At 42.5% G+C, this 72,089-nt stretch overlaps 2 protein-coding genes across 8 annotated transcripts in view; one reads left to right on the plus strand and one right to left on the minus strand.

Moving 5' to 3' along the window:
- LOC118388639 (uncharacterized) overlaps window positions 1-5,087 on the plus strand; it is a 9,187-nt gene extending 4,100 nt beyond the window's left edge. The window contains exons 2-3 of the mRNA XM_035777902.2: window positions 3,149-3,250; window positions 3,410-5,087. Coding sequence (XP_035633795.1) covers window positions 3,414-4,364 — 951 coding nt within the window. The 5' untranslated portion in view covers window positions 3,149-3,250; window positions 3,410-3,413 and the 3' untranslated portion in view covers window positions 4,365-5,087. The remainder of the gene's footprint in view (window positions 1-3,148; window positions 3,251-3,409) is intronic.
- Window positions 5,088-6,566: 1,479 nt separating this feature from the next.
- On the minus strand, window positions 6,567-45,655 carry LOC118388640 (leucine-rich repeat neuronal protein 1-like). 7 transcript variants are annotated; one of them, XM_035777906.2, is made up of 5 exons: window positions 45,306-45,655; window positions 43,605-44,063; window positions 37,526-37,661; window positions 29,242-29,349; window positions 6,567-9,751 (listed from the first exon to the last, which is right to left on the minus strand). In XM_035777906.2, the coding sequence occupies exon 5, from the start codon at window positions 9,468-9,470 to the stop codon at window positions 7,332-7,334; it is 2,139 nt and encodes a 712-aa protein (XP_035633799.1). In that variant the 5' UTR covers window positions 9,471-9,751; window positions 29,242-29,349; window positions 37,526-37,661; window positions 43,605-44,063; window positions 45,306-45,655; the 3' UTR covers window positions 6,567-7,331. The 7 variants fall into 7 exon arrangements, with proteins under 7 accessions (XP_035633799.1, XP_035633800.1, XP_035633796.1 ...); XM_035777907.2 differs by having other exon boundaries at window positions 37,491-37,661; XM_035777903.2 differs by lacking the exon at window positions 37,526-37,661.
- Window positions 45,656-72,089: the final 26,434 nt, after the last annotated feature.

The raw sequence follows: 72,089 nt of genomic DNA on the forward strand, positions 1-72,089 counted from the left end.
AAGACTCCAGCCACCCTAGTCATAGACTTTTCTCTCTGCTACCGTACGGCAAGCGGTACCGGAGCGCCAAGTCTAGGTCCAAGAGGCTTCTAAAACAGCTTCTACCCCCAAGCCATAAGACTCCTGAACATCTAGTCAAATGGCTACCCACACTATTTACATTGCCCCCTCTCCTCTCCACACCACTGCCCCTCTCTGTTGTCATCTATAAATATTCACTTTAATAACTCTACCAACATGTACATACTACCTCAACTCACCGGTGCCCCCGCACATTGACTCTGTACCGGCACCACTGTGTATATATTGTTATTTTTTTATTGCTGCTCTTTAATTACTTTTATCTCTTATTCTTATCCGTATTTTATTTAAACTGCACTGTTGGTTAGGGGCTCATAAGTAAGCCTTTCACTGTGAGGTCTATCTGTTGTATTCGGCACGTGACTAATAAAATGTGATTTGATTTGATTTGTATACTCCTTGCATCTGCAAAACCCCCAGCCTTACTCCTGATCCAGTACTACACAAATTGGTTTAATTATTTATTTACTAGTTAACTAAAAAATAACACAGAATAAACATGCACACTTAATACGTGAGAAAAAGGTCCCTAGCGGACTAAAAACAACATGACTGCTTGTTTACCAAAACAGGAAGGAGTAGAGAGAGAGACAGAGGCACACACGTTAATACATGTAGGAACTACCCTCACCGTAATAATTTACTTTGCACATGAACCACCACCCGTTTGGAGTAAGAAATCATGAACGTATTTACGTGTGAATGCCTTAGTTCGTCTTCTATCTCTGTCGAAACCAAGCATGCTTGTTTGAAAGGGGTTTGGTTGGGTCTCCTGTGGGTGTACGTCTCTGATTGTCCACAAGAGGTCACAATGTCCTTCTTCTTAGTTGTCTGGTCTCCAGTGGGGTCTTTCCTCAGAACTTCTTCTTAGCCATACCCGTGATGGTCTGAGAGGGGATTTTCTCCTTTCTCCACCTTGTGTGGATAATCAGAGTTTGAACCACATATGCACAACTTGACAGATAAAGGGGATATACTTTTCAAGTTACATTATTTATGTTATACCATTTTAATGACATCACAAAATAGACATTGGTTTTCCATAGACCATCTCTCATCATTCCCCACAGTCTTCTGTTAGAAATACTGTTACGGTATTCACTTTTTGGATATTAGAGTTTTGGGCGACAAAAGTTTCTGGGGACGAAGGACATTCCTTTAGCCAATACTGGATGGTAAATTTAAGACCGGACGTGAGCTGTCTCTTCTGTGGATGAGAGAGGGTCTGGTTATTGTCAACCATTGCCAAGCTGATCTAAACCATTGGATCCTCACAAGATAGTCATGAGAGTAGTGAGTGTTGCAACTGAGGGACAGACAATTTTTACTTCAGCACTCACCAGTCCCGTTTTGTGAGCTTGTGCGGCCTACCACTTCCCGGCAGAGCCGTTGTTGCTCCTAGACATTTCCACTTCACAATAAGAGCACTTACAGTTGACAGCGGCGCTCTTGAAGAGCAGAAATTTTACGAACTGACTTGTTGGAAAAGTGGCATCCTATGACGGTGCCACGATGAACGTCACGGAGCGCTTCAGTAAGGCCATTCTACTGCCAATGTTTTCCTATCAAGAATGCATGGTTGTGTGCTCGTTTTATACACCTGTCAGCAGCGTGTGTGGCTGAAATAGCCGAATCTACTTATTTAAAAGGGTGTCCACATACTTTTGTATGTATAGTGTACATCATCAATGATGTCCGAAACTGAGATCCCACGGATTACGTCGCGGTTCTGGGGCTTTTTTTTCAATTCCAAGCTGCTTTCATACACCAAGCTCTACTGGGCACCGTACTTACAAATATAATTTGGATTCTATACATGTATTGTAGTTTCACCTGACTGGTATTTTAGCAGGTAGAGTATGGAACTATGGAACCATCAGGGATGTGAGGGTATGAGGTTGAATCCTTTTAAAAGCATGCTATTATGAAAATGCATTTTATGTGAAACCACACTTTCTGCGCTATTGTTCAAATCAGTTGTTTTATTTAGTATAGTATATGTGTCTATCTTAAGCATCCTAAATAATGCCAGAGATTCCATTTTGAAAAATAGTCAACTTGAAGGCAAAAAAGGGAAGCATGATGTAAGATGCAAATGACTCCAACGACTTACCGCTACGAAATAGAGTTTTGATGAAAACAATGGAGGGAAAAAAGTATATCTGATCATTCCACTAAAGCGCATTGTGAACAGATAATGAAGCCCTGTGTTATGAACCGTTCTTCAGCACAATTTGGGTGAACGCTCCAAAGCATTCAGAACGCCTCGGTTTCCCATCACTAATGATCACCGTTCACATGAGCGTGCCACCCGCCTTCAGGCCATGAATGAGGCATGCAATGACATCAACCCAGACCAGTGTCAGGCTTGCAACGCTAAACGTTTTTTCCCCAGGTGCATGAACAATGAAGGCATGCTTGATGCAAACTAGTACCTGCTATCTAGTTTCTTTCATTCATTTATTTTGTTTCATTTAATTTGTTACATTTGATTACTGTACACCTATGTTGTACTTGTAATTATATCCGAAAAATGTAATACATTTGTTTCATCAATGATTGTGGAAGATGTCATCAATGATCACACCTTTGATCACACATGGGATAGAAATGATGGACATTTTCATGGGTAGTACAAGTGTATTGCCTAATGTGAAAACAGTGTAATGTACTGTAATTTACTGTACTGTAGCATATCACTTTCAGCACTTCAAAGGGCAATTTAGAAACAAGTATCTTACATTGTTTGCTATTGGATTAGCTGGTTGTTGAAACAACTAAAATTGAGAAGATATCATAATGTTTTATTTTGGTGATTAAACCAATTTTTTCATATTTCACAGCAAAGTCAGATTTTCGATCAATGGTTGTGTGGCCAAACAAAATGAATGCACACGGAAAGGTTTTGAATGTGTTACCAGTTTTGTATTTATAGTTTTGGAGATTCACCACATTGTGAAAATAGAACCAAAGCGATTGAATAGAAAATACAAAAATTACTGTGGTGTTTGAATACATACTGTTGTTCAGATACTTTTATTGAATGTCTGATTTAACTACTCTACAGGTAATTCACTCATTGTGGAGTGAGAAGAGCTATCTACATCTACCAGGCAGCAAGTCTTCCATCGCCTCCACCAAGCAGCTATCTTCAAACTTGAAAAGAAAGGTAGATCATGGTATCATGGTAGCAATGAAAATCTAATTCAAGAGTGAGTGTGTGTGTGCATGCATAAGTGCGCATGTGTGTGTGAGAGAGGCCATATTTGTAGCCTCAGAGAAGAGAGTACAGAATGTAATGTTTATAAATGTGTTATTTCTTTCTTAGGGAAATGAAGCGTACTAATTCAAGAGGTATAGAAGAGATTTATTTCAGTGGAGAGCATAAGAATATCACCACACTGAAAGATGAGGTGATCCTTAATACAAATGGGTACATTTATAATCCCATTCCACTATACCCAGAAGAACCTGAGTTTCACATATCCAAAGTGGCCCATGTCACCCAAACATCTCAAATCGAGGACATCTTGAATTCAAATGGATTTAGGGGCAGGGATAGGAGTCTCCTGTGGTGGAGCCTAGCCATCGAGCATGATGATATCAGAGCTGCAGAAGACCGTTACCTGGAGAATATCTTCCCAGACAGAACACCAGGGCAGAGAGAGGCACAGAGAGAGATAGGTTCCTTCCTGAATCAGTTCACCACCTCACCTGCCTTTAAGCAGGCATCGCGTTATGGGAACTTCAGGTTCACTCTCAGTCTGTCTGATCTCCTGAAGATGTACAGAGAGCACATATGTGGTGGAGAAAAGCCTGTCCTGAAAGTGTATGAAACCACTGTCTACAAACAGGAGATAATGTACTCTGTGATTGTTCACTCTCCAAGTGTGGATGAGTTTAAGGAGTACCCATTTCTTGGTGATGGCAGTGATGATGCTGTCTGTGGTTACAGGGAAAACGATGTAGAGGGGGAAGGAAAAGGACACATTGTCTGGCGAGCACAAGCCATGTCAGGAACACAAAAAGTTGGGTTAACCATAAACAGCATGGACAAAATAGTAGAAACAGATGGTGATGCTTACAATAAATGGTACATGTGGGACCATGTGACCCTGGCGCTCCACCTGCCAGAAGGCCTGCTCCTAAATGTTGATAGAGAGAATCTGATCAAAAACCTCACTGCTTGTGATGCTGATAACCCGTTTCTTGGGGATCATCGCATGTCCCTCTCAGATGCTGAGACAAAAGTTAAGAACTTAAACAACTCTGGAACTGATTAACAAAATCAGTCAGGCAGGTTACATTAAATGTTTAAGGATAATCAATTAACAAACCATAAAAACATTATATTATGGTATACCATTAATCATTTTCCCTTTTTTCATTTTTTTTGCACTCAAATGAACTGTTTAGGGGGGAAATATTTGTCTCATTCAATATTTGTCCCACAATTTAAAACGCTTATGCCATATTTGTAAAAGCACCAGATGTCAGGGCTTTATATCACCCTATGTCGTGTGACGATTTAAATCATCTAAGCATCTATGCAGTTCTTATGAAGAAAAGCCTGAATGCCTTATAAAGCTTTTTTAACTTGTTATTTTTGTGGGACCAAAATGATGTTGTGTTATGTATTTTTAGGTTACTGTGTCATATTGGGGTCATTTATGGTCACTAATAGATTTAGTGTGATGGGACTGCAGTGGCAGTATTTACAACTCATTCCCACTTTCCTCTATACTTTTCTACATGATGTATGTATATTACAGCTTTTTGTTGACACTCTTTGAGTCTCTGTATTGCTACATAACGAAGAGTATCATGTAAATATTTTCTCCAATCTAATTGAACACAAAAAGGATGTTTTAAATGAGAAGGTAGGGCTTATCAAATGAAATGCAAGATTTGAACTGTTCTATTAACTGTTGTTTGTGTGCAAAGTTACACATCAAATCCACACTGTTTGCCTTCTTTGGGAATAAATCATGTAAATGTCATCACAATATTTTCCTGTCATATGTTTCCCTCTTCTGTGCAGAAAAGTTTTATTACACCATTCTGTGACAAAAACAAACAGAAAACATAATGTATGAGTAGAGCAGAGTTATCAACAGACTCCTACTCATACCCTCCCAGATGGAACCATCCCCAAAAATAATATGTAAGAACTTTATATCTGCGGTTATATATATCATTTGTATTTATTGAATAATCTTCATCTATTGTTTTCCTGAAAAATCACTCCTAGTCAAGTATTCAATTTTTAGGGATTTCTGAGGCCTTAAAACATCCCCAGTCGCACATTAGTTCTCATGGTCAATTCTTAGTGCCCACTAGAACTGTCTTGTAACAACCACTAGAGGGCAGCACAGACTCAGAAGTCTATTTGATACGTGGTATTATTAAAAATATTATCAAGACCTGCACTGGTCTCTTTCATTTCGATCAGAGCAGTATTGGCTATTCTTCTTACACCGTCAAGTCATAACCCCTCGCTTAACACATTGTCTCCTCATCTACTGCTTGTATGAAACTCACAGAGCAATAAGACACCTATAAACAGACAGAAGGGGATTGATGGTGTGCAACTAGTGCATAGTACACAGGACACAGGCCTACATCAACAACCCACCACATCTACAACCCCCTGCTACCCTCAATCTGGTCATATCCATCTTCAGACCCTTCCTCAATTCCCCCTCACATCCTCTCTACATGTATTCTACTATTCTCTCTGAGATCTCCCCTGGCATATTTATAGCTGTTTCTCTCTGCATGTTCATAATGTGGGCGTTGTGAGAGGAGTGATTTAGTCAGAGGAAACTGGAGGGAACAGTACAAACACCATCTGTGGTCACATGTTAAGAGTCAAGGTGGCTTGTTGTATGATATTACCCCAGTTCCGTCACTAGTGAAACACTGATTGATGATGTGTAATGTGGTAATATAGTGGAATAACATTTTTATTCTCTCTCACTCTGATATAGTGTGCACACATGCACTCACTCACTCACTCACTCACTCACTCACTCACTCACTCACTCACTCACTCACTCACTCACTCACTCACTCACTCACTCACTCACTCACTCACTCACTCACTCACTCACTCACTCACTCACTCACTCACTCACGCACACACACACACAAACACAGACGTAGAGCAGAGCAGACAGGGAGGGGGGTGGGTAAAGCTGACAGGATCTGTGCTCTCTGTATGGCTGATTAGACTCAGGGGAGTGGGCTCTGCTGCACAGTGTGAGTCTGAGCCGTGAGCTCCATGCTAAGATATTGCTTATATTCTGCTGAAGCACATTAGAAGTGAAGTGGAACCGTGTCCTCACGGACAAATAACCAGAGCCAAGTGATCAGAGGTCAAACAGAGGTATAGTAACAGGTCATGGGCTGCACAATATAATTTCTACTGAGAAATTACTAAAACAGTTGAAATAAATATGCAACAACTGATTGAGAGATATTTATATTAAAAAAACAAAAATGTTATTTATTTAAACTTCTTCCTCATATACAACATTTTGCATGTTAAAATCACAACAAATGTAAGTGTTCAGCAACAGATTTGAGCAAATAAGAAATAAATAATTGAAGAGTAAATAAAAAAAGCTACTACTGTACCTAGTTATGTTATCAAACATTCACATTTCTAGTTTTACAGCACATTTATCAGCAAACTAATTACAAAAAAATAGTTTAAAATGATAGTTGATTCAACATTACCGTACAATCGCTAGAGTTATTCAGTAGACAGTATACGAAGTCTAATCCCCTCAGTCAGCTTTTAATTGAAGTCCATACAAACTCATTTACATTTCAGTGCACAACAGATGACCTGATTTACAAAAGGAGAGAATAAGCACTGCAATCCCTAACATTGCCAGGGGAACCTTTACCTAGACTAATAGTACCTGTTGCTGCATCAGCAACAAGACAAAAAGCTGTGCTATCAAAAAGGCATCACAGAAATAAAATGCAGCAACTAAGACAATCTGGAAGCTAGACACAGCTGCCATCTTGGAATAGTTCAAACGATAAAAGAGAAAAAGAGAGTCAAACAAAGGCGATACGCTATACTAATAAAAATCCTGTCCTTTATCACTCTGCCATGTGTTAGCAAAGCAGAAAAATACAAAAACAAATGTTTTATGACTTTTATATGACTTTTGCACCAAAATGGCAAAAGTGTGTCTGTGTGTGCTGGTGGAGGGGTGGCCTGGGCCAGGCCTGCTTCACCACATGTAGTAGCTGCGTGTGGTGTCCACGGGGGAGGGCTTGCTATCTGTACCGCCCTCCTTGTCCTTCTCACTGTCTGCCTCCCATAGGTTGATGAGGGGCGGGTAGAGCTCATTGAGGGGGATGGAGGAGGTCTTCTGCATGTACTTCTTCAGGGAGTGGTGGTAGTTCTTCCTCTTCCAGCGCCGGGCCACATACACCCCCACAGTAGCCAGGCTGAGGAAGGCCAGCATGGTGGCCATGATGGCGAACAGGGCGGCACTAGGTCTCTGGTCCAACACGTCCAGGGTGAAGGTGACGCTGCGCGTGGTCACGTTGACGCACGACTTGTGGGTCTGCAGGTGAATGTTGGAAACAGTGAGGCACACCTCGTACTCGGTGGACGGCTGCAGGTGGGTCAGGTTGTACTCGTGCACGTCGACGGGCACACGTGCAGTGTAGGTGATGTGGGGGTTGTCAATCTTCATGGTGGCCGATGCCCACTTGAGGTTGGAGGTCATGACGTTGGAGTTGATTTTCCAGGAGACCAGAATGGAGTGGGACTCGGTCTGCTTGACGTAGATCTTCATCACCTCGGCACTGTCCAGCAGAGTGCCATTGACACGGATGGTGGTGACGCGTGTGTCGGCCCCCTCTGTGTTCTGGGCTATGCAGGTGTAGCGACCGGAGTCCTCCACCTGGACGTGGGACAGTCGCAGGGTGCCCTCACTGCTCAGGTGGTACCGCTCCGACACCGTGTCCACTGTTATCTTGCTCCCCATAGGAGACACCCAGTATATCTCTGGCTCGGGCTCAGCAATAGCCCTGCAGTCCAGGCTGACACTCATGCCCAGCTCAAGGCTCAGGTGGCTGGGGAAGGTGTCCTGGGAGATGAAGGGCAGGCACTGCTCTGGGGAGTCCGGCAGCTTCACCTCTCTGACCCGCTGGCCCCGGAGCTCGGGCGGCGAGGTACACAGCATAGCCAGGGGCTCCATGAAGCGCACACTGGTCCTGTTGGAGCTCATCCACTGGATGACACAGTCGCAGCGTAGTGGGTTGCTGTGCAGGCTGATTTCGCGGAGGTTGGGCAGCGCCTCAACGGTGTGCTGGTAGACAGAGTTGAGGGCATTGTTGTTTAGCATCAGGCTCTCCAGGGAGGACACGTCCCTGAAGGCCGTCCGGTGCACGTAGGACAACTTGGGGTTGTTAGTGGCTTCCAGCTTGGTCAGCTCAGGCAGGTTGTCCAGGGCGTAACAGTCGATGGATACCAGGTCAGCCATGTTGTTGATACCAAGCTCCTTCAGACGCAGCATGTTCCTGAAGTCTCCCTCATGGATCTTGTGCACTGGGTTCTTGTTCAGGTCCAGGAATTTCAGGTTGGGCACTTTCTGCAGGGCCAGCTGGGGTACCCGGACCAGCTTGTTGTCGTAGAAGGATAGGCTCTCCAGGTTATCCAGGCCCACCAGAGCATTCCCAGGAATGTCAGTGAGGTCCATGCAGGCCAGGACCAGGCTCCTCAGGCTCCCCAGTGGCTTGAAGTTCATGTCCAGGATGCCAATGACAGGGTTCTCTCCGATCATCAGGATCTCCAGGTTGGGCGTTGCCTCGAACCAGCGGTTGTCGATAACCCGGAGCCTGTTGGAGTTAAGGTGGAGGCGCAGCAGGCTATGCAGACCGGAGAAAGCCCCGGGTGCGATGGTGCTGATCTGGTTGTGGTTGATGTAGAGCTCCTGTAGGTTGTTGAGGTCCTGCAGGCAGTGGACAGGCAGCTGGCTAATCTGGTTCTCCTCCAGGTGAAGGGTGGTAAGCTGGTTCATGTTGGCCAGGCCCACAGCCTCCATTGTGCTGAAGTTGTTCTGGGACAGGTCCAGCTCTGTCAGGTTGAACAGGGCCTCGAGCTCCCCGCTGGTGTGGGCGATGGAGTTGCTCTGGAGCAGCAGCACCTGGGTGTCAGAAGACAGGTTGGAGGGGATGTGTGTCAGCCGCAGGTCGTTGCAGTCCACCGTGGCCGCCTCCCTGTAGGTGGACTGGGGGGTGAACCAGGGGCGCACCTCACACACACACAGCCGCGGGCACTCCCCGCCCTGCACCAGGGGCAACAGCAGCCCCACACACAGCCATGCCAGCGGGGGCCAGAGGAGGGGGCTTGGAGCCATATTGTCTGCTCTCTGTCTGGTCACACTGAACTTAGAGGAGAGGCAGGGTTCCTGAGGACAGCCTGGAGGATAGGTGTGGGGTCATGGGCATCAGTGTCCTCCCTGCCTGTAGTGTTTTTTTTCTAGAGCTGCAGTCCATCCACAGTTAGTGTGAGAGTGCGAGCAGTCCGCAATGATTTCAAGTGTGTGTGCGTTTCAGACGGGGGCCAGGGGATGTTCAGGGTTGTCCTCTTCCTCCACTCACGTGTTTTTCTCTCTTCTCACAATTCTGCTGAATAAGTCTGCAACACACAAAAACCAAGAGAGATATTAGAAGTCTGCAACAATGGTGAATGCATTACATTGTTCCATTATCATCCCAGAAACAGATGGTGATTTAGATAAAGAATAGATATAGAGAGAGACTGCGAGATAGAGGCAGGCGGTGAGGGATTGAGAGTTCCCGGTGAGAGATAAAAGCCATAAAACATATCAGACAGTGAGTTGCATTTCAGTAAACACAGCTGATATTGACAAGGCTTCCCAGCTAGCACATAACATACTGAGAACCTCTTACATCTTGGTGAGAGCCTGGTTGTCCTATGGTTATTGTGCATACAATCTTCCCACAACTTTCTGAGAATGGTACAAGATAGTTGCTTGGCTTTGGAACATCCTTAGCCCATTTAGGGACTTTTCAAAAAACATTATTTTCTTGGTATTTCATTACTTTAACAGAACGTTTCTTAAAAGTTCAAACATGGTTACATTTCAAATAAATGTAGGTTATGTTCCAGGAATGGTTTGACATTGGGAATGTTCTCAAACAGTTCAGAGACCATTAACCAGTCATCACTAGCTGGCCTCCGCCCAGTCCTCTGAACCTTACACTGAACCCAAACGCGTGAGTGCGTCTCTTGCATAAATTGATTTTGTCCCCCTACACCAAACGCGATCACAACACGCAGGTTAACATATCAAAACAAACTCTGAACCAATTACATTCATTTGGGAACAGGTCGAAAAGCATTAAACATTTATGGTAATTTTGCTAGTTAGCTTGCACTTGCTAGCTAATTTGTCCTATTTAGCTAGCTTGCTGTTGCTAGTTAATTTGTCCTGGTATATAAACATTGAGTTGTTATTTTACCTGAAATGCACAAGGTCCTCTACTCAGACAATTAATCCACACATAAAATAGTCAACTGAATCGTTTCTACTCATTTCTCCTCCTCCCAGGCTTTTTCATCTTTGAACTTATATGGTGATTGGCATCTAAACAGTCATAGTATTACTACACCAACCGGCAACACAGTTCGTCTTTCAATCACCCACGTGGGTATTACCAATGAGGAGGCGGCACGTGGGTACCTGTTTCTATAAACCAATGAGGAGATGGGAGAGGCAGGACTTGCAGCGCGATCTGCGTCAGAAATAGAAAGGAGTTCTATTTTAGCACTTGGCAACGCAGGCGCTCGTTGACACCCGCGAGCAGTGTGGGTACAATAATTGAATAACATAGATTTCTACATTTATTTTGCAACACTCGCGCACGCGACGCGAGTGGTGTGGTCAGCCTATTAGACTGCTGCCCTATGTACATAGTCATTGAACGCTATGTGTATACTGTATTCATGTTATATAACTACTGCTGTACACACCTTTTCTATTCACATACTGTCTATACATACCATTCACATACAGTACATATATACACTCAGTGGCCAGTTAATTAGATACATCCATCTAGTACTGGGTCGGACACCCCTTTGCTTCCAGAAAAGCCTGAATTATTCGGGGCTTGGAAATGTTGCTCAATTGGTATCAAGGAACCCAACGTGTGCCAGGAAAACCTTCCCCACAACATTACACCACCGCCACCAGCCTGTACCGTTGACACCAGGCAGGATGGGGCCATGGACTCTTAAGCCAAATCCTGACTCTGCCTGCAGCATTACGAAACTGGAACCGGAATTCGTCCGACCAGGCTTTGTTTTTCCACTCCTCAATTGTCCCGAATTGGTGATCATGTGCCCACCGGATCCACTTCTTGTTTTTAGCTGATAGAAGAGGAACCCATTGTGGTCGTCTGCTATAATAACCCATCCTTTCCAAGGACCGACGAGCTGTGCGTTCCGAGATGCCGTTCTGCATACCACTGTTATACAAAGCCGTTATTTGCCTGTTTTCGGCCTGTCTGTGAGCTTGCATGATTTTTGCCATTCTCCTTCGACCTCTCATCAACTAAATGGTTTCACCCACAGGACTGCCGCTGACTGGATGTTTTTTGTTTGTCAAACCATTTTCGGTAAGCCCTACACCCTACTGTGCGTGAAAAGCCCCTAAGAACCGGCCAATTCTGAGGTACTGGAACTAGCGTGCCTGGTAGGCACCAACGATCATGCCACGCTCAAAGTCGCTTAGGTCACTTGTTTTGCCCAATCTAACATTCAATTGAACAGTAACGGAATGCCTCTCTGCCTGCTTTATATAGCAAACCATGGCCACGTGACTCACCGTCTGTAGGAGTGAACCATTTTCATGAACTGGGTGGTGTACCTAATAAACTGTCCACTGAATGTATATTTATATTCCGGACTCAGGTCTGGAAGGTAATTTCCTGAAATTCTATCCATTTTGCCATGGGGTGTTGTACTGGGTATTTAAAGGGTAACTGCACCTGCTGATTTGGCCACATTTCTTGGCTTGCTTCTCAAGAAATGCTGGCGGCCATGACAGAAGCCAAATGTAAGTTGGCTTGGGGGTGTGGTTTGATGTCTGTGTTTCTTGGGGGTGTGTCCTTGCCATCACCAAGACACACCTATCTGTCAGACCTTTCCAGCAGCTGTTTCCCTCTACTCAATCATAACAAAAAAAACTCCTGCAGGTTGAGTTTAATAACTACAGGCAGCTGTATGGTGAGATGACGGAGGAAGCTTTGAATAGGTCAGTAGCCTACAGAGTAATATGAAAAGAATGCAATTGCTGAATTTATGTAGATATTCTAAACCAAGTGTTTTGCTAACTTTCAAATGTAGCAACAGGTCCGTGTTGAATAAACAACCACTTACATCATACCATAGAAGCAATGTTCTGCTAATATAACAATGCACACCTTTCACCTTTTATTGTCATGCCCAGCCGATACAGATACAGTGCCAGTCAACATTTTGTCTGGTGGTAATGGGGCTACCTTGGCAAACATGTCAGAGTGGTCATACCTTCCAATGTTGTTTTCCGTATACAACAGGAGTTCCCCGATCCTGGTGCAGGATACACCGAGTTTCTCCCTCCCCATATTGACTGATACCATTCAATAATTAAAAAAGACAATACAAGTAAAAGTTGTGACAAGTAAAACATTTATGCCGAGTGCCAGGTCTCTCGCCATTCAGAGCCATCAGTATCAAGCCCGTCTGTCAGCGTGGACTTCATCAAATCATCGTGCAAGTCTCCACATGCTGGCTCCATATGTGTTTCTGTGAACACATACACATATAGTCACTGTCATAATACCAATGGCAGTTAGGAGAGGTAATATCTGACATGCAAACAGGTCATACTGTATGTTGAAGTTTGAACAGCTCAGATAAAACCTACCCAATTATGGTCTCCCCATCAAACAACCAAGACTGGCATCTGCAAAAACATATACAGTCCTCTCCATCTGGAGAAATAGGCAGAGTTAATCATTAATCATTGACACATGGAATGAAAAGTGTGTTACAAATACTGGACATTTCTGCTGTATTGTATCACTTTCAGTCACACACTGTGGATGTGTTGAGCGCCAGGTCTCTCTCCATTCAGAGACGCCAGTACCAAGACCCTGTTCTACTACCAATGGCAGTTAGCATAGGTGATATCTGACAAACAAAAATATACTAACTGCCATTGGTAGTAGAACAGGGTCTTGGTACTGGCGTCTCAGAATGGAGAGAGACCTGGCGCTCAACACATCCACATCCATTCATAGTGCTGCTCACAGAGAGGGCATGTCTGAATGATGCTGATGAGGGCTCTCTTGCTGGTCTTCTCTATGATGCATGTTCGGCTGCAAACTGGAAAACTGCAGCAGGCCATCTTATGAGGTGGTGTTGACTGGGAGGGCCTGTGACAGGGTGATATAATACAGTCAAGTGGTAAATTGCATTTTGTTCTAAAGAAAGGACCAAGCTTTTTGCTAATGCATTTCACAACAAAAACGACTACCAGTTGTATCTGCTTGGCTGGGGAATTAGCCTACTGTACAAAAATATAAACGCAACAATTTCAATGATTTTACCGATTTACAGTTCATAATAAAATCACTCAATTTAAATAAATAAATTAGACCCTAATCTATGGATTTCACATGACTGGGAATACAGATATGCATCTGTTGGTCACAGATACCTTAACAAAAAAGTAGGGGGGTGGATCATAAAACCAGTCAGTATCTGGTGTGTTCACCATTTGCCCAATGCAACGCGACACATCTCTTTCGTATAGAGTTGATCAGGCTGTAAATTGTGGCCTGTGGAATGTTGTCCCACTCCTCTTTAATGGCTGTACGAAGTTGCTGGATATTGGCGAGAACTGGATCACGCTGTTGTACACGTCGATCCAGAGCCTCCCAAACACACTCAATGGGTGACATGCTTGGTAAGTATGCAGGCCATGGAAGAACTGGGACATTTTCAGCTTCCAGGAATTGTGTACAGATCCTTGCGACATGAGCCTGTGCATTATCATGCTGAAACATGAGGTGATGGTGGTGGATGACTGGCACGACAATGGGCTTTGGGATTTCGTCACGGTATCTCTGTGCATTCAAATTGCCATCCATAAAATGCAATTGTGTTTGTTGTCCGTAGCTTATGCCTGCCCATACTATAACCCCACCACCACCATGGGGCACTCTGTTCACAACGCTGACATCAGAAAACCACTCGTCCACACGATGCCATACACACTGTCTGCCAACTGTACATCCGGTACAGTTGAAACCGAGATTAATCCGTGAAGCGCACACTTCTCCAGCGTGCAAGTGGCCAGAGAAGATGAGCATTGGCCCACTGAAGTCAAACCCACAGTTTCATCAGCTGTCTGGGTGGCTGGTTTCAGATGATCGCACAGCTGAAGAAGCCGGATGTGGAGGTCCTGGGCTGGGGTGGTTATACGTGAGCTGCGGTTATTAGGCTGGTTGGACGCACTGCCAATTTCTCTAAAACAACGTTGGAGGCGTATGGTAGAGAAATTAACATTCAATTCTCCGGCAACAGCTCTGGTGGACATTCCTGCTGTCAGCATGCCAATCGCATGTTCCCTCAAATCTTGAGACATCTGTGGCATTGTGTTGTGACAAAACTGCACATTTTATAGTGGCCTTTTATTGTCCCCAGCACAAGGTGCACCTTTGTTCTGAACATGCTGTTTAATCAGCTTCTTGATATTCCTGTCAGGGATGTAAACAAATTTGTGCACAACATTTGAGAGAAATGATCTTTTTGTGCATATGGAATATTTCTGGGATCTTTTATTTCAGCTCGGGGAACAACACTTTTATATGTTGCGTTCATATTTTTGTTCAGTGTAGTTTATCAAGCCGGGTATTTTTTAATACAACTTTTCATATAACACACATTACCTGTTGTTGTTGATGAAGCCGCCTGTGTCGTCAGGAAAGTAACTCTGGTCACTATTTGAGGCCTCATGATGGCGTGTCCAGGAGGAATTTTAACGTCTGTTCTCAGGAGGTTTAAAAAACGTTCAGTTTTACCGGTCAGGAAATATATGGCTTCATTCCCACACCATAGGAAACCAAAAACATAAGTTCCCACAACTTCCAAGGAACCAAATGTGCTAGCTGGGTTTTAACCTAAATAACAGCATGAATAACAAATGAATATCTGCTAAATAGGCTACTGGCAGCGCAACATTTCAGTGAAACTGAGAGTAATAGATTTTAGTTTGCTGCTGACAAAGTGAAAATAAACAGTCACACCGGTATGTTAGAATACATTTATGAGTCAAATACATGCACACCAGGTTTTGTGCAGACCTGGTTTCAAATACTATTTGAAATCATTTTGAATACTTTAGCTGTGTTTGATTGACCTTGCCTGTTTCAATGGGAACAATAGACAAGTCCCAAAAGTAAAAATCCCACCCAAACAGCAGATGTTTAAAATATTTGAAAGATTTCAAATAGTATTTGAGCCCAGGTCTGGTTCTATGTTTGGACTGAAATGCCTGACATTCTGTATAGTTTCTCAGGGGAGGGGAAGGCTGGAGATATCACCCAGCCTACACAGCACCAGCCTGCAGACTTCTTGGGGACTCATTTGACATGGCTAACAGGGTAGAATACATCTGTGAAATTATTTTTGTTGCTGTGCTTTTGTGCAGAGGTTAGTTTCTGTCTTTTAATGAGCATTTACTCAGCCAAAAACAGGTGAAAAAAAGCCAACACTGAGTTTAAGTTAATCAGTCCGAATGTCAATCAACCTGTTAGGGGCAGGTTACCTCTGATGAACAAAAGCTGGAAATAATGAAGGTGAGTCAGAGATTTCAGTAAAGTACTTCATCATATCGGTGTCCTCCTAATTCTCCTCCTTTTTATATCAAATAAGGAGCATACTACATTCATTAACTGTGACATGTACTAGTCCGGCTGTTCTAACAGCTGGGTGAGTGAAGGGTGTTATAAATCATACGGCACATCCAACAATAAGGCTATAAAATCTGAGTTCACATTGTATTGAATTTGTATTAAATACACATTGTGTGCATATGGCTCACTATATTTGTGTACAGAAGACCTGGTCTTGTTGTTCAGAAAATGTTTAATATTATGGTCCAGAATTGTAATGCATATCAATGTATACAGTGCCTTCAGAAAGTATTCACACCCCTTGGCTTTTTACACATTTGTTTTCCTGTAACGGCGTTCGTTTGTCGAAAGAGAGTCGGACCGAAATGCAGCGTGGTGGTTACTCAAGTCTTTAATGAAACAAATGACGATACATGAAATAACTTAATAAATACAAAAACAACAAACGGAACGTGAAAACCTAATACAGCCTGTCTGGTGAACAACAACACGGAGACAGGAACAATCACCCACGAAATACACAGTGAAACCCTGGATACCTAAATATGGTTCCCAATCAGAGACAACGAGAATCACCTGACTCTGATTGAGAACCGCCTCAGGCAGCCAAGCATATGCTACACCCCTACTCAGCCGCAATCCCAATGCCAACAAAACCCCAATACGAAACACAACATATATAACCCATGTCACACCCTGGCCTGACCAAATATATAACAAAAACACAAAACACTATGACCAAGGCGTGACATTTACAGCCTGAATGTAAAATTGATTACATTTAGATTTTTTTGTCACTCGCCTACACACAATACCCCATAATGTCAAAGTGGAATTATGTTTTTCGTAATTTTGACAAATGAACAAAAACTGAAAGGCTGGAATGTCTTGAGTCAATAAGTATTGATTTTGTTATGGCAAGCCTAAATATGTTCACCAGTAAAAATGTGCTTAGCAAGTAACAAAGTAAGTTGCATGGACTCACTGTGTGCAATAATATTTTTTAACATGATATTTGAAGGACTCACATCTCTGTACCCCACACATACAATTATCTGTAGGGTCCCTCGGTTGAGCAGTGAATTTCAAACACAGATTCAACCACAAAGACCAGGAAGGTTTTCCAATGCCTCGCAAAGACGGGCATATATTGGTAGATGGGCAAAAAAAAGCAGTCATTGAATATTCCTTTGAGCATGGTGAAGTTATTAATTATACACCAGGTCACTACAAAGATACAGGCGTCCTTCCTAACTCAGTTGTCAGAGAGGAAGAAATCGCTCAGGGATTTCACCATGATGCCAATGGTGACTTTAAAACAGTTACAGAGTTTAATGGCTGTGATAGGAGTAACTACAACAACATTGTAGTTATGCCACAATACTAACCTAGTAGACAGAGTAAAAAGAAGGAAGCCTGTACAGAATACAAATATTCCAAAACATGCGTCCTGTTTGCAACAAGTCACTAAAGAAACACTGCAAAATATGTGGCAAAGAAATTAACTTTTTGTCCTGAATATTATTGTCACGGTTTTCATGTGGTGAAGGAGAGTCGGACCAAACTGCAGCGTGTATATTGTATATATATATCCATGTTTAATCACACAACGTAACACAAATCCAAAACACAAACTCTACAAAACAATAAACGTAGTGAAAACCGAAACAGCCTTAACTGGTGCAAACTAACACAGACTAAGGACATCAAGACACTCAGGACAATCACCCACAATACAACCAAAGAATATGGCTGCCTAAATATGGTTCCCAATCAGAGACAACGATAAACACCTGCCTCTGATTGAGAACCACTTCAGACAGCCATAGACTCTCCGAGAACACCCCACTAAGCTACAATCCCACTAAGCTACAATCCCACTAAGCTACACACCACATACAAAAACCCATGTCACACCCTGGCCTGACCAAATACATGAAGAAAAACACAAAATACTTCGACCAGGGCGTGACAATTATTGAGTACCACTCTCCATATTTTCAAGCGTAGTGGTGGCTGCATCACGTTATGGGTATGCTTGTAATCGTTAAGGACTGGGGAGTTTTTCAGGATAAAAAATGAATGGAAAGGAGCTAAGTGCAGGCAAAATCTTGCTTTCCACCAGATACTGGGAGATGAATTAATCTTTCAGCAGGACAATAACCTAAAACACAAGGCCAAATCTATACTGGAGTTGCTTACCAAGAAGATACTGAATGTTCCTGAGTGGCTGAGTTACAGTTTTAACTTAAATCTCATTGAACATCTATGGCAAGACCTGAAAATGTTTGTCTAGCAATGATGGACAACCAATTTTACAGAGCTTAAAGCATTTTGAAAACATTATGGCAAATGTTGCACATTCCAGGTGTGGAAAGCTCTTAGAGACTTACCCAGCAAGACTCACAGCTGTAATTGCTGCCAAAGGTGATTCTACAAAGTATTGACTCAGGGGTGTGGGGATATTTATGTATTGTCATTTTTTTAAATGTTAAAATGTCTAAAAACATGTTTTCATTTGGTCATTATGAGGTATTGTGTGGAGGTGGTTGAGAAAAAAAATGGGATTAATCCATTTTGAATTCAAGCTGTAACATAACAACATGTGGAATAAGTCAAGGGGTATGAATACTTTCTGAAGGCACTGTACATGTATATTAGTAGTCTAGAGAGTGGTAGACTAAATGTATGATGCATATTTGATATGTATATTTGTTCCTATCAGAGGTGTATTGTGGATATGAACTCGGCCACTCTGATGTACAATATTCTGTGTCCGACTCTTCAGAGATTACATGTTACTCTCTCCCAGGGGAATATCTGCCTATGCTACCAGGCCGGCACAGTGACAGAGGAAGATCCTTTTGGTGTGGCAGCAGCAGCCAGGGCTCGCTGATCTGACTGTGGGCACATTACTTACACAACCAGGGTGGGTAGAGAGAGGAAAAATGCTTGGCTCGACATAGTTTTAAAGGGAGACTCGATTTTCAAGATATGTCTCTAGAAAGCACCGGCAACACAGGTGGGTATCAATTAGAGGCCTGGAACCTCTGGGCTGTGACTTTGCCAGCACCGGGCTGGGCCCAGGGTGTTGGGATGGATGTGGGTGGACGGGGAGGGCTGAGGCCAGCGTGTTGGTACTGGCAGGGCTGGTCTGACAGGTCTAGCCCCAGAGGACAGGGATCATTCAGAAGCCCTTCACCGCCACCGTGCTAACGCCTCACATCTATTTCAGATGAGCCACTGGCACTGCTGCGGTCTCCTCTTTCCCCAACACATTTAGGAGGCCCAATTATGGAAATGAAACACAGCAGTTTATTCTTCTTCTCCATTTAAACAGTCAAAATGTGATCGTAAGGCCTGTCTGGGGGGAAATACGTTTTTCCTGTATCAGTTTGGTGCTGTCAGTGATAAGGGTATTTCCACTGTAGTGGTGAAAACCTCTGTGCTGCTGTGAGAGTAGTGTTCTCAGCAGGTCAATGTAGGTATGATGGGGATGAACTACCATGTACAGTATGATCTGCACATGATCTATGTCTATGCCTCTTCTCTGCCTGCCCTGCCTGGGGATATTCAAATCAGTGACAGTGGAAAATAACACTACATTATCATAAACAGACATGACAGTGATGAGCACAGAGCAGGCCCTAGTAACTCCTATCCATTTGAGCATTTGAGCATTTTTCTCACAAATGAAACCAAATCCATCGCTATCCAGGCTAATTTGTTTTCAATACTGGGGAAGGGGATGATTACATCCCAGCCTTTTAGGCAAGGTGAAACACTTTGTATCTGTTCAGGCAGGATTCAAGTGGGTGTGAAGATATTACAGCTGAGGATGGCAACATATCTCTTCAACCTGGAGGAATAATCAGCCTCCCATAACTCTCCTGGTCCTGTGTTCTCTGGGTCCTGCAGCTCCTACACTGAGAATAAACCGCAGTGTTCCTCAGCCTCCAGTCTAAGTCAGATACTCATAAAATAACACATCCTCAAAAACACACTCCGCACAGCCTGAAATAGTGTGTGTGTGTGTGTGTTTACACATCAAAACCTGACAACCAAGTCTCTGAGTTTCAATATTAACATAGAACAGGTTTTGTTTGATTTCTCTCTTTTCTTTCATGTGTGATTTCTCATCTACATTCAGCGCAAATCTGGCAGAAACACAGAGCACAAGGATGTGAGACTGACAGGAACTCACAGCTTTGATTCAGCATATTGCAGGTGTGGTATTTATACTGACTCAAACAAAACGTAGTAATACAGAACATTTAACAGAATGTCAGTCCCAGTGTTTCACGTCTGCATATTTTAACAATGATCACAACATGGAATCTACATATCCATAACCCAACGCCTGATCAAAGGCCTACAAATTCTCAATTTGTTTTTCTAGTCAGTGTGGGAGAAACAAGGTTCAGTACTGTATACTGGATACAATATATACGATGTGAAGTCCATTAGAGTATCCATTATCTGGTGAGTATCCTATTTTTATGGCTGTTACCGTGAGACACTCCCAAACCTCTTAGATACTGTTCCAATAGCAATGATGATCCATATAATTATTCAAGTCAAATGCCCCGGGCATACAGAGAGCCATCTCACTGATTCATATACTGTGAATGAACTGGAACATCGGGGCTTTACATCCTCTTCCTCTTCTCAGGGCTCAGGAAAGGACAATATAGAGATCTGAAAGAAATCTCTCCCCCTCTATCCATCCATCAACCTATCTACCTATCTATGCACCTACAGTTGAAGTCTACATACACTTAGGTTGGAGTCATTAAAACTCGTTTTTCAACCACTCCACAAATTTCTTATTAACAAACTATAGTTTTGGCAAGTTGGTTAGGACATCTACTTTGTGCATGACACAAGTCATTTTTCCAAAAATTGCTTACAGACAGATTATTATACTGTATCACAATTCCAGTGGGCCAGAGGTTTACATACACTAAGTTGATTGTGACTTTAAACAGCTTTGAAAATTCCAGAAAATTATGTCATGGCTTTAGAAGTTTCTGATAGGCTAATTGACATCATTTGAGTCAATTGGAGGTGTACCTGTGGATGTATTTCAAGGCCTACCTTCAAACTCAGTGCCTCTTTGCTTGATATCATGGGAAAATCAAAAGAAATCAGCCAAGACCTCAGAAAAAAATGGTAGACCTCCACAAGTCTGGTTCAACCTTGGGAGCAATTTCCAAATGCCTGAAGGTACCACGTTCATATGAACAAACAATAGTATGCAAGCATAAACACCATGGGACCATGTAGCTGTCATACTGCTCAGGAAGGAGACGCGTTCTGTCTCCTAGAGATGAACGTACTTTGGTGCGAAAAGTGCAAATCAATCCCAGAACAACAGCAAAGGACCTTGTGAAGATGTTGGAGGAAACGGGTACAAAAGTATCTAAATCCACAGTAAAAAGGAATGGGAGAAGGTCATGTGGTCTGATGAGACAAAAATAGAGCTTTTTGGTCTAAACTCCACTCGCCGTGTTTGGAGGAAGAAGAAGGATGAATACAATCCCAGGAAACATCATTCTTTGGGGATGCTTTTCTGCAAAGGGGACAGGACGACTGCACCGTATTGAGGGGAGGATGGATGGGGCCATGTATCGTGAGATCTTGGCCAACAACCTCCTTCCCTCAGTAAGAGCATTGAAGATGGGTCGTGGCTGGGTCTTCCAGCATGACAACGACCTGAAACACACAGCCAGGGCAACTTAGGAGTGGCTCCGTAAGAAGCATCTCAAGGTCCTGGAGTGGCCTAGCCAGTCTCCAGACCTGAACCCAATAGAAAATCTTTGGAGGGAGCTGAAAGTCCATATTGCCCAGTGACAGCCCCAAAACCTGAAGGATCTGGAGAAGGTCTGAATGGAAGAGTGGGCCAAAATCCCTGCTGCAGTGTGTGCAAACCTGGTCAAGAACTACAGGAAACATATGATCTCTGTAATTGCAAAAAAAGGTTTCTGTACCAAATATTAAGTTCTGCTTTTCTGATGTATGAAATACTTATGTCATGCAATAAAATGCAAATTAATTACTTAAAAATCATAAATGTGATTTTCGTTTTAGATTCCGTCTCTCACAGTTGAAGTGTACCTATGATAAAAAAAATTACAGACCTCTACATGCTTTGTAAGTAGGAAAACCTGCAAAATTGGCAGTGTATCAAATACTTGTTCTCCCCACTGTATATCCAAAATGTCAATTTATTTGGCGTGTTTGATCCAGAAAAAAACAGCTTCCAATTTGCGCAAAGTCACTACAAAATATCTCAAATGTCACCTGTAAACTTTGCCAAAACATTTCAAACTACTTTTGTAACACAACTTTAGGTATTTTTAAACGTTAATAATCGATCAAATTGAAGACGGGTCTATCTGTAATAACCTCAACCATTTTCCAAAGACTGGTGACATCCAGTGGAAGCGGTAGGAACTGCAAACAAGTGCCTGAGAAATCCAGTTCCCCAATGGAAACTCATTGAATAGACAGTGACCTCAAATGTATTTTTTCTGAATGGTTAGTCCTCTGGGTTTTGCCTGCTACATAGGTTGTTATACTCACAGACATGATTCAAACAGTTTTATTAACTTCAGTGTTTTCTATCCAAATCTACAAATAATATGCATATCTTATATTATTGGAATGAGTAGCAAGAAGTTGAAATTGGGCACGCTATTTATCCAAAAGTGAAATTGCTGCCCCCTATCCCAAACAGGTTTTAAGGACAACAAAATCATGGTATTGGAGTGGCGATCAGAAAGCCCTGAACTCAATCGTATAGAAAATCTGTGGGCAGAACTGAAAAAGCGTGTGCAAGCAAGGAGGCCTACAAACCTGACTCAGTTACACCAGCTCTGTCAAGAGGAATGGGCCAAAAGTCACCCAAACAATATTGTGGGAAGCTTGGAAGGCTATCCAAAATGTTTGACCCAGGTTAAACAGTTTAAAGGCAATGCTACCAAATACTAATTGAGTGTTTGTTAACTTCTGACCCACTGGGAATGTGATGAAAGAAATAAAAGCTGAAATAAATTATTCTCTACTATTATTCTGACATTTCCCATTCTTAAAATAATGTGGAGATCTTAACTGACCTAAGACAGGGAAATTTTACTAGGATTAAATGTCAGGAATTGTGAAAAACTGAGTTTAAATGTATTTGGCGAAGGTGTATGTAAACTTCCGACTTCAACTGTATCTATCGGTACGTCTGTCTATACACTGCATCTTTTATATCCAGACATCTATCAGGCAAACTACTTTTTTGTCTCTCTCTCCCCTCATCACTTTCTTCCTCGCTCCTTCCCCCTCTCTTCTCTTAAATTGGAGGAGACAGGCGAGTTAATCGCTGTTTTCACGCTGAAGCCATAAAACTCAGACACCTGGCACCAGGCTCCTGGAGGGCTGGCAGCTCTGTGGGGGGTTGTATCCGGTCTGACCGAACGCTACCACAGTGTGTGTGTTCATGCGTGTGTGTGTGTGTGGGGGGGGGTTGATAATGACAGGTCACCTCTAGGGCTGTTTCGGTGACCGTTTTGCCGCCACACCGGCAGTCATGAGTCACACCGTCAGTCATGACCGCAGTCAAATTCCATGTAACCGTTTAGTCACGGTAACTGGTAAATAGGCTTCTCCACGCTCTGATGCTGCTGATGGTCATTCGTAGCCTACCAAACCTAATAACTGCCTGGTACTCAGCACTCTATTGTCCCTCGAACCACTGACATCAATTTTGCTGTTCGTTAGGCCTACTCATCTTGTTGGCTGACGAAAAGTTGGCAAAATGTGGAACGTACTTCTAAAATCTTCAATTTTGCAATGTGAGTGAGTGTGCTTCGGAGCACAGCAGCCGGGAGAATGGAATTATAATTATTATATTCAACCCAAGGGCACAATGGCCACTTTGGCTGCAAAGGGGATGGATTTGTTAGGGGGCACTACGGCCACACAAGGGGGATGACGCTGGTAAATTCGATGCCTGGTGAGAATATTATCAAGTGCTTGTCAAATTGTGAATGAGAGACTGATGAAGTGTGTGCAGCCTGCACAAGAAACAAAATCAGAGATCATGCCTTTCACGCTACTTTTTTTCACATCATAATTAGAGTTGCAATCATGCAGCCTTAGAATGGATTAAAAATCAAAACATATAGCCCATCTTTTGTGTCACAACTAAAGTTGCATAAATAGCTCTAAATCAAGCATATAGGTGGACACGTTTCTTTGTTAACTGCTTAACACAGAATAACCGCATGTGTGCACTTCCTTGGAAATCATTTGGAGAATATAATATTTATATTTTATTCAGCTATGTTCAATTGTATTCTTTATACTATAAAATAATAAAAAAGAATGCCACGGAATTCTCAACAAATCTTGTCTGCTAAATGAACTAGTGTAGCCCATAGGGCCTAACATAAGGAAAACTCAGAGTATGCTATTCTGCTCTTCTGAAATAGACTACATTTTCTTTATATCATGTTTCTTTCGACCTGTCTAAAATAAATAATGGATTTATTGTGATTGTGTAGGCTATGTTAAATGGATTTTTAGATAAAAAATAAAAAAGTATAATGTTTCAAAGGTCTGCATCAGTGGCTAGTAGGCTATGTGTGAAAGCCAGGATAATGTGTTTATGTTCATTTACGGTCAATTACTGTGAGACCGGCAGTTATTTGCTTGACAATCACCGGCTCACAAAATGTCATGACCGCCACAGCCCTAGACACCTCACATGGAAACTGGAGGCAAACAAGGCCAGAGATGCCCTCCCTAATCATCAAAGCCCTGAGAGACTACCAAGCTTTCCATTGGGGCCTGAAAACAGAACACTCTGACTGTCAGTGGTAAGTGTAATGAAAGTTGTCACACTAGGCAAAATGACATCTCCCCAACCCACAGAGTGGTCTGACTGAGGGGAACAGATGTTGCTCACATTGACACAGCAGCACTAGGCACTGTTGACAGGACCCCTTCCTCTCAGCTCCGCTGCTTTCAGATATGGTGGCTAAATGCTGTTTAATCCTGGATGGAAAAATCGCCTCAAATCCTACAAACTATCCACATTCTGATGGTAATCCTTCAGTCAATCCACATGTTTTTTGGGGGTGCGCTCTCTGTCACAACCTTACCCACTAAAGTAAAATATATTTCCATTTCCTCTGGTTTGAGTGAAACTCTTCCACATAAGTAACCAATAGACTGATATTCCTGTTCCTGTGAAAGTGGAACAGCAATACTGCTAAAAGAGTAGAACCATTATGGGGGGATTAAGGCTAGTCTACGATATCATGCTATACTATTTATATCCTGTTTATACTCTTAATCTACAGGATGTACACAACAATGCCTCAGGAGCAGACATAACAAGCATTGCTTCGGGCTTCCTGGCCAGCAAACCCCTAGTCAGGTGCAACACTTGTCCGAAGAGGCCAAACTGCTTAAACCAGATACACAGAGATTCAGTGTTCACACATTCTTTGAATTTAACCCAGAACAGCCCAAAAGAGGAAAAACAGGTAGAGGTGAGGGATAAAGGAGAGGGTGCAGAGATGCAGAGCAATGCAGGGTGGCTAGAGTGTTGGGCCAGTAACCGAAAAGTATCTGGTTTGAATACCCGAGCTGACAAGGTGAAACATTTGTCGATGTGCCCTTGAGCAAGGTACTTAACGCTAATTTGCTCCAGGGGTGCTCTACTACTATGGTTGACGCTGTAAAACAACACATTTCTCTGTGCCTATGTGGTGATATGTGAACATTTAAAAAAAATGGACTTGAATTTACACTCACCTATCATATCTCACTACACAAACAAATGCTTTGTCACAGGAGACCCAAGCCCTGCTTTAAACCTAGTGTAACTCTATTCCTATAGTGAGTGTCTTCAGGGGCCCTGGCATTTTGTGTGAGAGCTTGAGGCATTTGCGTACAGCAAATTGTCCAGTGTTCAAAAAACTTTGCTGTGGTGCAAAATGAAGTGTCATTCATATTGGAATCCAGCCAGGGTTGGAACTTGTGTTCACCTGCAACCTGCACTCAGAATGACCGCCAGGTTTAGGATCATTGAGAGGAAACTACCTACAACATTTAAACTGGAACAAACAACTCAGTAATGGGTGCAAAAAGTATAACTGATTGGATTAGTTTATAAACATTCTATTTACCTTTGTGTCGCATAAGATTAATCAATCAATCAATGCACATGCACAAAAATAGATATTGAAACAGACAGTTCTAAAATTCAACCTGCAAGAGAGCATGCTGAGAAGTATGATGGGTGTGGTTTTGGTTCAAAGTGATGTGTATGAGTTTCAGGCCCCTGTACTGGAGTATAACTGGGCCTCAAAATATAGCCTTATGAAATACATATGGTATTGGGTTAAAAAATAATAAAAAAGAATAACATATCTGCTTGGGATCTCACGTAGTAAAGTCCATAAGACTGAAAACAGAGGAACACAACAACCATGCCTGTCACTAACAAATACAGTGATGGCTGGTAACGCTACAATGTAATTGAAAGGCAAGGCACTGGGAAATATGTGAATAAGGCTTTACACTAAGCAGTGTGTTAATTTAACACTCTTCTGGTGTCTATAAGGGTCCACAGACTCAACACTTTCAGTGTTGATTTTAACACTCTCAGTAGCTAGGTTTCTATCCAATTGGTGACAGATTTTCATGTGAATATTCAAAAATCCTCATAAAAACAACATGCCCATTTTCCCACCAGAGATGCTTCCATCAAATTGAACTTGTTGCGGATAGAAGGCTGAGTGTGATGACGTAGTGCACATAAAAATATGTTTTGCGGTTAAATTCCCATGTACCAAATAAAAAATACGAGTTAAATATGTTTCCATCGCATTTTCAATTCTACTGATGGTTTTGTCACAACAAATGTTGTGTTACATGGCAAACGTGCCCACTCTGGTCTTGGAACATGTGCTCTAGCCAACAGCCCGCAGACAGTGTGGGAAGGCTACCTACATGATGAGATTATTATGGATAAGAGCAAGATTAGTTTTATTTGTCAAACAGCAGCCAAGCATCATCTGGTGGGGCGAACAACAACAAAAACAATTGGGGATGCATGCCAGCAAAGCCACTACACAAAACTAAACAATATATTCATTGCACTATAACGGTGACAAACGGTACCCACAAACTCTTAGGGCCTACATAAAGCTGTCCCAACAGCAGAGTCCCAACAGCAGTTCCAACACCTCCCACTGCTACACTTGGCTATCAGCGGAGCCTTGTCTGGCAGCGAAACAGTTCATTCAGCCTCATTTACTGCCTTTAAAATAAATATAGCTGATAAGGCTGACTTGCTTAAACAAATGTGGTCTCTAGTGACAGTTGATATGTACAAACTATGGCATAAGGGGATGACAAGCAGATACGAGGCAATCCGTAATTTCGAGGAAGACATTCATGATCGAGCTAGGGCGGACATAGTCAATATAACTATTTGTTCAGCACTTTTGAAAATGGACAGGTTTCAGAACATGGGCTGTTCTTACAATGTTATCCCTGTCCACTAAGTCAGAACCGTAGGATAAATAAAGGGTATTTGATACGCTGCTGATTTTGCAGGTTTTCCTACTTACAAAGCATGTAGAGTTCTGTAAAATGTATCACTTAAACTGTGAGAGACGGAATCTAAAACAAAAATATAGAAAATCACATTGTATGATTTTTAAGTAATTCATTTGCATTTTATTGCATGCAATAAGTATTTGATCACCTACCAACCAGTAAGAATTCCGGCTCTCACTGACCTGTTAGTTTTTCTTTAAGAAGCCCTCCTGTTCTCCACTCATTACCTGTAATAACTGCACCTGTTTGAACTCGTTACCTGTATAAAAGACACCTGTCCACACACTCAATCAAACAGACTCCAACCTCTCCACAATAGCCAAGACCAGACAGCTGTGTAAGGACATCAGGGATACAATTGTAGACCTGCACAAGGCTGGTATGGGCTACAGGACAAAAGAAAACCATTAGTAACACACTACGCCGTCATGGATTAAAATCCTGCAGCGCACGCAAGGTCCCCCTGCTCAAGACAGCACATGTCCAGGCCCGTCTGAAGTTTGCCAATGACCATCTGGATGATCCAGAGGAGGAATGGGAGAATGTAATGTGGTCTGATGAGACAAAAATAGAGCTTTTTGGTTTAAACTCCATTCGCCGTGTTTGGAGGAAGAAGAAGGATGAATACAACCCCAGGAAACATCATTCTTTGGGGATGCTTTTCTGCAAAGGGGACAGGACGACTGCACCGTATTGAGGGGAGGATGGATGGGGCCATGTATCGTGAGATCTTGGCCAACAACCTCCTTCCCTCAGTAAGAGCATTGAAGATGGGTCATGGCTGGGTCTTCCAGCTTGACAACGACCCGAAACACACAGCCAGGGCAACTTAGGAGTGGCTCCGTAAGAAGCATCTCAAGGTCCTGGAGTGGCCTAGCCAGTCTCCAGTCCTGAACCCAATAGAAAATCTTTGGAGGGAGCTGAAAGTCCGTATTGCCCAGTGACAGCCCCGAAACCTGAAGGATCTGGAGAAGGTCTGTATGGAGGAGTGGGCCAAAATCCCTGCTGCAGTGTGTGCAAACCTGGTCAAGAACTACAGGAAACGTATTATCTCTGTAATTGCAAACAAAGGTTTCTATACCAAATATTAAGTCCTGCTTTTCTGATGTGTCAAATACTTATTGCATGCAATAAAATGCTAATTCATTACTTAAAAATCATACAATGTGATTTTCTGGATTTTGTTTTAGATTCCGTCTCTCACAGTTGAAGTGTACCTATGATAAAAATTACAGACCTCTACATGCTTTGTAAGTAGGAAAACCTGCAAAATCGGCAGTGTATCCAATACTTGTTCTCCCCACTGTATAAAGCAGACAATGAAAGCTCTGACAATTTTCGATGACTACATATCTCTAAAACAGGTTATAGGCTACATGTGCACCACCAAGTCAGAACATTAGGCGAAATTAAGAGGGGAAAATATATCAAATTATTAGGGTGAGGCACATGGGCTATTAACAGCTTACTACACAACATACACTTAATATTACTTTCTTAGCTACAGTACACACATCTCCCTGGCATATTAGATCATTTATGCAGCAGCATACAAGACATTTTTGGGCTCACCTTGTGCTGTGTTCACTTGAACAGGAAGGAGGCGCGGCGGTCCTTCATTGGTTAATTTTCTCATCAAAGTCTGGCATTCTCTGGATTTATGGTGCTTTCAAGACAACTCTGAAAAAAACAAGGTCGAATCATGATGACGTCAGTGATCTTCAGGTCGTAGCTCTAGAAAGAGGCCTGAGTTCCTGACTTGCAATTCTGAGTTGGATGACCAAAACATATTTCCCCAGTCAGAGCTAATTTTTTCCCAAGTTCCCAGTTGTCTTCAACTCACTGAAGTCAGATTTCCCAGTTCCGAGTTAACAGTTGCTTTGAGCGAGGTAGAAATCATGCTGGATTGACAGCATGGCTAATGTTGAATGTTTAACATTTTAAACTTGGAAAAGAGACCCTTAAAACCAGACTTGGGAACACAAACCCACTACACTGAATAGCAGGCTAGTGATTGCTTTGCAATGCTTGCAGTTAGCCACTGATTCTTTCCAAACCACTCATTGTTGAGTTTGCGATTTCCAACTTGTTGTGTAATGTTTATGTCCAACACGTTGTATCTATAATTTATTTGAATTATTTCTCTTCATATGACAAGTATTAAAAATAATTTTCCAGTAGATTGTCGACTTGATTCATGATGATGACTGCTAGCTAAGATTTTGAAAGTATGATGTTGATATGATCAGTCCAATAAAAGCTACTGTAGATATAAAGTGATTTGACGTCATTTTATCTGGGACCAATGACCTTGAGCCTTCTTGGATGGGCACTTCTAATGTAACTCTATAGCAGCACCCAAGGGACTTGAATTTTCGAGCTCTACCCTTAGATTTGGTTGTGACGTAGTGTCCCCATGAGTGACAGAACACTGAGCCAATCATGTCGTAACTAGAGAACATTACCAACCCCTACGCTCCGTATTTTCCGCTGGCTGCTCCACCACCACAGAAAGCACTGAGCTGGGCTGAAACACCTGCATTTTGGAGCTGCCATCCTCAAGAAAGCAAAAAAGAGACCATGTTTGTATGCCGCTTTTTTAACTCAATGATTTTAGATTTTTTTTTACATTGTTTGAAAACTGATATGTGACATGTATTAATGCCAAAATAAAATGCATTTAAAAAAAAAAAAAATTGTGGGGCTCAAGCTCTGCCCAACCTTCTGTGAATGATGGGTCGCCACTGCCTGAGTGCCTGAACCATGACGCTAATCTCACAGCCTGGGGAAGCACAGAACAGCACACTCATTTACAGTTTACACGGAGGTACACGCACAGGCACGCACAGACACGCCGATTATGCTCACACGCAAGCTCACAAAGGCCCGCATACACACACATAACTCATTCAACAATACACACACACACAAAGAGTTTAAGAGCTATACATACAAACATACATAAAGACGTATACCACAACATGAACACAGGCACATCATCAGCAAACCAGTGCCTGCGAATCATGAACACCACCACCCACTCATACTGTACATGCTGTGGTTGTACATAAATTGCATACATAGTCCTGGTCCTCGTACTGGTGCACAAACAGTTTCTTTCACACACACTCCTACTCACACCTCCACAAACCAGTGGTACACTGAAAGGGCAGAAATCCCTCATCCAGACATTATCCAGCTGGTTTAGAGCAGGCCTCAGGCATGCAGGGGGGATTTACTCTGCCTCTTCCTTCTGTCACGGCCTTTATGTGTTTTAGCTTCCTCAAAACACACATGCATGATCACGCACACCATACAGAAAAGCTTACAAACTCACGAAACACGCAAACACACAAACAAACACAAACACACAACCATTCTGTACAAAAAATCATACACCAAACACACACACACACATACACACCTCATACCCCTGTAAATATTCAATGGGTTCAATTCTCGGGCTGACTCTCTTCTCTGTATACATAAATGATGTATTGCAAAAATCAGAAACTTTCTGTCCAAAAATGATGCAGAAAAATTAATCCATGCTTTCGTCACTTCTAGGTTAGACTACTGCAATGCTCTACTTTCTGGCTACCCGGATAAAGCACTAAATAAACTTCAGTTAGTGCTAAATACGGCTGCTAGAATCCTGACTAGAACCAAAACATTTGATCATATTACTCCAGTGCTAGCCTCCCTACACTGGCTTCTTGTCAAAGCAAGGGCTGATTTCAAGGTTTTACTGCTAACCTACAAAGCATTACATGGGCTTGCTCCTACCTATCTCTCTGATTTGGTCCTGCCGTACATACCTACACGTATGCTACGGTCACAAGACGCAGGCCTCCTAATTGTCCCTAGAATTTCTAAGCAAACAGCTGGAGGCAGGGCTTTCTCCTATAGAGCTCCATTTTTATGGAACGGTCTGCCGACCCATATCAGAGACGCAAACTCGGCCTCAACCTTTAAGTCTTTACTGAAGACTCATCTCTTCAGTGGGTCATATGATTGAGTGTAGTCTGGCCCAGGAGTGGGAGGGTGAACGGAAAGGCTCTGGAGCAACGAACCACCCTTGCTGTCTCTGCCTGGCCGGTTCCCCTCTTTCCACTGGGATTCTCTGCCTCTAACCCTATTACAGGGGCTGAGTCACTGGCTTACTGGGGCTCTCTCATGCCGTCCCTGGAAGGGGTGCGTCTCCTGAGTGGGTTGATTCACTGATGTGGTCATCCTGTCTGGGTTGGCGTCCCCCCTTGGGTTGTGCCATGGCGGAGATCTTTGTGGGCTATACTCAGCCTTGTCTCAGGATGGTAAGTTGGTGGTTGAAGATATCCCTCTAGTGGTGTGGGGGCTGTGCTTTGGCAAAGTGGGTGGGGTTTATCCTTCCTGTTTGGCCCTGTCCGGGGATGTCCTCGGATGGGGCCACAGTGTCTCCTGACCCCTCCTGTCTCAGCCTCCAGTATTTATGCTGCAGCAGTTTATGTGTCGGTGGGCTCGGGTCAGTTTGTTATATCTGCAGTACTTCTCCTGTCCTATTCGGTGTCCTGTGTGAATCTAAGTGTGCGTTCTCTAATTCTCTCCTTCTCTCTTTCTTTCTCTCTCTCTCTCGGAGGACCTGAGCCCTAGGACCATGCCCCAGGACTACCTGACATGATGACTCCTTGCTGTCCCCAGTCCACCTGGCCGTGCTGCTGCTCCAGTTTCAACTGTTCTGCCTGCGGCTATGGAATCCTGACCTGTTCACCGGACGTGCTACCTGTCCCAGACCTATTATTTGACCATGCTAGTCATTTATGAACATTTGAACATCTTGGCCATGTTCTGTTATAATCCCCACCCGGCACAGCCAGAAGAGGACTGGCCACCCCACATAGCCCGGTTCCTCTCTAGGTTTCTTCCTAGGTTTTGGCCTTTCTAGGGAGTTTTTCCTAGCCACCGGGCTTCTACACCGGCATTGCTTGCTGTTTGGGGTTTTAGGCTCGGTTTCTGTACAGCACTTTGAGATATCAGCTGATGTACGAAGGGCTATATAAATACAGTTGATTTGATATGATGTTGCTCTTGCTGCTGGTGATTCTCTGATCCACCTCTACGCAGACAACACCATTCTGTATACTTCTGGCCCCTCTTTGGACACTGTGTTAACTAACCTCCAGACGAGCTTTGATGCTACACAATTCTCCTTCCGTGGCCTCCAACTGCTCTTAAACACAGGTAAAACTAAATGCATGCTATTCAATCGATCACTGTCCTCACCTGCTCACCTGTCCAGCATCACTACTCTGGACGTCTCTGACTCAGAATACGTGGACAACTACAAATACCTAAGTGTCTGGTTAGACTGTAAACTCTCCTTCCAGACTCACATCAAACATCTCTAATCCAAAATTAAATCTAGAATCGGCTTCCTATATCGCAACAAAGCATCCTTCACTCATGCTGCCAAACATACCCTCGTAAAACTGACCATCTTACCGATCCTCAACTTCGGTAATGTCATCTATAAAATAGCCTCCAACACTCTACTCAACAAACTGGACGCAGTCTATCACAGTGCCATCCGTTTTGTCACCAAAGCCCCATTCACTACCCACCATTGCAACCTGTACGCTCTCATTGGTTGGCCCTCACTTCATACTCGTCGCCAAACCCACTGGCTCCATGTCATCTACAAGTCTCTGCTAGGTAAAGCCCCGCCTTATCTCAGCTCACTCATCACCATAGCAGCACCCACTCGTAGCACGCGCTCCAGCAGGTAAATCTCACTGGTCACCCCCAAAGCCAATTCCTCCTTTGGTCGTCTTTCTTTCCAGTTCTCTGCTGCCAATGACTGGAATGAACTGCAAAAATCTCTGAAGCTGGAGACTCATATCTCCCTCACTAGCTTTAAGCACCAGCTGTCAGAGCAGCTCACAGCACCTGTACATAGCCCATCTGTAAACAGCCCATCTATCTACCTACCTCATCCCCATACTGTATTTAATTATTTATCTTGCTCCTTTTCACCCCAGTATCTCTACTTGCACATTCATCTTCTGCACATCTACCATTCCAGTGTTTAATTGCTATATTGTAATTACTTTTCCACCATGGCCTATTTATTTTATGTCCTTAACTTACCTCATTTGCACTCGCTGTATATAGACTTTTTGTTTTCTTTTGTTCTACTGTATTATTGACTGTATGTTTTGTTTATTACATGTGTAACTCTGTTGTTGTATGTGTCGAATTGCTATGCTTTATCTTGGCCAGGTCACAGTTGCAAATGAGAACTTGTTCTCAACTAGCCTACCTGGTTAAATAAAGGTGAAATAAAAAATAAATAAATATGTTCACCCAGCTTAGTGCCTTCCCTTCCAGAAAGGATAAGGCAGGCAAGTAGGACGAGAAGTCATTTAGGTATCATCAGCCCTGTCTATTTGATCCCAAGGCCTCGTAAATGCATTTATTACCCGAGTCTCCAAACAGCACAGGGACTAATGAAGCTCATCAAAGCCACAGCAGCAGCAGCACACAACCAGGAGAAGACAGATCTGGTCCCGTATCTAGGGTTAGGCTGTGTGGGTCTCTCTCTGTACCCACATAGAGCTCATTGGTTCTGGGGGTAAGAAGATAACAGACACCCTGTTTAGAGCTCTGAACAGAGGTCTGGAAGTCTTAGACCAAAGATGGATCCTCTTTTTCTTGTCCTGCTGAGTTTTTTGTAACAGCATTAGGTTTCCTTGAGCGGAGTCCACTCTGCCAACATAAGCACTCACTGTTCCACAAAGACATCAATAGCTAAAACCTTCTCAATCACCGAATCTGGACACCAAAGTACACAAAGGCAAGCATATGAATGAAAATGAGCCAAATTGCTTTTCATCCATTGGGGAGGAGACCGTGTATACAGAGTGCCTGTCTTCAGTATCCGTTTTGCTCAGTGACTTAACCCTCGGCTTTCAGATGCTGGCTGGTACTGCCAAGAGGAAACTGGGTCTAATGAGAACATGATAGCACTTTTCACAGGGAAGAATAATGTGTTTCTCTTCATTCATTCGGCCCTTTTCATTGGGCCTCAAATGTGAGCAGTGTTTCCCAATCAGCAGCCACACCACAGGCTCCCTCACATTCATGCCGTCACCATGGTGACCGGCCATGCCACATGTCTGTTTCATACCCAAATGAGGAGACAGCTGTGTGTGCCATTAGGCATCGAAAAGCGAACAAGAACTACCACGAGATCACAATGATAAACATCCATATGCAATGACCGGATTAAACATCAGACACCATCAAACGAAAAGTCTGATAATTGCTATACCAGCAGACAATGGCTCCCACTATAGCGTGGCTACGTTCAGTCTTCCGCTACCACAACAAAGAAACAAGGGTCTGCTGTTACCTAGTAGATTCTACTGACTACATCTACAAACGCACCGCAGCATGTCTCCTTCCCAAACAACTATTACTGATGAAACATAGCATATCACAATACAGCAACCACAGCCAAACCTACCATTCCATCACTATCATTCGTTTTCAGTCACTATACTCCTATATTACAGCTCCATACACGAGTCCCCAGCTCCGCCATGTGCTGCTGACAGCCAGCCGGCCTGCCAGGCGTGTGTAGCTGATGGGCACTGCATGTCCTTGCTGGGCAATTCCACGGAAACAGAATTAGACTTTGACTCCGATTTTTTCACTTTAAAATGTATGCCAACCAAATCCATTGATTTCAAAGTTTAACAAACTATACAACTCTATGCACAAGGACTACTTTGAACAATTTACACCGAAAATGTCACAAAAAAACACATTGACTGGAAGAACTATGCTGATGCAAAGTGTGGTAAGATTAAGATTCAAAGATGTCTGCAGAAACAATGGGGTGTCAGCTGTGCTATGATATGACACCTTGAGTTAAATGCTTTTTGGGCTTATTGAACTACAGCAGGTGAAGTGGATTTACATCCGGTAATGGAATTACGGTAAAATAATTACATCATGGGTCCCTGATCTGTACTATATAGAAATGCATAATAATGGATATGAATATCATTCTCTTCATGGTTATGTATCCTGAATAACTGGAGAGTGAGAGAGCGAGCGAGACGTCTATACTGTTTTTACAGTCTTGGTTTGACCACCAGATAACAGAATGAGAAAAAAAAATATGAGCTAGGCTTGGGCAGTAAACCGTATATATACCGTATATATACCGTATACCACCAGGGTATTTGGAAATAGCCATGGGGTGGTTTTTCCAAATGGTCAATACCATTGATAATATATGAAGTGTTTTCATAAATGTTCATATTTGTAGCTAAGTTTTTAAGTAAATACAGGCAGTCAACTTGTGCAATGTGTTATGAGATGAAGAAGATTGCGTTGTTCATTTCATTTGTCACATCATTTTGTATTATAAAGTATTATTACTGGTAGTTCCCAGGCGCATAGTTTGTTTACAAGCACACAACGACAAGAGACCAGAGTCTTGTGAGTCACTCACTGTTGTGCAGCAAATGCCGGGTGATCTAGTTACAGTATGGAATTCACAACTAAGTTATTTGCCAGCTTGATATCTTACAAATATTAAGTTAATTGTGCAAAAAGCTCTGCCGTTGTACATTTGGTTTGCTAATTTAGTAGCTAGTTATATATCTAGCTAGCTAAGTAGTTGGCTTCTTCCAAAATCAAGCTTCGCTTGGTAACACCAGAGGATCCCCTCCTGGATCAAGAGTCTTGCTGTCTAATATTTGTTTTGTGCATGCAGCAAACTATGAGCAGCATTTCTCAGTTACATGTATAACTTTATGTGCTAGGATGTCTGTCTTGCAAATAGTTTCGGTCAGAAACTGTATAAAATGTTTGCAAATGCATTCTCTATGGGATTTTACATGTACTTGTTAACATTGCTAACCTTTGCATTACAGAGGCTATGTGGGGTTTGAAAATAGCACCCCTTGTGTTCAGTGCTAGTATTACCGGATATCCTGCTATGGCACAAGGTTGGTATGAAGGTATGACAAACTGGATACTGCCCAAGCCTATTATGAGCTGAACATACAGTAACAGTATGCCAGTGGAAGGGATTACAGTAGCAGGTGACCCAACTGTGGTTTGTGACTACTATGATTTCCCATTGTAGCCAATTCAACTGCAGTAATTCCGTTACCGATTTTTCAGTAATTTGGTAACAGAATTACGAGTTTTGATTATTTATAAACATACTTGATATAAAAAAAGCTATAACTAATTGGTGGGTCTTCCTTTACTTGCTGCGTGTGTGAACGTTCATTATCCTTCCTCATCATGAGGGAGAGAAATTAGAAAAGATCTTAGATATGTGGGGTTTTGGTAACAGAATTACAAGGTAAAAGGCATTGTGTCTTAAACTTAATTAATCCAAAACTAAATATGTGTTGATAATAGTTGGCAGGGGTCTTTGATTCAACATGATTGTGTTTTGATGTATTTCTAATACCTTTTGAGACTTTTTCTGTTAGATGTTGTCTAAGACCCCTTTTCCATCTGTTTGACCAGAAATCAAAGCCTTTGCTTATCCTGGAAAATGGTTGACAAATGTATATATGCCTTCAATTCTCAAAAATATAGACTTAGCTTCATTTGACACCCAATTTGACATGCTCCTATGAACTTCACTTGAAGGTGCTCATAGGTTCATTTCGCAGCAGTCATAAAACATACAAACAAAATCACAAATTAAAAAACAACAGCAAATAGCAAGGGATATTTACAAGCAAGTAGCCTGGGTAAGTGCATTTTCATTTAGTCTGAGTGAGAGGCACCCTGTTCCTCCTGCATTGGCCTACCTGAGAGGCACGCTGCTCCTCCTGCATTGGCCTACCTGAGAGGCACGCTGCTCCTCCTGCATTAGTCTGCCTGAGAAGCACCCTGTTCGGGCACCATTAGTATGCAGGCGTCCCGCTCCACATCACACAGAGCTTTGGTGCAGCTGGTGGAGGCAGAGCAGAGGTGTGGAGCTGAGAAGAGGAGGAGGAAATGTGTCTGTTCAGCCAGAGAGAGGAAGGAGGGGGAGGAGACTGGGGAGCAATTCTCCTTCTGAGGAGCACTACTGCTTCTGAGCCAATAGGAATCCTTCTCTGCTCTGCTCTTCCATAAAGCAATTGGTGGCCTCTCAGGGGTGTGTGCTTAGTCCTCTCCTGTACTCCCTGTTCATCCATGACTGTCTGGCTACGCATGGCTCCAACACCATCATTAAGTTTGCCAACGACACAACAGTGGAAGTCCTGATCACCGACAACAGTGAGACAGTCTATAGGGAGGAGGTCAGAGACCTGGCAGTGTGGAGTCAGGACAACAACCTCTCCCTCAATGTCAGCAAGACAAAAGGAGCGGATCGTGAACAACAGGAAATGGAGGGCCGAGCACTCCCCCATTCACATCGACGGGGCTGCAGTGAAGCGGGTTGAGAGCATCAAGTTCATCGGTGTCCACATTACTAAGGATCTATTAGGGTCCAAACACACCAACACAGTTCTGAAGAGGGCACGGCAATGCCTCCTCCCCCTCAGGAGATTATTTTTTTTTGCCATGGGTCCCCAGATCCTCCAAAAGTTCAACAGCTGCACCATTGAGAGCATCTTGACTGGCTACATCACCACTTGGTTTGGCAACTGCTTCGCATCTGACTGCAAGGTGCTACAGAGAGTAGTATGTACAGCCCAGTACATCACTGGGGCTGAACTCCCTGCCACCCAGGACCTCTATACCAGGCGGTGTCAGAGGAAGTTCCTAAAAAATAGTCAAAGACTCCAGCCACCCAAGTCATGGACTGTTCTCTTTACAACCGCACGGCACCAAGTCTGGAACCAATAGGGCCCTGAAAAGCTTCTAACCCTAAGCCATAAGACTGCAAAATAGTTAGTTAAATATTTCACCAAATAGCTACCCGGACTGCATTGACCCTTTTTGCATGAACTTTGACTCCTCACAAGTTGCTGCTACTACTGTTTACTATCTATCACGTTATTCCTAGTTATATGTACATATCTACCTCAAATACCTCGCACCCCTACACATCGACTCGGTACTGGGACCCCTTGTATACAGCCAAGTTATTGTGTATCTATTATTACTTTTATTATTACGTGTTTTATTTTTCTATTATTTCTCTATGTTCTTTCTCTCTGTATTGTTGGGAAGGGCCCGTAAGTAAGAATTTCAATGTTAGTCCACACCTGTTGTTTATGAAGCATTTGACAAATAACATTTGATTTGTAATGGTGATATCACTTTTAACAAGATACAGATAAAACACATATAATTATGCTAACAGCATCTAATGTGACAAGGTTTAATGAATACTTTTGTTAGAGTAAGCTAATGTGAGGCAGTCGTGTATGGTTCAGTAGCTGAAGCTATTCAGATCCAACATGGGCGTTTCACAAATGCCTAATTCCCTATGGACAGAGATGGTGCTGACAGTAACAATTTCTCTCTCTCTCACACAATCTTTCTCTATATATGAGAGAGAGATATCACAATATATAAATAAGATAGAGACGAGATCAATATATATATATATATATATATATATATATATATATATATATCTTCTGTCTTTCTCCTATTTTTTTCTCATTCTATCTGCAACGACAAAGAAAAGCCAATATGTCCTCTGAGCATGGATCAATCATGCTGACTTTGGCAAAGTCCTTCAACATTGCACCAATAGAGAGACGCACGTCAAATATCTCAAAGGATACTCATGTGGGACAAAGCCTAAAAATATCACCACAGCAGTCAGGCATGTAGATTACGCAATAAAATTCTACTAAGTAAGCATTTTCCAATAGATTGGTGACCCAATAACACTTTACGCATTAATATACTAGTCCAATCAGAACTTCTCAGTCCATATTCTGATTCTGAGTACCCCAATAACAGTAAGTGCTCTTTGTAACCAGAAATATAGTAGAGAGATGCTAGGATCCATTACCAATCCACATACAGTGGTATGAGAGCAAAACCAAGCAGTCAGCATCTCTGAATGCCCATTCTCTCTGAGATTTGAGTCATAGAAGCTGCTTGTCTCAGAATAATGGCCATTAATTCATTCCCTACCCAAACATTAGATGGGTAGAGTTTGATAATCAGCTGCCTCAGTCAGAAACATCTTTACAAAAACCTCACAATGGCGTGACATATTTCCCTCACCCCTCAACTTGCAGTCACAATGGGAGCGGGTCGAACTGGAGCACCTAAGTCATCCCCCCTCAAACACCCCACTGAACCCTAAAATTAGAGCCCACAGTGCAGAGTCAGTCCCAGGCTCTCTCAATGGGTCTCAACGACTTGTGTTGTGAACACATGCACACATGCGAGTGCGCGCGCGCGCACACACACACACACACACACACACACACACACACACACACACACACACACACACACACACACACACACACACACATCGTGTTAAACACGTCTTTGAGTTGGCTGGTTCTCACGACTCCTGAACTGCTGGCTGAGAATACTGCTTTGTGCGTGTGGGTGGGGGAGGGCACGGCATACTCACTGCCTGTGCCAGGCCTTCTTCCTAAAGCGGGTTATACCTAATAGCTTCTTCCCGCCTCCTCCCTCACCACTCTGGCTAGAGTACATCCATTTATGTCAGCATTCTCAAAGTTTTCCCAAGACAAAGCCCTAGTTCAGTTGGCAAGCCCAAAGAGGACAGTAGTGAATAACAGGATCATTTAAATCAACTGAGCCTCGGCCAATGGATTTCGCACATTGCCTAATCAGGCTCAATTGAATAAAAATGACCGAAACTGCAATTCCTTGAAAACAATAGCCTTAAACTGAAAAACAAAACCCTGCTTAACTTTTATGTTGATTGCCTCTGTAACTGTAGGACTGTTCTTCAAACCAACTATTACAACTTATGATCCAGCTTTTAATCCAATCCTCCACATTACCAAGACTTGACTTGTGAAGGTTTGATTGAATGTGGCCCTGAGTCACTCAAAGCATATTTAGCTCTGTGGCTTTAGCTTCAGAGAGTAGTAACAGGTGCCACGGTCACGCAATAGCTGCAACAGACCCGATGAGGATGAGAAATCAATTTACAAATGTGTCCCAAATTTCTTTGGCACCTCCCCTACCAGCTCTGCCCCCATTGTCTTTTTCTTTTCCTCTGAAGACTTCTTGTCGAATTTCTCCACAGAGTAGTCGAGACATCTGCCAGGATCCTCACACTTTCGTATGCAAATGAATGTGATAGGGCATGAGAGCCGCCAGTCAGCTGTTTCAGCTGCTTTCCCTGTGATCGTGTTGTGTGTGGCAATAATATAGGCGACATTATTGTTTAGCATTTTTTTCTGCTCTTGTTTATAAAGCGGTTTATAGTGGGTTATTTTACTGTGAGTGCATGTTTGTCCACAGTGTTAAATCAACACAGAGTGTTACAGTTAACACTGGTTCAGTGTCTATACAGGTCCACATTTTTCAGTGTTAAATTAACGCACTGCTTAGTGTAAAGCCTTATTCCCATATTTCCCAGTGCCTTTCTTATGAATTCATTACCACCAATGACTGTATTTGTTAGTGACTGCAATGGTTGTTGCACTCAGCCATGTTCATGTTATCTTTAAAGTTAAATTACTTGTAACACAAAGATCCCTTTTTTGTTTGTCCATTTCAACTTTATTCCAAACTTACTCTGTCCAGTGTCTGTTCTTTTTCCCATTGTAATCTTTTATTTTCATTGGCCAGTCTGAGATATGGCTTTTTCTTTGCAACTCTGCCTCGAAGGCCAGCATCCCGAAGTCGCTTCTTCACTGTTAATGTTGAGACTGGTGTTTTGCGGGTACTATTTAATGAAGCTGCCAGTTGAGGACTTGTGAGGCGTCTGTTTCTCAAACTAGACACTCTAATGTACTTGTCCTCTTGCTCAGTTGTGCACTGGGGCCTCCCACTCCTCTTTCTACTCTGTTTAGAGCCAGCTTGCACTGTTCTGTGAAGGGAGTAGTCCACAGCATTGTACGAGATCTTCAGTTTCTTGCCAATTTCACGCATGGAATAGCCTTCATTTCTCAGAACAAGAACAGACTGACGAGTTTCAGAAGAAAGGTCTTTGTTTCTGGCCATTTTGAGCCTGTAATCGAACCCACAAATGCTGATGCTCCAGATACTCAATTAGTCTAAAGGCCAGTTTTATTGCTTCTTTAATAAGCACAACAAGTTTTCAGCTGTGCTAACATAAGGGTTTTCCAAAGATCAATTAGTCTTTTAAAATGATAAACTTGGATTAGCTAACACAACGTGCCATTGGAACACAGGAGTGATGGTTGCTGATAATTGGCCTCTGTACGCCTATGTAGATATTCCACAAAAAAATCTGCCGTTTCCAGCTACAAAAGTCATTTACAACATTAATAATGTCTACACTGTATTTCTGATCAATTTGATGTTATTTTAAAATGGACAAAAAAAAGGTTCTTTCAAAAACAAGGACTTTTCTAAGTGACCCCAAACTTTTGAACGATAGTGAATATATATATATATATTCTTTTTTTGGGGGGGGGGGTCACTTAGAAATGTCCTTGTCTTTGAGAGAAAAACACTTTTTTTTGTCCATTATTAAAATAACATAAATAACTTTTGTAAATGGATTCCTCATCGGGTCTGTTGTCGCAGCGCAGCTATTGTGTGACAGTGTATCAACTGGATGCCAGTTGGTGAACCCTGTCATAAGGCCTTATTTTAAGGGCTTAGTTTTACTCTAATATAGTGGTCTGAAACTCATGGTTTACAGACCAAATCAGGCCAGCAAGTCACATTACACAGGCTTGTAAAGTGATGTGTAACTCCTATTGGAATCCAGCCGGAGTGGGGCTATCCAACGTTTGGAATTTTTATTCAGAATGACTGCTAGGATTGGGAAGACTAAGATACCTAAAGCTGTAAACTGGAACAACCATTTCAGATACGGGTGCAATAAGCACAAATAACAGATGATTTGTTTCTAAAAAATAAATGGTATGTATATTTGAGTAGCATAACATTAATTGAATTAATCAAAAACACACATATTGAAACAAACAATTTAAAAAATCTACCTCCAATAGAGCATGCTGGGAAATTTGATAACGATTGGTGTGGTTTTGGTTTAACACTGGTTATTATCACCAACACACTGGTTATTATCACCAACACATTCATTTACATCAATGACTGTTAATTTAACACTTACAGAGTTCATTTAACACCTCAATCAACACTAGAAATGTGACACTGAAAAATCAACACTAGGTAACACTGTGCAATTTCCTGTGTCAGTGTGTCATCCCTCAGACAAAATCGATATGAATTCGCATTCTCAATTGATAGTAATTCATTAATTATATGCACACACATATCAGACTACATATTATTTGCCACATGTGGGCTACTGAATGCGGATCACAGTGCACTTGCAAATCCAATGGGTGCACTGATTCTGTAGCTAGCCCTACCATTTGATGTGAGATTCAGCCAGCTTCTACAATATTAATATGAACAGCAAGGGTTCCGTAGACCTAAATAAACAAAGAGCTTAGCCTACATATTTTATTTGGACGATATGCCAATTGTGCTGTCATCACCACATTACAAAGAATAATGCAACATCTTTCCTCAATGACAGTCGCATTCACTTCAATACGTGAGGAGTGCAGTGAATATAGGAGGCATATTTGTTTGAATTCTTGGCAAGGCGCAGATCATTTCAGAAATAAAATATTCAGACCATGCCTAATTATTCCGAAATGACCGTTTCCAATTAAGTTCATGATTTTATATCTGTGAATAATATTCAAACGCTAAGCATGCGATTCTCATTGATTGACTTATTTCACAATGGTTAACCAGATATGTAAATTGTAGCATAGGTCCTACATATGAAAATGAGCAATTGGTCTCACCTTAGCATTTTATCAACCACAAGAATGCCTCTCCCCCTGTACACATACTTAGCTGCCACAGGAAAAAACAGGCAATTCGAGCGCTCAGTCTTGAAATATAATATTACTATATATATGAAAAATGAATATTACAATATTTAACTTAGCAAAAAGCGACGTCTCTTCACAGAGGTTTAGTTTTGAATTCTTCAGCCGCCGTTCTTCTGTCCTCTGTGCTTCGCCCGCGGCTGACTGAATAGCTTTATCATCGCCACTGGTAACCCGAGCACAGCGCTTGCCTTGAGCTCGCGCTTCTCTGAGCTCGTACCCTCCTCCAAGTAAACATACAGAGAGCACCTGGCGCTGACCAGAGCTGCGAGTCCTGTCAACTGATTTCAAACGCGAGATTGGTCGTGCGGCAGTGTATGTCATCACAGCCTGGTGCCCAACTAGACGACCTCACCATCTGCTCGAGTTCTGCTGTGATGGACAAAAGAACAAAAGAAACTCGCTGTGGGAAACTAGAAGCAAGGGTGAGGTTGGCGTGGCAAGGGATGAAAGGGTTACATTTTTTTTACAAGTTCCAGTGTTTGTCAGAAAGTGTCCAATGTAAGGTGAAGTGAGTCAATGACCTCTAAAATGAACTAATCTTGCATGAATCAAAAAACCTAGCCTTCACTGAATCTACATAATGACATTGGAAAAGGTTTGGTGGCATATAGCTCAGTATCGGGCAACTGGTTTTGAGTTATGTTGAGGTGTACAGTAAATCTAGGGTGTGGCAATATTTTGATGTCAAACTATAGGCCTAATTCCATTCTGTCTGGATGTGTGATGTCTTGGTAATCTGTGACTAAAATATCACTACACAGCTATGATATATAACTTTACCAGCACACAATATAGAGAACATGCACATGTGTGCCACACACACACACACACACACAGTAAAATTACATTTATGTTCTCTCTCCACCTGTCAACATTCTCTCCTCTCTTTCTGCTTCCTTCCTTCCTTCTTCTCCTAGGATAGCTTTGAAGTGACAGTGCTTCATCACATTCTGTTTCATCTCTTAAAGCTGCCTGCTTCCACCTGAGCTGATGCATTGAGCCTGAAGGACCTTGCAAGGCACAAGTGGGATCATTCTTGTGCTTGAGACAGACATGATAGGATGAGTGCAGCTTTTCTCCTGTTTGTTGATATTGTACTGGCATGTTAGGTTGCACTGTTGAGTGGTAAAGGGTCACAGACTTCGGTGGAGAAATCACATGAAGTCAGAACTTCCTGACATCATATGTGAGAACATAAATCTGATAGACCATTTCTGCGATTGTCAGCGATTGTCACACTTTTTCCGGTCATTGATTCAATGTCTTGAGCCTAACTTTTATTCACATTGAACATCATCGTCAAATCAAAATGTTATTTGTCACATGCGCCAAATACAAATACTACCTTATAGTGATGTGCTTCCTTATACAAGCCCTTAAACAACAATGCAGTTAAGAAAATACCCCCCAAAAAGTTACAAAAGTAACAAATAATTATTTGAATCAATATTTCGCTTTCTCTAGCGTTTGCAATGTATGATCAACAAATGGATCCATGCGAGACAACTTCAGAAAGGAAGAGCAAGAGCGGTGGTTTTCACAGCCCTATTTAAGCGCCCACACCAACAGAAATCAAATGTTTTGAGCTGAAAGACAATTGCCAGAGCTTACCCATCATGTTGTATAACGATGTATGTCAATAGGTCATCATTTTAGTCAAAGTATGATGTATTTGCTCTTGAAGAGAGAAATCTGAAGCGAGACATTCGTGGAAATCCGTGTCAATACCCTGTCTTTTCCTATGAGATGACGTGCAAATTCTGTTCAGCCTATGTTTCATTTCAGGGCTAGGTTTTATTTGATCGTTACCAGTTACCACCCACCTGTATGGCCTTGTTTATTAATCAGAAACAGCTGCAATGTTCTTCCTCTTCACAACTGAGCTGAACCAAACAGCCTTGTGTCCACTTGGTCGCCTGAGCAATGTAGCAAATACACATAGGGGGTCCAAATGTTTTTCACTTATTGTTGAGCTAGTCTGTATAAAAACATATATACAGTATACCTGACTATTTTATAAATGGTATAAATGCGTGATATGATTGAATTCTGTAAACCCTAGTCGCCCCAAGATGAATGGTTTTGACCACTAAAGTTTTTCTTCACTACACTCTTGGCTCCACTGCTTTGATTGGTGCAGCTAGAATCCACAAGTATGTATCCTATAATGAAAAGACAGTGGCGTCATTAGGCCTGAACTTTCAAGGCTTCAAACTCAGATGTTTTTGTTTTCTAACATTTTGATGGTCTATAAAAAATGTATTATAATAATGAGAAAAATATACACAAAATCAAATGTGTTTTATATACACTACCGGTTAAAAATTATAGAACACCTACTCATTCAAGGGTTTTTCTTTATTTTTACTATTTTCTACATTGTAGAATAATAGTGAAGACATCACATTTATGTATTAACACATATGGAATCATGTAGTAATCAAAAACATGTAAAACAAATCTAAATATATTTTATATTTGAGATTCTTCAAATAGCCACCCTTTGCCTTGATGACAGCTTTGCACATTCTTAGCATTCTCTCAACCAGCTTCATGAGGTAGTCACCTGGAATGCATTTCAATTAACAGATGTGCCCTGTTTAAAGTTAATTTGTGGAATTTCTTTCCTTCTTAATGTGTTTCAGCCAACCAGTTGTGTTGTGACAACAGAATATAGCCCTATAAATCCATATTAAGGCAAGAACAGCTAAAATAAGCAAAGAGAAATGACAGTCCATCATTACTTTCAGAAACACCACAAAAAACAATATACAATGGCTGTGGTCGATGTGTTCCTGGTTCGTGCTCAGGTAGGGGTGAGGAGAGGGACGGAAGCTATACTGTTACACTGGCAATACTAAAGTGCCTATAAGAACATCCAATAGTCAAAGGTATATGAAATACAAATGGTATAGAGAGAAACAGTCCTATAATTCCTATAACTACAACCTAAAACTTCTTACCTGGGAATATTGAAGCCTCATGTTTCAGCTTTCATATGTTCTCATGTTCTAAGCAAATAACTTAAATGTTAGCTTTTTTACATGGCACATATTGCACTTTTACTTTCTTCTCTAACACTTTGTTTTTGCATGATTTAAACCAAATTGAACACGTTTCATTATTTATTTGAGGCTAAATTGATTTTATTGATATAGTATATTAAGTTAAAATAAAGTGTTCATTCAGTATTATTGTAATTGTCATTGTTACAAATAAAAAATAAATAAAAAATGATTAATTTTGGTCCTCCAATAATCGGTACCGTTGTTGAAAAATCATAATCTTTCGACCTCTAATCCAGGTGCAACAAAAATGGGCCTGTAGGACCTGCCTTGTTGATAGTTGTCACGGTTTTCATATGGTGAAGGAGAGTCGGACCAAACTGCCGCGTGTATATTGCGATCCATGTTTAATCACACAACGTAAACACGAATAAACACGAATAAACACAAACACTATAAAACAATAAACGAAACAAAAACAGCCTATACTTGTGTCAACTAACACAGCACAAGGACATCAAGACACTCAGGACAATCACCCACAATACAACCAAAGAATATGGCTGCCTAAATATGGTTCCCAATCAGAGACAACGATAAACACCTGCCTCTGATTGAGAACCACTTCAGACAGCCATAGACACTCCTAGAACACCCCACTAAGCTACAATCCCACTAAGCTACACACCACATACATACAAAAACCCATGTCACACCCTGGCCTGACCAAATACATGAAGAAAAACACAAAATACTTCGACCAGGGCGTGACAGAACCCCCCACCTAAGGTGTGGACTCCCGAACGCACCTCAAATCAATAGGGAGGGTCCGGGTGGGCGTCTGTCCATGGTGGCGGCTCCGACGCGGGACGTGGACCACACTCAGTAAATGTCTTAGTCCCCTCTCCTTGCGTCCCTAGATAGTCCACACTCGCCGACAAACATGGCCTATTATTCCTCACCCAGAACCCCACTAGACTGAGGAGCAGATCAGGACTGAGGGGAAGCTCGGGACTGAGGGGAAGCTCGGGACTGAGGGGAAGCTCGGGACTGAGGGGAAGCTCAGGAGTGAAAGGAAGCTCATGAGTGAAAGGAAGCTCATGAGTGAAAGGAAGCTCATGAGTGAAAGGAAGCTCATGAGTGAAAGGAAGCTCAGGACAGAGGGGCTCTGGCGCCGGACAGGCGGGAGACTCCGGCAGCGGCGCCGGACAGGCGGGAGACTCCGGCAGCGGCGCCGGACAGGCGGGAGACTCCGGCAGCGCAGGAGAGGCGAGGCGCACTATAGGCCTGATGCGTGGTGCTGGCACTGGTGGTACTGGGCCGAGGATACGCACAGGAAGCCTGGTGCGGGGAGCTGCTACCGGAGGGCTGGGGTGTGAAGGTGGTACTGGATAGACCGGACCGTGCAGGCGCACTGGAGCACCGAGCCTGCCCAACCTTACCTGGTTGAATACTCTCGGTCGCCCTGCCAGTGCTGCGAGGTGGAATAGCCCGTACTGGGCTATGTAGGCGAACCGGAGACACCGAGCACAAGGCTGGTGCCATGTAAGCCGGCCCAAGGAGACACACTGGGGACCAGATGCGTAGAGCCGGCTTCATGGCATTTGGCTCGACGCTCAATCTAGCCCGGCCAATACGCGGAGCTGAAATATACCGCACCGGGCTATGCACCCGCACTGGGGACACAGTGCGCACCACTGCATAACACGGTGCCTGCCCGGTCTCTCTAGCCCCCCGGTAAGCACAGGGAGTTTGCGCAGGTCTCCTACCTGCCGTTGCCATACTCCCTGTAAGCCCCCCCCCCCAATAATTTTTTGGGGCTGATTCCCGGGCTTCCATCCACATCGCCGTGCTGCCTCCTCATACCAGCGCCTCTCCGCTTTTGCCGCCTCTAGTTCCTCCTTGGGGCGGCGATATTCCCCTGGTTTAGCCCAGGGTCCTCTCCCGTCAAGGATTTCCTCCCATGTCCAGAAATCCTTATTGCGCTTCTCCTCTTTGGGCTGCTCCTGCCTGTTGACACGCTACTTGGTCCTGTGGTGGGTGATTCTGTCATGGTTTTCATATGGTGAAGGAGAGTCGGACCAAACTGCAGCGTGTATATTGCGATCCATGTTTAATCACACAACGTAAACACAAACAAACACTACAAAACAATAAGCGAAACGAAAACCGAAAACAGACTATACTTGTGTCAACTAACACAGCACAAGGACATCAAGACAATCACCCACAATACAACCAAAGAATATGGCTGCCTAAATATGGTTCCCAATCAGAGACAACGATAAACACCTGCCTCTGATTGAGAACCACTTCAGACAGCCATAGACTCTCCTAGAACACCCCACTAAGCTACAATCCCACTAAGCTACACACCACATACATACTAAAAACCCATGTCACACCCTGGCCTGACCAAATACATGAAGAAAAACACAAAATACTTCGACCAGGGCGTGACAATAGTGCTGTCAAGAAGGTAGATCAGCGCTTTAATAAGTACATACTTCTCCCCATTTTAGCTTCTGTTGTATCAATATGTTTTGACGATGACAGTTTTACAATCCAGGGTAACTCTAAGCAGTTGGCTTTACCGAAAGCCAGTTCATTAGTAAAGATTGAAAAAAGTAATGGGCTGCCTTAGGGAATTCCTTATTCTACCTGGATTGTGTTGGAGAGGCTTCCATTAAAGCACACCCTCTGTGTTCTGTTAGACAGGTAACTCTTTATCCACAATATAGCAGGGAGTGTAAAGCCATAACATATCAGTTTTGCCAGCAACAGACTATGATCGATAATGTCAAAAGCAGCACTGAAGTCCAAAAAAACAGCCCCCATAATCGTTTTACCGTACATTTCTTGTATATATATATATATATATATGTATATATATATATAAGGTCCACAGTTGACAGTGCATGTAAGAGCAAAAACCAGGCCATAAGGTCGAAGGAATTGGCCGTAGAGCTCCGAAACAGGATTCTGTTGAGGCACAGATCTGGGGAAGGGTACCAAAACATTCTGCAGCATTGAAGGTCCTCAAGAACACAGTGACCTCCATAATTTTTAAATGGAAGAAGTTTGGAAGCACCAAGACTCTTCCTAGAGCTGGACACCAGGCCGAACTGAGCAATCGGGGGAGAAGGCTTTTGGTCAGGGAGGTAACCAAGAACATAATGGTCACTGACGGAACCCAATAATTCCTCTGTGGAGATTGAAGAACCTTCCAGAAGGACAACCATCTCTGCAGCACTCCACCTTTATGGTAGAGTGGCCAGACGGAAGCCACTCCTCAGTAAACGGAACATGAAAGTTTGCCAAAAGGCACCTAAAGACTCCCAGACCATGAAAAACATGGTTAAAACCAATATTGAACTGTTTGGCCTTAATGCCAAGTGTCATGTCTAGAAACCTGGCACCATCCCTACACTGAAGCATGGTGGTGGCAGCATCATGCAGTAGACTTGTCAGGATCGAGGCAAAGGTGAACAGAGCAAAGTACAGAGAGATCCTTGCTGAAAACCTGCTCCAAAGCGCTCAGACTGGGGTGAAGGTTCACCTTCCAACGACCCTAAGCACACAGCCAAGACATTACAGGAGTGGCTTCGGGACAAGTCTCTGAATGTCCTTGAGTGGCCCAGACAGAGCCCGGACATGAACCTGATCAAACTTCTCTGGAGAGACCTGAAAATAGCTGTGCAGCAACGCTCCCCATCCAACATGACAGCTTGAGAGGATCTTCAGAGAGGAATGGGAGAAACTCCCCAAATAAAGCTGTAGCCAAGCTTGTAGCGTCATACCCAAGAAGAATGTAATCGCTGCCAAAGGTGTTTCAACAAAGTACTGAGTAAAGGGTCTGAATACTTATGTAAATGTAATATTTCCGTTTTTTTATAAATATAAATATGTTTTTCTAAAGACATACATTTATAACACCTGTTTTTGCTTTGGCCTTATGGGGTATTGTGTGCAGATTGATGATTTTGATAATTTTAGAATAAGGCTGTAACAAAAAAGTCAAGGGGTTTGAATACTTTCCGAATGCTCTGTATGTACCGCCCAGACAATATTACAGTAAATTAGATATTGGTAAATGTAGCTATAGTATCGAGTTCGGAAGCAAGCCCGATGATCTAAACCAATAATCTTTCTGATGACACCAACAGATATCATAACTTTGCTGCAGACAAATACCAAAAGATAATTTTGGGGTGGAATTTTCCTTTAACAAATCACATTATAAGTTGCATGGATTCACTCTGTGTGCAATAATAGTATTTAACATTATTTTTGAATCACTACCTCATCTCTCTACCATCACACATACAATTATTCATACATACAGTCATATGATGAATATCAAACACATATTCAACCACAAAGACCAGGAAGGTTTTCCAATGTCTCACAAAGGGCCCCTATTGGTAAATGGGTAAGACAAAGCAGACATTGAATATCTCTTTGAGCATGGTGAAGTTATGAATTACACTTTGGATGGTGTATCATCATTATGAACATCTTGGCCATGTTCTGTTATAATCTCCACTCAGCACAGCCAGAAGAGGACTGGCCACCCCTCATAGCCTGGTTCCTCTCTAGGTTTCTTCCTAGGTTTGGGCCTTTATAGGGAGTTTTTCCTAGCCATTGTGCTTCTACACCTGCATTGCTTGCTGTTTGGAGTTTTAGGCTAGGTTCCTGTACAGCACTTTGAGATATCAGCTGATGTAAGATAAATACATTTGATTTGATTTGAATCGATACACCCAGTTACTACAGCGATACAGGCGTCCTTCTTACGAAAGTTTTGATCAACAACATTGTAGTTACTCCACAATACTAACCTAATTGATACAGTGAAAAGAAATAAGCCTGTACAGAATAAAACATATTACTACAAGGCATTAAAGTAATACTGCAAAAAAATGTGGCAAAGCTATTCACTTTATGTCCTGAATACAAATTGTTATGTTTGGGGCAAATCCAATACAACACATTACTGAGTACCACTCTCCATATTTTCAAGCATAGTGGTGACTGCATCATGTTATGGGTATGCTTGTAATCGGTAAGAACTGGGGAGTTTTTAAAAAAGGAACATAATAGAGCTAAGCACAGGCAAAACCCTAGAGAAAAACTCGGTTCAGTCTGCTTTCCACCAGACACTGTGAGATTAATTCACCTTTCAGCAGGACCGTACTCTAAAACACAAGGCCAAATCTACGCTGGTGTTGCTTACCAAGAAGACAGTGAATGAATCCTGAGTGGCCGAGTTACAGTTTTGACATAAATCTGCTTGAAAATCTATGGCAAGGCTTGAAAATGGTTGTTTAGCAATGATCAACAACCAATTTGACAGAGCTTGAAGAATTTTGAAAAGAATAATGGGCAAGTATCGTACAATCCAGGTGTGGAAAGGTCTTAGAGACTTACCCAGAAAGACTCACAGCTGTAATTGTTGACAAAAGTTATTATTTTTGTTGATACAATTTTGAAGCTTAAAAGCTTTAAATATTTATTCACGAAGCAATTCAAATAGCTCTGATGCCTTTCCTTGCATTTATTATAGCAATGTTTTTGTTATGAGGGAGTCAGCAGAATTGACCATATATCAGGCTGACCCTAGTTGACTAATGCACGTCCGGTGAAGGACATATTGACTGAAATATAAACATATCACTCCCACTCTCTCCAGTTTGGTAAACATTGAGAGCGTTCTGAGTGGATTCAGCAGTCACTCAGTGATTGCTGACCTCTCGACCTGTAAGGTCAAACAAACCAATCATAATTTCACCCCATTATCCTGCGCTATATGTGTGTGTGTGTGTGTGTGTGTGTGTGTGTGTGTGTGTGTGTGTGTGTGTGTGTGTGTGTGTGTGTGTGTGTGTGTGTGTGTGTGTGTGTGTGTGTGTGTGTGTGTGTGTGTGTGTGTGTGTTTATGTGCGTGTTTATGTGCATGTGTTTATGTGCATGTGTTTATGTGCTACCAGGAAAGGCGTTGTGGCATTTCGTGTGGTTATTAGATTTCAGATCACAGAGCTGCAGCTCCACATATCCCTCTGGGAACACACCATGCACAGATAAACATGCACCCCTCGCTCTCCTCCTTTTCCTCTTTCACCATCTCTCTCTCTCTCTCTCTCTCTCTCTCTCTCTCTCCATCCCTCCCATCCATCTCTATTCATTCTGTTGAAGGGAGAGACAGCATGTAATTAGCAGCGAGTCTGTTTTCAGTGAAGGATGAATAAAATATGAGTAAGGGATGATTAGATGACTGTTCAAATGAATGAAAAGGATCCAGAAAGAAGCCAGGAAGGAGATCTTATGTGACTCTATTATGCAGATATGATACAGTATGACCATATGACTTACTGTATGTAGTCTGTTGGAAGGCTGAATAGGGTTGTGGCCTACAGATATTTTGATGCACAGACATTGTCATGTTATTCCATCCAGACTAAATGGAGAGTAAACTCTTTTGCACAAAGAGCAGCCGGTATGAGGCGGGTGCTGTAGGGACACTGTGGCCATTGGGTACTTGGATAAGATCATTAATTGAATCAGTCTAATTGGGTCATGTCATGAGTCAGATAAAGAATAGATCCCCAAAACAGCACAAGCCTAAAAACACACACAAACACATTAGTATACTCTGTTCAGCCCAACCACAGTCTACTTGGACTGGACAGTTCATTGTGGTTAGGTTATATCACTTGTTATCGTAAAATTATCTGGAATTGTAAGATCTGATATTTTTCTCAAAAGTCATCATAAAATGCAACAGCATTACTCCACCTCTAATGGAGACAGGAATCTGAAAATGGAAATGTGGTTCTGAGAAACTTAAATCAGTGTGACAATCTGCACACACACTGTGTGATTCTGGGCCTTAATGGAAATGGATATAAACGTTTTTTTGATTGCACTCCTTATCTTAACTGATCGAATTAGCTAATTGGAGACAGCTTGGTGGTGTCGTCAGCTGCAACTGTAGCAGATGCCTCCTCCTACCAACATGTTTAGCACATTGCCACCTTGTTGTGACATACTGTCACACACCTTCGCAACACGGATGCCAGGAGAAATAGCTGACGACAGTTGACTGATGTCGCTGCAAACACACACACACCCCAGTAAACTCTGTGAGCGATGTGTCTGTGTCCGTCTCTGTCATCATAGTGAGATGTAGTTAGCAGTGTTGAGGGAAGCTACACTGAAATATATAGTTTACCAAGCTGCCAAGTACGTCACACTAGAAGAGTTTTAAGCTACATTAAATCTACCCTTAACTAAAGTTACTTTGAAAAACTAGTTTGTGAACAATTATCATATCTAAATCTGAAATGTCAGACTACAAATGGCAAGAACAGTTTACTCGAGAGTCCGATATTAACAGAATGTGTCATTTAGCCTATTAAACACAAAAATCAGGTGAGTGAGAATTAGGTTGCCTGGCTACCCATCCACATCAGTGGCAGTCAGTGCCATTTAAGATGAGGGAGGACGATTTTATTTTCATGAGCATGGCCTTATTTCTATTACAGCATATTGGATGACTCTTATTCATATTCCATTCACCCAGCTCAATGTAACAGTGATAGGTTTAGGCTACTACATGATACTCAAATCTTCCCTATACACATCATGAGGTTGCTACAACCTAGCCTATGAATTACATTTTACAACGTAGGTGCACACAGGTCGAGAAACAAATTTGAGATGACAGACAGGGACACATGGACAGACAGTGACATTCAATACCGCCTTGCACACTCTTGCCTGCATCTAGCTGATATAGGGTGCAATCATTAATCCAACAGTTGCAAACGAGAGTTTCTATTGGACAAATTCAGGTATGTTTATCCCCGTTTTGTTCCGTTTGCTTCAGTTTAAGAAACGTCTTTCAACAGAGTCGGCGGAACTAATACACCCCTGATCACGCGTAAACACGGTTTATAGGTTCATAGCAGCCACGTTGTATTCCTTATCACATCTATGCGCTCTCCTCCTGTCACCTCTTCCCTTCCCTTGTGGACTTCAATGCTCAACACATCAGCTGTAATATGGCGAGAAAAAACAACTTTCCAAGCCTAACACACAGCCTACATTGTTGTCACCATATCAGTTAAAGTCACGTCATAGTCAGTATAGCTAATAGATCTAATGCATTAGTAAACCCCCTACAATCATGCAGTAACATTACAGTGTACAGTCAGTAAGCAGTGACACCGGCGGTCCCGAGTGGCAATAAATGAGTAATACCAAAAGCTTACCTTGACTTGGAAGAGTTCCAGTGTTGTGTTGGAAAGTCATAGCCAGCTAGCTAACATTGCATCCCTCTATTTGAGCAGGGTGTTTGAGTAGGCTAAACTAGCTAGCTGCATTTGCTTACTAAAAGTAAGTGAAACAGTGAAAAAAAAATATTTCTCTCTTGCTTCTCCTTCATTTTTGATGAAATTAGTTTGTTAAAAACTGTTCAACTATTGTCTTTCTCTCTCTTTGAGTCAACTACTCAACACATTTTATACACTGCAGTGCTAGATAGCTGTAACTTATGCTTTCAGCCCTAGATTCATTCTCTGATCCTTTGATTGGGTGGAAAACATGTCAGTTCATGCTCCTAGAGCTCTGATAGGCTGGAGGACGTCCTCTGGAAGTTGTCATAATTACTGTGTAAGGCTATGGAAGAGGGTGAGAACCATGAGCCTCCTAGGTTTTGTGTTGAAGCCAATGTCCCCAGAGAAAGACAGAAGCTACCTGCTACACCATGGTGCTACCCTACAGAGTGCTGTTGAGTCTATGTTTTACAATTTGAGTTTTTATTAAATTCACTGAGGAGGATGGTCCTCCCCTTCCTCCTCTGAGGAGCCTCCACTGATCCACATCGCTCCGACCTAAAGTTTGTTGCTGTCAATAGAGCAGCATAATGTCATCAGGCAAAGAATTAGGCAGGTCTGATGCCGAAAAATAAAATGATGACCTACTTTACCATATTTTCTCTTCTTTTTACAAAAATAGTAGTGTGTATCCAGTAGTTAGCTACACCACTGCATGGCAAAAATAATTAACTACTGAAAACACTACCAAGATTTGAATTTAGTTCAACTAGCACCAAACTACAGCAACATTAAAATACTAGTTGAACTACATGTAGTTCACTACTCCCCAACACTGGTAGTCAAATCTCTGTTGTTGAATGTGGCAAGGAAACACACAAGGTACTGTAAGTACTGTACAAGTATATCATCTCCTGACAATCAGCAATCACCCAGAGAGAGGTCTCTGGGGTCTGAGGATGAGCTGGATATTTGCCTTAGTTCATGTTTAAACAACAACAGGAGTTATTCTTATGCTCGCTGAGGTCTTAGTGTGACAGAGTATTGTCTCAGTATGAATGTTATCAGTGTAAGCTGTCCCTGTGTATTACCACTGTGTGTAAACTGTGTCAGAGAGAGCTATTTTAGTGCTATTGATGTGTGTGTGACATAGATAGCTATTTTAGTGGTATTGATGTATGTATGTATGTATGCCTGAAAGTGTGCGTACGTGTGTGTGTTGATCCTGTGTTGAATGACAGTATCAGAGTGAGCGTCAGTGTGAGCTGTCCCAGTGGTATTGATGTTAATGGCCGTTTAAGTGAGGCCCTCACTGCCGTTCCACCAGTCACTACGTATTAGGCTTCAAATTAGACCCTTCCAGTCTCCAACCAATCTAAGCCACTTAACAAGAAAATCAACAGATCCCTTTATAATGGCTCCTGAGCAAAGCAATTTACCAAGGACTCTTGGGGTTTGCGTTTGTCAAACACGCGCCTCGGTTCATTTGTTTTAGTCCAAAAACTAATTGAAATAGTTTTCTAGAAGTCAAACGCTCAAGCATATTTAGCCGAATTGGCTGTCTGTGGCTGTTTGCTTGATGTGAAATAAATGGATTAAATGATGTTAAAAAAGTGGAAGTTAAGGAATCTGGTATAGGGCCATTATTTGAATGGCAAATTAGAATAATAGCAGCCATTTGCAAATTACACCGTTCCCAATATTTATCCAGGCTAAGTGGCTGCAGGGAAATGTGTAAAGCCTTCATTTTTTTTCAATTTATCCTCAGTAAACAGAGCACAAATATTTAACTGACAAGTGGGAACAGTAGCTTTCTAGAACACTACTATTTGTGAAGGAGGGGAAACAAACTGTGACTCCATATGTAATAGAATTACATCCCGTGACACATTTTGGAAAACAGTTTTATTGGGCGTCAAACTGACGTTACTCATGTCGAGCAGTTTACTTGGCATAACATAGCCTACTGCCTAATCCAAATCAAATCAAATCAAATTTATTTATATAGCCCTTCGTACATCAGCTGATATCTCAAAGGGTTGTACAGAAACCCAGCCTAAAACCCCAAACAGCAAGCAATGCAGGTGTAGAAGCATATGTGTGCACAGTGCACTCTTGCTGATGTCAACGCAAACCAAGTTTAACCAGAGGCATGTACCACGACTGAAGACAATTGCAGTTCCATTTAAGTTGAAATGTCAGTGAGGAATCAAATCAAAATTAAAATCAAATTTGATTTGTCACATAAACATGGTTAGCAGATGTTAATGCGAGTGTAGTGAAATGCTTGTGCTTCTAGTTCCGACAATGCAGTAATAACCAACGAGTAATCTAACCTAACAATTTCACAACAACTACATTATACACACAAGTGTAAAGGGATGAATAATATGTACATAAAGATATATGAATGAGTGATGGTACAGAATGGCATAGGCAAGATGCAGTAGATGGTATCGAGTAGAGTATATACATATGAGATGAGTAATGTAGGGTATGTAAACATATAAAAGGGGCATTGTTTAAAGTGGCTAGTGATACATGTATTACATACATTTTCCAATATTAAAGTGGCTGGAGTTGAGTCAGTATGTTGGTGTAACAGTATAACTTTAGACCGTCCCCTCGCCCATACCCGGGCGCGAACCATGGACCCTCTGCACACATCAACAACAGTCACCCACGAAGCAGAGAAATAGTCCTATTATTCCTATAACTACAGCCTAAAACGTTTTACCTGGGAATATTGAAGACTCGTGTTAAAAGGTACCACCAGCTTTCATATGCTCTCATGTTCTGAGCAAGGAACTTAAACGTTAGCTTTTTTACATGGCACATATTGCACTTTTACTTTCTTCGCCTACACTGTGTTTTTGCATTATTTAAACCAAATTGAACATGTTTCATTATTTATTTGAGACTAAATTGATTTTATTTATGTATTATATTAAGATAAAATAAAATGTTCATTGTTCATCCAGTATTGTTGTAATTGTCATTTATTACAAATATATATATAAAAATCGGCCGATTAATCAGTACCGTCTTTTTTTTGAGCCTCCAATAATCGGTATCTGTATCGGTGTTGAAAAATCACAATTGGTCGAGCTCTGCTTTAAATAAAGTTTGATTTGATTTAGTCCTATACTTTAAATTGGATTTTTGGTTAAGATGGAGACGTGAATCCAACATATTAATGATTAACTTGAAGATGAAATTTGAAATGAACCAAAGCTTGAAACCCTTAGGCCTATATGTATATTGTATATTTTTAGTTTAACCCTGGGTGGACAAAAGCTGTTGATGACTTTTCAAGTGCTATATAGGCCTAAATAGTGTCATTGATGATATATGACTTATAAAGTATGGTTACATTTAATTTGCACTGTTAAACTTACTCTTTGGAATGACTTCGATAGCAACAGTGAATATATTTAGTTATTAACAGATCTCTCAATAATCATGGTCCTTCTGTAGCTCAGTTGGTAGAGCATGGCGCTTGTAACGCCAGGGTAGTGGGTTCGATTCCCGGGACCACCCATACGTAGAATGTATGCACACATGACTGTAAGTCGCTTTGGATAGAAGCGTCTGCTAAATGGCATATATTATTATTATTATATTATTATTATTATTATATTATTATTTGTCACATGCACCTTACAGTGAAATACTTACTTACAAGCCCTTAACCAACAATGCTTTAAGAAGTTTAAAAAAGAAGAAAAAAAAGAAGTGTTAAGTAAAAAATAGACAATAAAAGTAACAAATAATTCAACAGCAGCAGTAAAAAAACAATAGCAAGGCTATATACAGGGGGTACTGGTATAGAGCAATGTGCAGGGGCACCGGCTACTCGATGTAATTGAGGTAATATGTACATGTAGGTAGAGTTAAAGTGACTATGTGTAACAGTATAGCTTCCTTCCCTCTCGCTGCCCCTACCTGGGCTCGAACCAGGGACCCTCTGCACACATCGACAACAGCCACCATCGAAGCATCGTTATCCATCGCTCCACAAAAGCTGCGGAACAACAACTTCAAGGTCTCAGAGCGAGTGACGTCACCGATTGAAACGCTATTAGCGTGCACCCTGCTAACTAGCTAGCCATTTCACATCGGTTACATATGGATAGATATTCAACAGAGATTAGCAACAGCGTAAAAGTAATTCTTACTGTTAATAAGCCTTTTGGACCTAGACTTGGTGCTCCGGTACCGGAAAAACTTGATGATGGTGTTGGAGTCATGCCTTGCCATGCAGTTATGAGTGAACAATGAGTACAGGAGGGGACTGAGCACGCACTCCTGAGGGACCCTAGCACGCACCCCTGAGGGACCCCTTGTTTAGGATCAGCGTGGCAGACGTGTTGTTACCTACACTTATCACCTGGGGGCGGCCCATCAGGAAGTCCAGGATCCAGTTGCAGAGGGAGGTGTTTAGTCCCAGGGCCCTTAGCTTAGTGATGAGTTTTGAGGGCACTATGGTGTTGAACACTGAGCTATAGTCAATGAATAGCATTCTCACTTAGGTGTTCCTTTTGTCCAGGTGGAAAATTGCAGTGTTGAGTGCAATGGAGTTCACATCATCTGTGTATCTGTTGGGGCGGTATGCAAATTGGAGTGGGTCTAGGGTATCTGGGATAATGGAGTTTATGTGATCCATGACCAGGCTTTCAAAGCACTTCATGCCGTCAGACATGTGTGCTACGGGTCGATAGCCATTTAGGCAGGTTACCTTAGTGTTCTCGGGCACAGGGACCATTGTGGTCTACTTGAAACATGTTGGTATTACAGACTCAGTCAGTTGGTTAGCGCATGATCTAAGTACATGTCCTGGTAATCCGTCTGGCTCTGCGTCCTTGTGAATGTTGACCTGTTTAAAGGTCTTACTCACATCGGCTATGGAGAGCGTGATTAAACAGTCATCCGGGAACAGCTGATGCTCTCATGCATGTTTCAGTGTTTATTGCCTCGAAGCAAGCATAGAATTTATTTAGCTCATCTGATGTGGGCAGCTCGCGGCTGTGCTTCCCTTTGTAGTCTATAGTAGTTAAGCCCCGCCTTATCTCAGCTCATTGGTCACCATAGCAGTACCCACCCATAGCACACGCTCCAGCAGGTATAATTCACTGGTCACCCCCAAAGCCAATTCCTACTTTGGCCGCCTTTCCTTCTAGTTCTCTGCTGCCAATGACTGGAACGAATTGCAAAAATCACTGAAGCTGGAGACATATCTCCCTCACTAACTTTAAGCATCAGCTGTCAGAGCAGCTCTCAGATCAATGCACCTGTACTTAGCCCATTTGTAAATAACCCATCCAACTACCTCATCCCCATAATGTTATTTATTTTTTTGCTCCTTTGCACCCCATTATCTCTACTTGCACATTCATCTTCTGCACATTTATCACTCCAGTGTTTAATTGCTAAATTGTAATTACTTCACCACTACGGTCTATTTATTGCCTTACCTCCCTAATCTTACCTAATTTGTACACACTATATATAGAATTTTTCTATTGTGTTATTGACTGTACATTTGTTTATTCCATGTGTAACTCTGTGTTGTTGTTTGTGTATTTTGACCAGGTCGCAGTTGTAAATGAGAACTTGTTCTCAACTGGCGTACCTGGTTAAATAATGGTGAAATAATACAAATGAAAGTTTGCAAGCCCTGCCACATCCGACGAGAGTCGTAGCCGGTGCAGTACAATTCAATCTTAGTCCTGTATTGACGCTTTTGCCTGTTTGATGGTTCATCGGAGGGCATAAGCTTCTGGGTTAGAGTCCTGCCCTTTGAAAGCATCAGCTCTACCCTTTAACTCAGTGCGGATGTTGCCTGTAATCCATGCCTTCTGTGGGGACGACGTCATCGATGCACTTATTGATGAAGCCAGTGCCTCGTGGTGTACTATGCCATCGGAAGAATCCCGGAACATATTCCAGTCTGCGCTACAAAAACAGTCCTGTAGCTTAGCATCTGCTTCATTTGACCACATTCTTATTGACCGAGTCACTGGTGCTTCCTGCATTAGTTTTTGCTTGTAGGCAGGAATCAGGAGAATAGAATCAGATTTTCCAAATGGAGGGCAAGGGAGAGCTTTGTATGTGTCTCTGTGTGTGGAGTAAAGGTGGTCTAGAGTTTTTTTCCCTCTGGTTGCACATTTAACATGCTGGTAGAAATGAGGTAAAACGGATTTGGGTTTCCTTGCATTAATGTTCTCGAGCCACTAGGTGCGCCGCCTCTGGATGAGTGCTCATTCAGTGCAGTCTTAGTGCCAGCATCGGCTTGTGGTGGTATATAGACAGCTACTAAAAATACAGATGAAAATTTGGTAAATAGTGTGGTCTACAGCTTATCATGAGAAACTCTACCTCAGGCAAGCAAAACCTTGAGACTTCCTTAGATTTTGTGCACCAGCTGTTGTTTACAAATATACATAGACCCTTGTCTTACCAGAGGTCGCTGTTCTATTCTTCCAAAAAAGCTTAAAACCCGCCAGCTGTATGTTTTTCATGTCGTCGTTCAGCTACGACTCGGTGACACATAAGATATTACAGTTTTCAATATCCCGTTGGTAGGATATACGTGATCGTAGATTGTCTATTTTACTATCAATTGATTGTATGTTGGCTAATAGGACTGATGATGATGGATCCTTACAAGGCACCAGGATCTTCATCCTCGATACCTCTATCTCGTTCTCCTGAGAATGAAGGGGATGAGAGTCTTGTCGGGCATCTGAAGTAAATCCTTCCCGTCAGTCTCGTTGAAGAAAAATATTCCTCCAGTATGGGGTGGGTTATCGCTGTCCTGATATCTAGAAGCTATTTTCGGTCATAAGACACTGTGGCAGAAACATTATGTACCAAATAAGTTACAAATAATGCAAAAAAATATACACAACAGCACAATTGGTTATGGGGTCATAAAACGACAGCCATCTCCTTCGGCGCCATTCTGTGCAGGATTCCACCCTCAAAACAACAGTTTCCGTTAATTACTTTTTTCAAATACAATGTGTTTTCCACGTAGATTCCCCTCGCAATCATTTTACAAATGACGTTGAAACAGCATTGATTCAACCAGTTTGCGCCCAGTTGGCTGGCACAAGACTATACAGTAGGTAGATCACTGTATGTTGGGTTGGAGTCTGGTGTGCTGAGCTGAGACTGGGGGAGGAGTATGGAAAAAGAGACAGATGAGAGGAGGAGAGAGAGGAGAGCAGAGAGATGGGGGGATGAGTATTTGGTATTTGGTAAAAGCATTAGCTATTATTCCTGGAGTCCACATGAAACATGACATAATACATAGTACAGAACATTATTAGTTCAAGGACTGATATACATACATTTAAAATGTCACACATAGACTACATATCAGTACATTCCCACAATATCTAGGTATAATACATAATACAGTGCAAATTACAATACAAGATTAGTAAAATGCCTGTGTCTCTTCACAGTCCCCTTTGTGCAGTAAGGTGTTATTTAATCTGGTTTTACTATTAGCTTGAGTTACCTGGTATTTTGTACTGTGCAATTTCCCAGCCTCTGTTCTAGACCTGGGGACTGTGTTGGATGTCTTGTGTTGTACCAATGAGCGTCCAAATTGTGTGCGAACTGCTTGAACAGACCGTTCGGTACCTTCACCACATTATTACCTCGCACAAAGACCAATAGTGATACAGTCAATCTCTCCTCAACTTTGAGAGATTGACATGCATGTAACTGGCACTTGCCCTCTGTGTACATCTAAGTACGATACGTGCTGCTTTGTTCTGGACTAACTGCAATGTACCTATGTCCCTCTTTGCCGCACATGGCCACACAGCTGGGCAGTGGTCCAGGTGTGACAAATCTAGGACCAGTAGGACCTGTCTGGTTGTCTGAGAAGTCAAGAAGGAAGAGCAACGCCCTATCATGGAGAGACCTCTTCCCATTTTGCAACCATTGAGTCTATATGTTTTGTCCCTGACAGGTTGGTATCTAGGGTTATACCCAGCAGTTTAGTCTCCTCAACTTGCTCAATCTCCACATTATTCAATAATATATCTAAATGAGGTTTAGAATTGAGTGAATTCTCCCAAAAATTATGCTTTTCATTTTTGAGATATCTAGCACCAACCTATTGCTAGATATTATTCTAAAACTGACTGGAGCCCTATGTTAAGTGTGAGTTATTTGTTTTATTTGTTTATCACAGTGCCATCCGTTTTGTTACTAAAGCACCTTATACCACCCACCACTGCGACCTGTATGCTCTGGTCGGCTGGCCCTCGCTACATATTCGTCGCCAGAGCCACTGGCTCCAGGTCATCTACAAGTCCATGCTAGGTAAAGCTCTGCCTTATCTCAGTTCACTGGTCACGATGGCAACACCCACCCGTAGCACGTGCTCCAGCAGGTGTATCTCATTGATCATCCCTAAAGCCAACACCTCATTTGGCCGCCTTTTGTTCCAGTTCTCTGCTGCCTGTGACTGGAACGAATTGCAAAAATCGCTGAAGTTGGAGACTTTTATCTCCCTCACCAATTTCAAACATCTGCTATCTGAGCAGCTAACCGATCGCTGCAGCTGTACATAGTCTATCGGTAAATAGCCCACCCAATTTTACCTACCTCATTCCCATACTGTTTTTATTTATTTACCTTTCTGCTCTTTTGCACACCAATATCTCTACCTGTACATGACCATCTGATCATTTATCACTCCAGTGTTAATCTGCAAAATTGTAATTATTCGCCTACCTCCTCATGCCTTTTGCACACAATGTATATAGACTCTCTTTTTTTTTTACTGTGTTATTGACTTGTTAATGGTTTACTCCATGTGTAACTCTGTGTTGTCTGTTCACACTGCTATGCTTTATCTTGGCAAGGTCGCAGTTGCAAATGAGAACTTGTTCTCAACTAGCCTAAAAAAATGGCCCTAGCCAGCTGCACTGCGGTACACCATACTCAACTGAATTTGCATTAGAAAGGCTTCCATTAACAAAAACCCTCTGTGTTCTATTAGATAGGTAACTCTGAATCCATAATAAGACAGAGGCTGCAAATCTATATCACCTACATTTTTTTCAGCAATAGGTTATGATCAATGGCACCAAAAGCTGCATTGAAATCTAACAGAACAGCTGTCACAATCTCCTTACTATCAATTTATTTCAGCCAATCATCAGTCATTTGTGTCAATTTTTTTCAAAACTTTGCTAATCACTTGTAACAGGCTGATTGGTCGGCTGTTCGAACCATTAAATGGTGCGCTGCTATTCTTGGGTAGCGGAATGACCTTTGCCTCCCTCCATGTTTGAGGACACACACCTTCTTCTAGCCTTACATTGAAAATGTGTCAAACAGCATTCCGGGGAAGACTCACAGAGTGAAGGAATTTCACTAGCAGGGACTCATTTGGCTCTCACTCTCATGTCTGTCTCTCTCTTTGTCTCTCTCCCCCCCCTTCGTATAGGTTGCTGGGCAGATTTGGGTTAGGGTGGGGGATTGGCGTTATAGTTTAGTTAGTCTATTCCCCGGGGTTAATTTGAGGGGGTGAAGGGGGAGGGGTGGCCTCCTTTGACTGTCTGAGCTCTGGCGACAAAGTTATCTATCATTTTTCTTGTCTATCTTTCTCTCTTCCTTACCTCATGAAAAATATATGCCAAACTTTTACTAAGCTAAAACAGATCTATTGTTAATGTGGAACAATAACAAAGGAACTTGGCAACATAATGGTGAAAATAAAAAATGTACTATATGTATGTCTGGTTGAGATCGCATCTGATTCTGAGCATTTTTATGCATGTCTGTGTGTGTATACGTCCGTGTGGGCGTGAGTGTGTGTGCGTGTACCTGTATGTGGACGTGTGTCTGAAGCAGTCTCCTTCAGAAGGTAAATCCTATGGAGCCTTTAGATTCAGACGGTGAACGGTATAATTTAGCTCCATTTCCTGGCCAGCTTATATCAATAGAGTTTGATGGCGAGTTAAAGAGTGTGGACGGCCATTAGCCATTATAAAATCACACGGATTGCAGAGAGAGAGAGAGAGAGAGAGAGAGAGAGAGAGAGAGAGGCGTAGTAGACATTCAGCTTAATCTGACAAAATGACCATCTCTCTCTCTCTCTCTCTCTCTCTCTCTCTCTCTCTCACTTACTCACTCACTCACTCACTCACATATCCAAGCTGCCTCCAGAAACAGATGAGCGGCATCGAGGCTAAGACTGAATTAGGTTAGACTTGATTAGATCATACCGGGAGCTGGCCTGACTGAGATGAAACTGGTGGTAGATCTAACCAAATCTACCCCATGCAGCCCTGAACTCCAGGGTGAGTTATTGTTGCTAATAAAGCAGAAACTGACACCCAAACGTTGTCTGTTTTCCAGCATAACTATGAGCCTTATGTGCTCTCCCTATGGGACAGTCCCTGAGCCTTGAGCCCGATAGTGGATCCAGATTAGAGTGCAGGGATTGGAATGCATTTGTTTTTGGGGTTTTTCCATTAAAAAAAAACAAGTTCATTAGGATCAATGAGGGTCGGTCTTCAAAGAGAAACTCTCCACTGATGCCAGTGTGGGAACTTCTCTGAGCTGGGCCTAATTTGCATAATTATTGAATATTAGTTTCCATAAACAGCCAACATGGGGCCTGCTCCGACAACAAAGGCACACGTGCTATATACTGATGTACTTTGATGTGCCCCTCAGAGCACTAGATATTTTCTAGCTAAAATTACACAACCGAAACCCTGCCCTGATAGTACCAAAGAGTACAGTATGTGCTGTTGACTCTCAACGAGGCCACTGTTTCAGTGTACTGCAGTTTATTCTTGTTGGTTTGGAAGACGACGCTGCCCTACTTTGCAGTGGCCCACTGCTGTGTCTAGAGAGGGTATTGAAGAACACAGATACAACCACCCTCACAACCTCCCCACAAAAAAAATCACTGAGTGCTCCCCCTACCCCCTTTCCCTCCATCTCCTTCCCCCATGACTGAGTACAGTGGGTTTCATCACTCAGTACATCCAGAGGAACATGAAGTTTAAATATTAACAATATCTTCTGCCTGGAAACGACATACGCTCCCGGACACCAGTGCAGATTCTGGGGGGCCTGCACCAAGACTCCATGGCACAATTTCTACACACTAACACTGGTCCAGAGTCAGTCCATCTGACTCTATAGAAACGAACCTGGCCCCAAAGCAAGTTACCAAAGGTCTAAAGGTTAACCGTGTGTTCCAGTCCTAGAGGAGACTGATCCTGAGCTGATCTTAGACCAGTGCTCCAGGCACCATCTCCTCTCTCCCATTTGAGTCTTTTGTTTTACTTTCTATCTCGTTCTCCCATACACCCTGAAGGCAGTTGGAGTGAAGGCTTGGATAAAAATTTAAAATACACGTTTTTTTTTAAGTCAGTGAATGGATAAAGCTGTGACTAAGCCAGCCTGCTAGCAATGACTAACCTCTGAGGAGAGGAAAGGAGAGAGTAGGAGAGGAGATGAGGGGGAGAGCAGAGCGGAAGAGAGAAAGGGGAGGAGTAGAGAGGAGAGGAGCTAGGAGATGAGAGTGGTCCAGGGATTCAGCATGTAGCTGTCCCTGATATCAGAAGTGGGCATCGGTCTGCTACTGCTGACAGGATGAGAATACAGAAAAGAGCAGGGGCACCCGCACAGCTGACTGAGACCACACAGAGAGAGAGTAGGACAGAGAGTGAGAGGAGAGAGGGGCAGAGAGAGAGAGAGGCAAAGAAAGAGACAGACATGAGAGTGAGAGCCAAATGTTTGGGCCCACAAAAGTGTTGTTTTGGTAACAATAGTTCCCAGTGCCAACAGAGACCAGCTGGTACACACAACACAAGGCTTCATAACATAACCATGGACCCAGCCCAAAGAGACACTCTCCAGTGCCAAAGGTAATCCCTCCTGGCAGCAGACAGCAGACAGCGCTCTGTAAACACTTTCACATTATACTCTTCCTCCTCACAGAGTGTCTCTGTCTGCCTGTCTGCCTGGCTAGTGGTAGCTAGCCTAGCGTCCAGCTATATGGGGCGGCAAGTAGCCTAGTTAGAGCGTTGGACTAGTAACCAAAAGTTGCAAGATTGAATCCTTGAGCTGACTAGGTAAAAATCTGTCATTTTGCCCCTGAACAAGGCAGATAACCCACTGTTCCTAGGCTGTCATTGAAAATAAGAATTTGTTTGAACAGTGGGTTAAATAAAGCAAAAAACAATAGTAATATATATTTAGCCTTCCCACCCTACTCCTGTTTATATCATGGAAATGAGCTTGAGAGTTGTGCAGTGCAGGTCTCATTCCCCAGTGGTTCCATTTGGTATTTAAATGGGTCAAGCGGTGGTGATTTATTCATGCTCTGGGTCTTTAGTGCCACTCAGCCTGGCTGGCTGGCAGGACAGTTCTGTGTGCTGTGCTGTCCTCCAGCCCCTCACATAAGCTCTCCCTCCCCTTTCCCTTCCCTGTCCCGTCCAACATACCAACTCCACAGCCACTGAAAGCAAATCTGAAGATTTATTTGACCTTAGTGTATAGCACAGTATGCATAGAGTCACATATGAGTCACAGGCTATCATACAACGTGAGACATGACTCTAAAAGGCTCTGCATGGTCAGTCCGACATCTGAAGTGGCCGCACAGCATTTACTGTGATGCAGCCTCCACAGATGTCAGGGCTTTCATACTTCTTGTGCTTAGCGGAGCAGGGATGTTGTGAAGGAAGTTGTCGAGGAAGTGAGTTTATTTATACAAGACATACCACCCCCACCTGCCGTCAACCAATCATATCAATGTGGAGCTATATGGAGCCCTCTGCATTGTTAAAACATTTGAGATGCAGTATGGAGCTTTGTCCTCTACATGCCCCCGGAGGCTCCGCAATTGGGTCACACCATACATACAAAGCCTCCGACCACATTTTTAGGATCAAGCATAAATTGGCTTTAAGTGCGGTTCCAAGATGGACCCATCCATGCGATTCAGCACCATGGACAGGTGAAGAGACAAAAACACATTTACATACACTGTAAGTGCATAAATACTGAGTGAGTTGACCTAAATTGAATTATAGTCTGAATCCCACCCACCCACAGTGAACAAGACACACACACACATGAAAGTATGCTATAAGCACACACACACGCACAAACACACTCGCACACAGAGGGAGGAAGAAAGCATCGTATCCCATAAGCAGATCACAACTGAGCTCTAATGTGGAGTGGCACTCCTGTCAACAGTCCTGCTGCTTGTCTGTATTGCAGGCTACAGCCATTACTTACCTCTCTCTCTCTCTCTCTCTCTCTCTCTCTCTCTCTCTCTCTCTCTCTCTCCTTCTGCATATCTCTCTGATTCACTCATTCACTCCGCATTCCTGTATCACTCTCACTCATTCTTTCTTTCTCTCTTTGCTTTTAGTGTCAATCCATTCATTCAAAAAACTACCCCCCTCCTTCACAAAAAGGATGGCCACAAAACCCATCAGACAAACTCAAGTCAATTTCCCCACTGAAAGACCAGCTTGATAAAATAATCCAACTGTCTTGAGTCTAGCCAAGTCCCAGCCCTGGAGACATCAGGTTTAGAGCTGAGACATTAGAATATGTTTCTATAGCTGATATAGAGAGTCAAAGCCCAGAGATGAACATAGACCATAATTAGGACCCAGAGGTTTTCTTGATAATGGGAGATTCTCAATTGGGGAAAAGTATGTTCTGTTTCCTTTCCTCGATTACCTGTGAACGTTTTCAAAAGGAGGTGAGGAGAGAACTGAGAACAGGACGTGAGGAATTGAGTTTCTCTCCATATTACATGACGAGGAAAAACGTCTAGCTCTATAGTTGACGGGTGACAACAAGAACTGGATGGCAGAATGTTGAAATGTCACATCTGGTCATGCTTTCCACCTGGCTACCCCTACCCCGGCCAATAGCTCTGCACCCCCCGCAGCAACTTGCCCAAGCCCCCCCGCTTCTCCTTCACCCAAATCCAGATAGCCGATGTTCTGAAAGAGCTGCAAAATCTGGATTCGTACAAATCAGCTAGACTAGGCAATCTGGGCCCTCTCTTTCTAAAATTATCCGCCAAAATTGTTGCAACCCCTATTACTAGCCTGTTCAACCTCTCTTTTGTATCATCTGAGATTCCCAAAGATTGGAAAGCTGCCGCGGTCATACACCTCTTCAAAGGGTGAGACACTCTAGACCCAAACTGTTATAGACCTATATCCATCCTACCCTGCCTGTCTAAAATCTCCAAAAGTCAAGTTAGCAAACAGATCACTGACTATTTCGAATCCCATCATACCTTCTCCACTATGCAATCTGGTTTCCGAGCTGGTCATGGGTGCATCTCAGCCACGCTCAAGGTCCTAAACGATATCATAACCGCCATCGATAAAAGACAGTACTGTGCAGCCGTCTTCATCGACTTGGCCAAGGCTTTCGACTCTGCAATCACAGCATTCTTATCGGCAGACTCAATAGCCTTGTTTTCTCAAATGGCTGCCTCGCTGGTTCACCAACTACTTCTATGATAGAGTTCAGTGTGTCAATTCAGAGGGCCTGTTGTCCGGACATCTAGTAGTCTCTATGGGGGTGCCACAGGGTTCAATTCTCAGGCCGACTCTTTTCTCTGTATATATCAATGATTTCGCTTTAGCTGCTGGTGATTCTCTGATTCACCTCTACGCAGACGACACCATTCCGTATACATCTGACCCTTCTTTGGACACAGTTTTAACAAACCTCCAAATGAGCTTCAATGCCATGCAACACTCCTTCCATGGCCTCTAACTGCTCATAAATGCTAGTAAAACTAAATGCATGCTCTTCAACCGATTTCTGTCTGCACCCGCCCTCCGGACTAGCATCACTACTCTGGTCGGTTCTGATTCAGAATATGTGGACAACTACAAATACCTAGGTGTCTGGTTAGACTTCAAACTCTCCTTCCAGACTCACATTAAGCATCTCCAATCCAAAATTAAATGTAGAATCGGCTTCCTATTTCGCAACAACGCTGCTAAACATACCCTCGTTAAACTGACTATCCTACCGAGCCTTGACTTCGGCGATGTCTTTTACAAAATAGCCTCCAACCTTCTACTCAGCAAATTGGATGTAGTCCATCACAGTAGCATCTGTTTTGTCACCAAAGCCTCATATACTATCCACCACTGCGACCTATGTCTTCTCGTCGGCTGACCCTCGCTATATTATCATCGCCAAACCCACTGGCTCCAGGTCATCTATAAGTCTTTGCTAGGTAAAGCCCCGCCTTATCTCAGCTCACTGGTCACTATAGCAACACCCACCCGTAGCACGCGCTCCAGCAGTTATATTTCACTGGTCATCCCTAAAGCCAATGACTGGAACGAATTTCAAAAATCACTGAAGCTTGAGACATCTCTCCCTCACTAACTTTAAGCATCAGCTGTCAGAGCAGCTTACCGATCGCTGTACCTGAACACAGCCCATATGTAAATAGCACAGACAACTACCTCATCCCCATGTTGTTTTTTGTTGTTTTTTCCCCTCTTTTGCACCCCAGTATCTCTCCTTGCACATCATCATCTGCACATCTATCACTCCAGTGTTAATTCTAAATTGTAATTATTTCGCCACAATGGCCTATTTATTTCCTTACCTCCATAATCTTACTACATTTGCACACACTGTACATAGATTGTTCTATTGTGTTATTGACTGTACGGTTGTTTACTCCATGTGTAACACTGTGTTGTTGTTTTTGTCACACTGCTTTACTTTATCTTGGCCAGGTCACAGTTTTAAATGAGAACAAGTTCTCAACTGGCCTGCCTGGTTAAATAAAGGTGAAATATATATTTTTTAAATTACTACCATACCCCGTTCAAAGGCACTTAAATATTTTGTTTTGCCCATTCACTCTCTGAATGGCACACATACACAGTCCATGTCTCAATTTTCTCAACGCTTAAAAACCCTTCTTTAACCTGTGTCCTTCCCTCCTACACGTATTGAAGTGGATTTAACAAGTGCCATCATTACGGGAACATAACTTTCACATGGTCAGTCTACTTCATGGAAAGATGTTGTTTTGTAGTCTCCGGGAACAAGAGTCAGCTCCAGAGTTGCTGCAGCACTCAGCCTCCTTGCCCTCTCCTTTTGAAATCATCCAGCGCAGTAGATTACAGTGAGTGAAATCTCAGTCACTTGCATCAATGAACAACGGGTGAGAATAGGGCCTCTGGGCTGGCTCAATATTTAGGTATGTTACAGCCTATGGCTGTGATGCTGCCCTGGGCATAAGACAATCATGACAACACCCCCTTAATTGGGTAAAATAAACATCATTATTATTATTATTATTATTAATACATTGGACTTCGTTTTTATTATATTGTCAGAACATTTAGACAATGATGACTCCATGCCAATTAATTAACAATATATTGAAGTGCCATAGAGACTGGGTTTGCTTCGTTGTAGGGCTACAGCACATTGCATCCCTATGGACTAAACTGTTTAGAATAGATGGCCGGTCCCATATAGACTTCCATACAATTCCTTTTTATTCCTTTTTATTATTTTAAATATTCCAATGTTTAAGGTCATTTAGATCATATTGCAAATAATAATGAGGATATTTGATTGTTAAGGGTTGCATTTCTGTTGTTATATTTAGCCTACTGTTTTTAAACCTCATCTCATGCTTTGCTTTTTTTTCTTTCTCAATACATTTAAGAGCTTCTTAAGAGCTTTCATAGCTGAGGCTCTATTCAACCCTATAATGATAGTGCAGGGCGGGAGTAAGCGGGCAGGGAGGGCTCGGGGGCGAGGGAATAGCTAGCGTTGCCATAGTTTTGTTTTAAACAATGGCAACGCTAGCTATTCTTGATATCTAGCAAGAAATTCTATTGATATAGCAATGTTCCAAGAAACACACCTGCTCCAAAAGGACACACATGGAATAAAGAACCATTTGTACCAACTGGCTGCTTTTTCATCAGCCCCAAATAAAGCTAAAGGTGTAATCATAATGATACATAAGCAACTCAAAA

The sequence above is a fragment of the Oncorhynchus keta genome, chromosome 10 (assembly GCF_023373465.1).
Source record: "Oncorhynchus keta strain PuntledgeMale-10-30-2019 chromosome 10, Oket_V2, whole genome shotgun sequence".
NCBI lineage: Eukaryota > Metazoa > Chordata > Actinopteri > Salmoniformes > Salmonidae > Oncorhynchus > Oncorhynchus keta.

Bases quoted from the DNA above. Each gene is read 5' to 3' on its own strand.
- LOC118388640 (XM_035777909.2), bottom strand. From the start codon at position 9,470: ATGGCTCCAAGCCCCCTCCTCTGGCCCCCGCTGGCATGGCTGTGTGTG.